This window comes from Primulina eburnea, chromosome 9 (genome assembly GCF_022965805.1).
Source record: "Primulina eburnea isolate SZY01 chromosome 9, ASM2296580v1, whole genome shotgun sequence".
NCBI classification, from domain to species: domain Eukaryota; kingdom Viridiplantae; phylum Streptophyta; class Magnoliopsida; order Lamiales; family Gesneriaceae; genus Primulina; species Primulina eburnea.
The window spans coordinates 26,581,991-26,654,079 of NC_133109.1; the positions used below are offsets into that span (position 1 = coordinate 26,581,991).

The following is a 72,089-nucleotide window of genomic DNA, read 5'->3' on the forward strand; positions in this document are numbered from 1 at the left end:
TTTCTAAACAAACTAATTTTCCTACTATCTATTGGGCTTATTATACTTAAATTATTGGGCCTAAACGTGTACAAAATTATTTATATCAAATTGAAACTTTCAGACCCTAAATTGCAACACAAAACAAACGCACACATCAAACAAAAAGCACTAGGACTCTTAGGACAGTCGCCATACACGAACACACACAAATTTTGTAGGCTTTTCACGTGATTTTGAAGGGAATACAACAAGGTCTTCTCTCCGCCAACGTTCTTCGATCCAAGGTTCTTCGAATCGCAAATTGTTTTTCGTGCGTAAAATACGCGAAGGCACGCCTTAATCTTCCTTCACTCATTGTCCATACCATATTATGTGTATTTAACATGATTGCATGAAAAATATGATACAACTTCTTATTTTGGTTTTTATAACAAAACACGAACAAAACTAGAGTTTTCATCTTTAAAAATTCATGTTTACAACGCACAAAGGATCTGCAATTGTAGGGCTATGGGAATCGACGTTTTTCCACAAGTTTAAAGGTCCATAGATGCATGTTTAAAGGCTGGACAAGTAGAGGTAACATGCTGAACAAAAAATTAGGTTTCTAGAGTCCTAGGGTTTCGACTTCTGGGTCCTTGAAGGGGCAGGATTTATGCTGTTGTTGGGGCATGTTCAGGGTTCTTAAGGGGATCATTTCATGGTCCTAGTTGGATTATAGAAGGGCTGGTTCGAATAGGGAAGGGCTGCAGGCGAGTTCCCTTGGTGTGCAAGCTTCAAGGCACACTTTATGGGTTTGGAAGGCTAGCTTCTGTGGGGTTGTTCCAGTAGCTGGTATGGGTTCTATTATTGTCCTAGGAAGGGTCCATAGGGGCTGGTCTTGCTTGTTGAGGGCTAGCGCCGAAGGGTTCATGGTTGGTTAAGCTAGGGTTTTGAATAAGTGGGTGCATAATTTTCAGTAGCTGTTTAGGCTTGTTCAGGGGTTTTAATTGTCTTGATTTGGGTTGTATATGGTATGGTTAGGTGTTGTTAAGCTATGGTTCAAGTTTTGTTAAGTTTCGGATTGATTCGGGTTAAAACCGAGACGTAGGTTCAAATTTTAAAACAAATTAGAAAATTAGTCGAGGAGCCTAATTTAATGTCTAATAAATGTTTATGAGTGTATTTTAAGGTGTTACGTTAAGTTTGGATTGATTGGGATGTAGTTTTAAGGTCTAAGGTTAAATTGAAAAAGTTATGGTTTCATGGGCAAAACGGTTATTTTACACCTGAAAAATGTTAGACGTCCTGGAAGTGTTCTTAATGCTGTAATGAATGATAAAAATTTTATTTTGAAAGTTTATGGGATTTTATGATGAAAAACGATAATGCTAAAAGACGTGTTGCATGCATGGTTTAAAAGAAAAAAATATATTATTGCATGTATTTTTCTAAAGTGATGGAAACGAAGAAAAATGTTTTGAAAGAAGTGATTTAATTGTGATGGTAAGGGATGGGGATTCGTGAGGGACAAGGCCCCAGAGAGAGCCCGTTTATGAGAGAAGGCCCTAGAGGAAGCCCGACGATCGAATTTACATCGAAAGGATATGATGATATATAAGGCCAATGTTCAATTGACGGGTGAGAGTATCGCTGATGTCTCCGTCGACTATAGGCCAAAGCACATAACAGAAAATTGGTTAATGTTGCCTCGCCGCTTGGTACCATGGCTACCGCTAAGATTCATCAGTCGGCCAAAAGATGAAAGGATGGTCATAATTAATTAACGGAATTCACCTTAAAGGAAATGTATATGTATATTTCTATGATGAAAGGAAAAAGATATGACGAAAACTAAAAGGATTTTAAAGTTATGCATGTTCATGAAAAGCTATTTTATTAAAAGTATCTTTCGCAATTGCTTGTGAATGTATATGTGTTACTTGTTATAACAGTTAAGGTTTGCTGAGTCAATAGACTCACTAGGTGTGAATGATGCAGGTGAGCTTGATGTTTATGATGATATGGGAGGACTTGATGATAGAACTAGCTGGACTGATGGTGCACATAACCCGATAACCTTTGTTAGTTTTTCCGCATTTATATGATTTAAGATTACTTTAAAGATTTTATGACGTCTATGAATTTTGGTGCTTTGAGTGGTTTTGAAAGGATTATGCTATTTTGAAAAATGCTAGTTTTATGTTTGGTTTGACGGTTTGCGATTTTAATGTTTTGCACTACGTTTTTGGCTTTTTTAAATAATAGGTAGATTGGTTTTTTTAAAGTTAAATGATATTTGTGCTTAAGTTGCTCGATAAAGGATTTTGATATGCTGCATCGTTAGAAACTTAAATTTAAATGCATGTTTTTACGTTAAGAAATTGGAAAACGATCGGATATAATGCATCCCAGATGCACACCTAGTACTGATAGGCAAGCTGAGAATCATGAGGATCGTAGAGAGAATGTACCCCCACCTCCCAATGGAGATCTTGCTATTAGAGTGCTGGAGGGTATGGCACGTTTTTTTGAGCAGCAGGCTCAGAAGGCTCCGAGGCCATATCATGATATGTATGATCAGTTCTGGAGGCTGGGTTCGAAGGATTTTTCAGGAACCACCGATCCATTTGTTGTCGAGGGTTGGATTAGATCACTTGAGGCACTCTTCCGTTACCTAAATATAGGAGAGAAGCTGACCGAGTTAGGTGTGTTACTTATATGCTACCAGATGATGCTTCTCTTTGGTAGAAAGGAGCTGAACATGGTATTAATCTAGCCACCCTCACTTGGGTGCAATTTAAGAAAAATTTAAACGGGAAATATTTTACTACTGACGTTTGAGGGAGCTTGAAGAGGGAGTTTATGACTTTCCGTCAGGGAGACTTGACTGTGGATGAGTTCGTTAGGAAATTTGATAGAGGTTGTCACTATTTGTCCCTTACTGCTAGGGACGCTTCTGAGAAACTGAGGCACTTCATGGATAGTTTTTGACCTACTATACACTGTTATGTGATGTTGAAGTGACCTGCGGATTATCCAGCTGCCACTGCTTGTTCTTTCCAAGCTGAGCAAGCCTTGAAAAGATATTGACTTTGAGATGCAGGGCAAAAGGCAGCAGCACCAGCAGAATTCTCAGCCGAATAAGAGACAGTTCACGAGAACTCTCGAAGCTCAAGGGTAGCAAAAGCCCCAAGGACAGCTGAAGAAAGGCAACAGAAGCCACCACAGTTTGGAGCCCAAAAACCTGAAGACAGGCTATTGTGCATTTTCGAGATTTATTAAGGATGAAGTGTGGTAATTTTCAAGAATTTGGGGGGACGAATGATGGAAATTCTTTAAGTTTTCGATTCGATTGGATTTGAGGGCATAGTTCGTCATCGAGATCGACTATGAGTTCCTAGTGGCGATTCACCGAGAGAGGTTATTATGAAAGAAGCTCATAATAATCCATACTACATTCCTCCTGGAAGTACGAAGATGTACAAGGATTTTAAACAATTACATTGGTGGCCGGTCATGAAGCGAAACATCTTGCATTTTGTGTCCGAGTGTTTGACATGCCAGCAAGTTAAGGCAGAGTATCAGAGGCCAGCAGGGAAGTTTAAGCCACTTCCTATTCCCGAGTAGAAATGGAAAAAAATCACTATGGATTTTGTAGTGGGATTGCTAAGGACTATCAAGAGATTCAATGCCATTTGGGTGATAGTTGACCGACCGTCTTACGAAATCAGCGCATTTTCTACCGATTAAAACGACATTCATCATGACACAATATTCAGAGCTATACATCCAAGAGATATTCCGACAGCATGGAATTCCAGTATCTATTATTTTTTACTGAGATCCGAGTCGTCTTTCTGGAAGATTCTGTATGCAGCAATGAAAAAAAAAAGTTGATGTTCAGTACAGTGTTTCATCCTCAAACCGATGATCAGTCAGAAAAGGTAATCCAAATTTTGGAGGATATACTCCGAGCTTGTGTGATTGATTTCCAAGGAAGTTGGGAATCGAAGTTACCTCAACTGGAGTTTACCTATAATAATAGTTACCCATCGTCTATAGGTATGGCTCCTTACGAAGCACTTTATGGAAAGAAGTGTAGATCACTTATACATCGGGACGAGGTTGTTGAAAGAGAGGAATTTTGAAACTTCTACTACTTAAATACTACTAGAAATTTTTTTTTTCTTCTTGTAAACTCATTTTCAAAATTAGATCTTTATGCATGCACGCAATAGCATCTGAAAATTTCACATTTTAAAATAAATTAATCAACTAACAGATGAAAATATTGCAGCTAAAAAACAGAAAATTTGCCAACCCTCGACATACGTTTTAACCAATATGAAACGTGTGAAGTTCCTGATGACCATCAACATAATGAAAAGAATGAGTAAGAAAATATACATCCACTCCTTACTCAAAACATAATGTGCGGAAAAATATGGTCCTCAGGTTCGCGTACGCACAACCAAGTCTGCATACTCAGTCTTCGGCACCTCCAATCTCATGATCAATATGCTCACCTACATCATTCACACCTAGTGAGTCTAAAGACTCAACACACCTGTAACGTTATAATGAGTACATATACATATTTTTCTTAAAATATGCTCACCTACGTCATTCACACCTAGTCGTCACTTATAAAAATCATGCATATACATATTTTTATTAAAATCAAGCATGCAACATATTTTTCGTATTTACATAAAAATTCAGCTAGACTCAAACCATTTTTTTGATTATCTTCTCAGGAGATCTATCCTAAAGAGATTCAAGATCTCTACACTAATGACTCTGCACTACAAATGGCACCATCGCAACTACTGTTAATGGTCAGCTACTGATCATTGATGAGGACTCCTTCAACAATCTATTTCAGCTGCCTACTGATGGGCTAGCTAATATTTCTGAGATCAAAGCTGTTGATGTTGAGGAGATGCAAACTGCACTTTCTGCTGATGGACGAAAAATCAAAGTTTCTGATTCAAAGAAGGAACTAAAGCCAAAAGTTCAATTGCTGGCTGATATTGTAGCCAGGGAGCTACTAGCGAAGGCAGGATCCTTTGCTACACTCACACTGAAAAAATTTCAAGCTATGACCGCTATCATGGCTAACAGGAGACTGAACTGGAATAATATCATATTCAACATCTTGAAGAATGTGTTTGAGTCGTCCAAACAATTGAAGGGATATGCAGTGCAGCTCAGCTATTTGCTGTAAGTCAAAGGGTTGGTGGGTGATGATTCTGAAAGATCATCAAAGCTTAAAATCTTCAATGCCAAAAATGTCCAGCCGCCAAAGCCCAAACTGGACATATCTCCTGATCAATTTTTGAAGGAGAAGAAGGAAATTGGGATGCAGGAGGCACCCAAATCTACTCAGAAAATCAAGAAAACAGTTCACAAGAAGACAATCAAGCATAAACTGATTGTCGTCGAGTCTGATTCTGAGAAGACTCCTTCAGCCAAGATCACCAAGAAACCCCGCACACCGAAGATCAAACATCCTGCAGTTGGAACCATCCAAACTGAAAGACTGATTTAGTCAGGAGCTCAACAGCCTATAAAGGATACGCCTCTGAGAGCTATACCAACCGAATCATCAACTGAGGTTCATTTACCTCTTTCTGATGACCAGTCGAAGAAGAAGAAGATTGCCAAATCTGGTGATAGGAAGAAATCGACTGGAGTCAAGGCTCCATTAATCACTATTTCTGGCTTCACCACTCTACCTTTTGCCAGACCCAAATGGGTGGTGATTACGGAAAGAATCGATACAACCTCATCAGGACTAAGTCTAGGAAAAGGAAGTTGCGAGAAGAACCCTGATCGACCAACTCAGTACAGACTCACATTGATCTTATCTGGAAATAGATTAATGACTTTTCATCACATAAGCTCAAAGTTTACAAGGAATGGGTCAGATTCACAACTGAAGTTTTTGTCAAGCAACTTCAGAAGAAATCAGTTCTCAAGAAATTTGTTGACCTTGAAAAATTTGTTCTGAAAGTTGTCAAAGCTGCTTTGGTTGTACATGCTTTGCAACGAGAGAAGTATTTCTTCGATCAAATAAGAGCCAAACAGTTATAAAAAATGGTTGATCAGTTACGCCTGAATTATGATCCTACCAGTCCGACTACCTACAATGACATAGATGTTTTTAATCAACTGGAAATGGATCTTATCGGGCTACAGTCAGAGATTAAACTCTGGGAAATGGATCAAGAACTGATTTTTCCGGCAGGTTCTCAAGATCCTTCATCCGAAAAGAAAACTAAACAATCAGTTCGAGAGCCAACCAAGGACCCAGTTGCTGAATTTTCTCAGCAAGCAACTGCTCCTTCTACAACTGGTGCTCAACCATCACCATCTACACCTCCATCCTCAACTGCTGAACTTAATCATTATTATGATGCTGAGCTATCACTAGCTAATCTTGATGAGGTTATCGAATTAGTGACCACTGATATTCAGCTGGATACAACTACAACAGTTGAAGAAATTTTTGCAGATGAAGAACCAACCGAACATGCTATTTTTGAAGAAACTGAAGAGCTAGTTCAGTCAGCTGCCATGACTGAACATGCAATTTTTGAAAAAACTGAAGAGGCTCATCTGCACTCAGTTGAAATTGAAGAAATGCCAGCTGTACAGCTAGTCGAAGCTTCAGTCACTCAACCTACTGAAGAAACAGTTTGTGAATCACATGTGCAACAAACTGAACAACCATCTACTGTTTCAGCTGATCAACAAACTGAAGAACCAGCAAGTACTTTTGTTGATCCGAATCCTTCTCCTCCTCCACAACCTCAAAAGGAAGCCTTACATGAAGATGTTTCAAAAATGGCGACGCTTGACACTGATACAACTGAGAGATCTCTGATAATCTTTAATCAAGAGGAAAGAGAGCAGATACCAGAAACCTCTGGAGCCATGTCTCCTGGAATGTCAATGGATACTAAATCCTTGTTCGAAGAAATCCAATCTGTTCAGAACAATTTAGTCAGTATGAAGAATGCCATTTCAAACATCCAGTCAACCCAGCTTGCGCATACCTTGAAGCTCAACTCTTCAAATGAGTTCACTACGGGAAGACTACAGCACATCCAAGAGAATGTGACTTCTCTATTTCTCCAAATTGAAGAAATCAAAAAGGACAGAGTGTCAACTGAGGCTCACTTTCAAACTCAAGCCTTAGTCGGAAGACGCTTTGATTTTTTGGAAAATACTGTCACCAAAAGAATAGATTTATGACAAGATATTGTGATGAATGATGTGTCGGACATCGCCTCGGATGTTCGTATTTTATCCAGAAAGGTTGATGCGTTTGACAAAAGAGGGGAAAAGGAGAAGAAATATCTCAAAAAGAAGAAGACAAAGGAAAAAGGAAAATATGAAGATCAACATAAGTAAATCAACTGACTTCAGTTAGAGGTTGAAGATCATAGCTGATTTTTTTCATTCTTGAAGATTATTTCAGATTTCTTCATTATTTTATTCTTTGTACGAATTTGTACATTGGAAGAATTATTTTATCTACAAAGAATTCGAAGATTTTTTTGCAGTTGATCAGTTCATATATTCCAAGTTTTGTCGAACACCAAAAAAGGAGAAATTGTTAGAAACTGAATGTCGGCTATTTGACTAACTAAGTGCTTGAATCAATTGGACTAACTAATCAAAGAATTTTGACAGTAACTGAAAAAATACTCAAACTGACAGTTGCCTATAATTGAAGATTAATTCGTAGATTAATAAAGACAACTGAACCAGTTGAACTGAACTTACGCAGATAACTGACTGATCAGTTGGAAACTGATCAGTTGCTACACTCAGTTGTGAACTAATATGCTGATCCTTCAGTTGTACACGTCATCAGTTAACAAAAAATATATTCAACCGACAACAGTACAAAGCAGACTGCAACTAATAGTGGGAAAGCAGTTGAAATATATTCAGAAAAGCTGTAGTGTACGAATGTCATAAAGATATTGACGTGGCGAACAACGGATATAAAGATTCAAATTACATTGATTATTACAGTTGAAGAGAAGCTTATAACTAGCAGAGAAGAGCAGTTGAAATATAACTATTAACGATTTTACTATTCTATCAATCTTGTTGTTACTCTGCTGAATTTCTCGTTCATATTCACAAATCAGAAGCTCACACTTATCATATTTATTTGTAGCATTCTAGTCTATTTTTCGAACTTACTGGCACAAATTATTTTGTTGTAAATTAGATCTTTAAAGAGATATGTGGTGCTAGGTACAGTTGAGTAATGTGAAACATTTTGTAAACTAAGAGTTTCAGTTTTGGCATTATTAATTCCAAATTGAAGTGGGTCTGTACAAGTGTTTGTATCGATCAAAGTCTTTTAGTGGATATCATATCTTTGTGATAGAAGGGGTGACGTAGGAGTGATTGAAATTTCCGAACATCCATAAAATCTCGTGTGTTCTTATATCAGTTTTTGTTCTATCTATCAGTCAGTTTTTTTTCCGCACTTTATTGTTAACTGGTCGATATCAACTGACAAGATTCTGAGTTTCAGTTTGTCCTAAACTAACTCATCATTCGAAAAGTTTGTGAAAATCGTGAGTGTTTATTCAATCCCCCTTCTAAACACTCACCAGTTAATTGATCCTATCAGTATTTTAAATCATTAATCGATTTTTTATGAAATATGGACTTTTTGGGGACTTGGCTAATATTTTTGAAAAATTTTCTAAACAAAATAATTTTCCTACTATCTAATGGGCCTATTATACCTAGATTATTTGGCCTAAACTTGCACACAATTATTTATATCAAATTGAAGCTTTCAAACCATAAATTGCAACACAAAACACATGCACACATCAAACAAAAACCACTAGGAATATTAGGACAACAGCCATACACGAACACACACAAATTTGGAAGGGTTTTCAAGTGGTATTGAAGGGAATTCAGCAAGGTCTTTTCTCCGCCAACGTTCCTTGCATCGCAAATTGTTTTTTGTGCATAAAATACGCAAAGGCACGCCTTAATCTTCCTTCATTCATAATTCATATCATATTATGTGTATTTAACATGATTTCATGAAAATATGATAGACCTTCTTATATTCTCGTCTTTATGGCAAAACATGAACAAAACTAGAGTTTTCATCTTTTAAAATTCATGTTTACGATGCACAAAGGAGCTGCCATGGTAGGGCTATGAGAAAGGACGTTATTCCACAAGTTTAAGGGTTCATAGATGCATGTTTAAGGGCTGGACAAGTAGGGGTAACATGCTGAACAAAAATTGGGTTTCTAGAGTCCTATGGTTTCGACTTTTGGGTCCTTGAAGGGACAGGATATGGACTACTGTTGGGGCATTTCCAGGGGTCCTAAGGGGATCTAGTCATGGTCCTATATGGATTAGATAAGGGCCGGTTCGAAGAGGGAAGGGTTGTAGGCGAGTTACCTTGGTGCGCAAGCTTCAAGGGCACTATTTATGGGTTTGCAAGGCTAGCTGTCGTAGGGATGTTCCAGTAGCTTGGTATGGGTTCGGTTATGGTCCTAGGAAGGGTTCATAGAGGGTGGTATTTCTGGTTGAGGGCTAGGGCCAAAGGGTGCATGGTTGGTTAAGCTAGGGTTTCGAATAAATGGGTGCAGAATTTTCAGTAGCTGTTTAGGCTTGTTCAAGGGTTTTAATTGGATTGATTTGGGTTGTACAGGGTATGGATAGGTGTTTTTAAGCTATGGTTCAAGTTTGGTAAAGTTTGGTTATTTCGAGTTGATTCGAGTTAAAACCGGGACGTAAGTTCAAGTTTTAAAACAAATTGAGAAATTAGTCAATGAGCTTAAGTTTATGTCTAAGAAATGTTTATGGGTGTATTTTAAGGTGTTAAGTTAAGTTTGGATGGATGTGGGTCGTGTTTTATTGTCTAAGAATAAATTGGAAAAGTTAGGGTTTCAAAGACAAAATGGTCATTGTACACATGAAAAATGTTATACGTCCTGGCAATGTCCTGAATGTTATAATGAATGATAAAATGTTTATTTTAAAAGCTTATGGGATTTATGATTAAAAACGATAATGCTAAAAGACGTGTTGTATGCTTGGTTTAAAAGAAAAAAAGATATTATTGCCTGTATTTTTCTAAAGTGATGGAAACGAGGAAAAATGTTTTGAAATAAGTTATTAATTGTGACGGTAAGGAAATGAGTATTCGTGAGCGACAAGGCCCCAGAGGGAGCACGTTTATGGGGAAATGCTCCAGAGGGAGCCCGACGATCGAATTTACATCGAAAGGATATGAAGATATATAAAGCCAAGGTTCAGTTGATGGGTGAGAGTATCGCTATGTCCCCGCTGACTATAGTCCAAGGCACATAATGGAAAATTGGTTAATGTTGCCTCGCTGCCTGGTACCATGGTTATCGCTGAGATTGATCAATCAACCAAAAGATGAAAGGATGGTCACAATTAATTAACAGAATTCATCTTAAAGGAAATATATATATATATGTATATGTCTATGATGAAAGAAAAAAAGATTTAAAGTTATGTATGTTCATGAAAAGCTATTTTATTAAAAGTATCTTTCGCAATTGCTTGTGAATGTGTATGTATTACTTGTTATAACGGTTAAGATTTGTTGAGTCAATAGACTCACTAGCTGTGAATGATACAGGTGAGCATGATGTTTATGATGATATGGGAGAACTTGATAGTAGAACTAGCTGGAGTAATGGTGCACATAACCCGATAACCTTTATTAGTTTTCTGCATTTATATGATTTAAGATTACTGTAAAGATTATATGAAGTCTATGACTTTTGGTGCTTTTGAGTGGTTTTGAGAGGATCTAAGATGATTATGCTATTTTGAAAAATGTTAATTTTATGTTTGGTTTGACGGTTTGCGATTTTAATGTTTTGCACTACGTTTATGGTAAGGCCGAAGTATTGAGAAAAAAATTTCTCTAGTATATTTTAAATAAAAACGAGTAGTGAAAGTTTCAATATGGTGATAGCGACGACCACGACGATTACGATGATGACGAGACCGAGACACCGTAGAATTTTATTATATTTTGTTGAAGGTATTTATGGAACATTTTAGTTTAAATATCAGTAATGTTTGAATTTTTTATATGTACACAATATCAATCGGATTCAATTTGATATATATTAGTTTAATGTTCTTTTTTGGATAATTTTATTTAATTTATTATGTTTGATAAATATTCAAATACACTATAAATTTTTTTTCAAATGAAAACATATTGATACTTAAAATTCTAAATATACAAAAAAATTTATTGATCATAAAAACTTTAAATATTTTAATTTCATTAAAAATAATTTAAAATAAATAACTTATCGACGATTTTAGAAAACCGTCGCTACTTTTATTAATTAAAAAAATATAAATAATATAATTTCATTAAAAAACTATTTAAATTTAATAAACTTTTTAGCGGCAGCTTGTTTAAAAATCGTGTTAATTGTAGAGATGGATAATAATTGTAACGTCCCGAAAAATTGAAGGTGCACGTGAACTACATGCATGCAAGTTATCAAATTTCTTATGTCTTTAATTAAATGATTTTTAATTGCATGAATTAAATATGATGTGCATGTTCACACATTTAAAATGTATTTTTCTATATGAATGCATAAAACTGTGTTTAAAATGTTATTCGACTCGAGGAATGGAGACCAGAGACCTTATGAGAGAAAATATTTTATTGAATGATTATTTTTAATTGTTTAAATGTGTGGTATATTTTAAATGAAATTTTTCGAAAATGAGGTGTTTTTATACGCTGAGACATGTTTTTAAACGGTATTCAATTTCGATAAAAATATGAACTTTCTGAGAACTCGGCTAAATTTTTTACAAATTTCCCTCAACAAAATATTTTAATTATTATTTAATGGGCCTAGTATACCATGATAAATGGGCCTAGCTTGCTACACAAGTACATATATCAAATTAAAAGCCTTCAAAACCTTATTTCTACTACACAACACTCACGCATACCACAAGGAAAAATACTAGGTCTCTTCATCAGCCATCACACGGCCACACACATCACATACCAACACCTTCACGTGAATTGGCAAGGAAAAATTCAGCAAAGCTCCCTCCCCGTCGTTCCGTCAACGTCCCTCGTGTCAAGGAATTGTTTTCGTGCGTAAAATACGTAAAAGCATGCCTTAATCTCTTTTTTCTAGTCTATCACACCGTATTATGGTTTTGATGTATGTTGCCTTCCATTTATTTTCGTTTTTATGTTATGCTTTGCCAAAAACTCATTATTTCATGATCAAAAACTTGTGTTAATAATGCATGAAGGGGCTGCCATCATAGGGCTATGAGAAGGGATGAGTTTAAGACTGTTTAAGGGCCTAGACAAGATGACATGGTTGCTTGCTGCTGTTAATGGAACATACAGGTATCTTAGGAGGGTCTTGCCAGGGTCTTAGATAGCTTGCACGAAGGTTGGAACGAGGGCTAGATCAAGAGAAGCCAAGGAAGGCATGGTCGAGGGTTTAAGGATGGGCTAGGGCTCGGCTTTGGGTTATTTAGGCAGAGAGGCTGCGCGGGGCTCTTTCTAGGTGAAGGGCTGGGCTCGTGTGGGTCCTAGCCTCGAGCCAAGACGGACCACGCGAAGCTGCAAGGGTTTGGAGGAGAGTTGAACGCGGCTAGGACGCTTGAGAGCCGCGGCTGGGCGTTTGAAGATTAACCGTACACGTTTACGAGCATGGGCAGCATGGGCTGATCTAAGAGGGTCCTAGAGGGTTCGGTGAAGTACCTAGGAGGGTCGACTAGGGTCTGGACCGAGTGGTTAAAGGTTGGAGTCAAATAGCATAGGATTGAATCACAATAGAACTAGGACTCCGTGTGCAGAAAAATTCAGTAGCTTCCTAGGCATGTTCAAGGGACTTAGTGGGCTTGAATTGGGTTGAATATAGTTAGGTTTTGTGAACCTTGGGTTCAAGTTTGGTAAGTATTGGTTAAATTTCGAGTCAATACGAGTCAAAACCGAGATGTATACCTAAGTTTAAAAACGAATCGAGAAAATTATCGAAAAGCTAAATTTTAAAACCAAGGAATATTTAAGAGAGTGTTTTAATGTAATAGGTTAAGTTTGGAATGATTTGAACGTCGTTTTGAGGTCTAAGAAAAAATATGAAAAGTTATGCTTCTAGGGGTACAATGATCATTTTATACCTGAAAAATGTTAGACGTCCTGGCAGTGCCTGAATGCTGTAAATAATGTTAATATGTTTATTTTAATTATATATGAAATTTTATGATGGAACATTAACGTTAAAAGACGTATTGCATGCTTGGTTTTAAAAAAATGATTTATATATGTATATATATATGCATGAATTTTTCTAAGTGATGAAAATATGAAACGATGGACGAGGTGAAGTGATTGTGACTTATATGATGATATGCTTGGAGATATCGTGAGGGAAAATGCCTTAGAGGGAGTCCGTTTACGGAAAAAGACCTTAGAGGAAGCCCGACGATCGTATTTCCATCGACATTATATGATGATATGTAAGGCCAATGCTCAGTTGACGGGTGATAGTGTCGCTGATGTCCTCGTTGCCTAGTACTGTGGTTACAAGTAGATGGATTTATCGACCTTCAGCTGATACGAATGTCATAATTAACGATCTGAGTTCAATAAAATGAAAAAAGATAAACGTATATGATGAAAAGAAAAATGTTTATGATGAAAGGAAAAATGTTTATGTTTATGCATGTTCATGAAAAGCTATTTTAAGTAAAAATATTTTCACTGTTGCATGTAGATATATATATATATATATATATATATATATATATATATATATATATATATATATATTACTTGTTATCATGATTAAGATTTACTCAGTCAATAAACTCATTAGGTGTGATCGATGCAGATGAGTATTAGTTTGACATTAATGGGGGCCTTGATGGTTGATTTTGCTAGACTGAAAGTGCACACAACCCGAGGACCGACGCTCGTTTTCCGCACTTATGTTTATGACTTATGCTAATCATTTAAGTTACTTTTAAGATTTTAATGCTTATGATGCTTTTGAGAGGTGTTAAGAAGATGTTAGAGTTAAGTTTATTTTTGAAAATATTAAAGTTAGGTTTCTGGTTGACGATTTACGATTTTATGTTTCGAATTACTTTCCTTTGGATTTTCAAATAATAGTTGGTTGGTTTATTTTTAAATGACGCAAAAGTATTTTTAAATATATTTATATATAGGTATGGATTCGGCCGAATAGATGGATACGAAAAAAAATTCTAATACTTTTTAAGAAAAATGAGTAGTGGACGTTTCAATATTTTTGTTACTAAAATTAGGAATGGATTTTCAAAAATTGTCGCTAATTTTAGCGACGATTTTTGAAAAAATAATGATAAATATCCGTCGCTATATAACAACAATTTTTGAAAATCTATCGTTGATGAACGACGACGATCGATATAAAGATGTGGATTTAGTCTCTAAAACAAAACATCAAAACCAACATAATAAATCATATTACAAAATTATTAATATCTCTGAGATTTTTTTTATCAATTTATATTACATATCCAGATTAGGGGTGGGTACGGTACGGTATATCGTACCGAACTACGATAACGTATACCGTACCGAAAATATCGGTATGGAATTTTTCCGTACCGATACCGGAAATTCGGTATACCGCACATTCGGTATACCGAATTTTCGGTATGAAAAAACTTCATACCGGTACCGTACCGACATCGAAAATTTTGTCGGTATATCGAAAATATTTTCGGTATACCGAACTTAAATTTAAAAAAAATAATAAAAAAATTATTTTCGGTATTTCGGTATATACCGAAAAAATATTATGTACCGATACTGATACCGATAATTTCGGTACGGTATCGAAATTTTCGACATATCGATTTTTTCGATAAGTTCGATATTTTTTTCGATACGATATTTCGGTATTCCGATATTTCGATATATTTTCTCACCTAGGCCCAGATAGTTCGATTATCTCATATCACGAAGTAAACAATAATTGAACAGAGATATCCATTGAAAATCTAGTAAAAAAATTGAATAATATCTAAGTTCATTTGAGTGAACCAAAAAATCACAATCTATTTGGCTGAAAAGTATATTTGACAGCTTCTACTGATTAGTCAATCAAATGGAGCAGCACCGACAAACCGCCCACCCTACTACGCGCCGCCGGATGAAAATCATAGCCGGAGCCGATGAATTCGGCTGCGGCCTCAAAGACGAACTTGTCACCCACCTCCGCTCCCTAAACATCGAAGTCGAAGATCTGGGCACATCCAAATACTACTCAATCGGCGAAGAAGTTGGCAGTCGCGTCCACCAAGCTGCGAAGAACAATGATGGCACTGAAACCCGTGGCTTGGTTGCCTGTGGAACCGGCACTGGCGTCTCGATCTTTGCAAACAAATTTCCGGGAGTTTACGCAGCGATATGTCTAACCCCCGGGGACGCTCAGAATGCTCGTTCGATCAATAACTGCAACGTCCTTGCCGTGTCGGGAATGTCCACCCCCACCACGGTCGCCATTGAAATCCTTTCTACGTTCCTCGACACCCCTTTTAAGTCTCCGTGTCCAGCCTCCGGTTCAGAGCCCTGGCCGGAGGAAATCCAGTCCTTTTTAGACCGATCTGTTGAAGAAATGTCGAAAATTGGAGACAACAATGTCTCTGTTGTCGATCCGCCGTGTTTCATTTGCTCGTTGGCTAAATCTCGGCAGGATAAAGATTTTACCCCCGTCGATGTGATGCCTGGTGGATCTATGAAGCTTTTAAGGGAGACACCCACTTCAGCTATTGTGAGGTTTAAGGCCGGGAGCGTAGAGCCGGCACATCACCATACATTTGGGCATGATTTGGTGGTCATGAGAGGGAGTAAATCTGTATGGAACCTGAGTAAGGGTGAAAAGTATGATTTGGGTGTGGGGGATTATCTGTTTACACCTGCAGGGGATGTGCATAGAGTGAAGTATTTTGAGGATACTGAGTTTTTTATCAAGTGGGATGGGCTTTGGGATTTGTTCTTGGATGAGGATCTTGCTGCCGCCAATGCAGCCATAGAAAGTGAGAACAAATGATGAAAGAATTGCAGTGTCTGGTGTGTTTTGTACTCTATTGTGGTGCTTGATGTGTGAATAATTTGGTGCTATCTTTTATGTTAAAGTTGCTTCTCTTTATGTTTGAAAGCCAATCTTCTCTTGATTTTACCGAACTTGAGTTCATTTGATGCAATTCTACAGTAAATGATTAGGATTGAACTGCTTTATTGGTATGAATCTTGAAATTGAGTCTAGTCCTTAAACTACAAGTGACTAACTAGTTAGTTTTCTGGTTTAGACTGAGACAAACAACTATGTTTTGTGATGAGATAATGGAATGGCCCAAAGCTTTTTGTGTTTTGTTTCATGAAGTTGTTTGCTCCAGAAACAAGATCCCAAGAAACAAGAAAATGGAAGAGGTGTTAGATTCTATTGAATGGAAAACTATAATGTAGTCAAAGCTAGGTGATATGTAAGTATTTGGTCGATTCTTTCGTCCTGCTCGAACCAGTTGATATCGAGTCGTGAATTGTATTATTGAGCCAAGAAAATTACATCTAAATATAGCTCTGTTCATAATCATTAACCGCCTTGCGGCTGGCTCACCTACATGTCATTTTATTGAGGACAGTCATTCTTGATGAACCTGATGAATGTTTAGAAGGATACAATCTGAAATTTGTTGAAATAATGATGACATGGTCGAGGAAGAAAAGAAGAGTTTGGTGATAGATAGTTGTCTAGTTGTTGATATAGTCGAGGAGGAAAAAGAAGTTTTTTTCATTAAATATGGCGAGTATTTACCAATGAATATCTAGTTTAATAATTTTTGAACAGTTTGTAAAATATATACATGGTACTATCTAATACTAATTCTGCCATAAATTTTACTTCATGTGTGTGTCTCATGCTCTCATTTGGCAACGAAGGCTTTTAAACAAATGTTCTTAACTCATCGTCTGTATAGCTAATTAGCTCTAGTCTCCATTTTTGTTCGCATCGGGATAGATCATAATTCTTTAAAAATAAAAGATTGTGTTACATGATTGAAGCATTTCTGGATTTTTCGATTCTCTTTTGGAGCATTTGGATTGGGAGAGAAGTTGTTTCTACCACTGTTTAGTTCAACTCATATCTTGGCTGTAAACTTGAACTTTGGTAAATTTTGGGAAAATTGCAATTTTAATTGTCACATTATTTGTTAATGTTTTGTTTTCATTAAAAATAACTTTATTTATTTTTTGATAATTTTTTTGTCAAAATCCATTTAACTCATGGGATATTCTTTATTTGGTATTGATGTTTTTTTACGTAACTGATATAGCGAGAATAAATATATATTGTACACATTAACATAAATTTAAACAAAAACAAAGGATAAAAATAAAAGCAACACGACACAGAATATTGCAAATATGAGATGAAAAACTTATAGTTCTTTTTTATTTTAAGTTACATGACCAAAACGAAAAAAATAAATTATTAGATTAAATAAAATATTGATAAGGTACATGCTTACAAAGCTAAAACCCGTAATAGGCCTCTTTACAGGATTAAAATCACTATATTTTCGTACATTTCAAACGTTAAAGATATGATTTTTCAAGGTAGAAATACACTTGTATTTAATATCGATCATATGTGTATTATTATTAAAGACAATTTATTTTATGGGTAATTAATGTATGTTATAAATATTTTTTAAAAAACTAACCAACAAATTTAAGTCAAAATCACATAATGTATTGTCACTTTATTGTAGGCTAAAATGGATAGCAACGATATAAATTGGATGTATCGTAAGTTGAAGAATGAGTTCTTAACTCAGTAGTATTTGTTGAAAACTAAGTTTCGGCGTTATACAATTTACGAACCAATTGTTTATGCAAATAACTGAACACGAGAAAATTGAACTACACAACTGAATGCGTACCAACTAAATATTATCCACGATATCAGTTGAAGCAGAAATATAACTGATCAGTTGGGAACTGATCAGTTGAAACAATCAGTTATGGGTTTTCCAGCAAAGTATCTTTCAGCTGATCTCTCAGCTGTACACGTAATCAGTTGAGAACGACAACCGACAAATAGTACAAAAGACTGCAGCTACTAGTGGAACGCCGCATTTCACAATTTGCAGTGTACGAGTGTCAGAGAATATCGACGTGGCAATCAACGGATATAAAGTTTCAACTGGTATTTAATATTACCGTGGAGAGGGAAGCTTATAAATAGGTGAAGAGAGTAGCTGAGATGATAACACCCGAACTACTATTATATTCAAGCTTGCTGTTACTCTGCTAAAATCACAACTCGCATTCAGATATCAAAGCTCACTCTTATGAGATTTATCATTAGCAATCTAGGCTATTTTTACGAGCTTGTTAGCACCTTGAAATCTTTGTTAAAATTATATTCAAGTTGTGTTATATTCAGTCGCACTGTAAAAGCTTTTGTGAACTAAGAATTCCAGTTTGGCAGTGTTAGTCCAAACTGAAGTGGGTCAGTACAACGTGTGTATTTGATCAAAGTCTTTCAGTGAAAATCCTATCTTTGTGATAGAAAGGGGTGACGTAGGAGTTATTCCATTCTCCGAGCATCCAGAAACATATCGTGTGTTTTTCATTTTAGTTACTTTCAGTTATTCTGTCTTTCAGTCAGTTTACTTCCGCAACTATTTTTCAGTTAAACTAGTTGTTATCGGCTGACGAGATACCGAGTGTCAGTTTGTCACTAAATTGAACCCATTATTCGAAAAGAATACATAATCGGTGAGTGTTTATTCAACCCCCCTTTCTAAACACTTATCACCTACTAACCGATCCTTTCAGTATTGTACTGGTGTAAAGTCATTTGTTGTGTTTGCCTTGAATCATCCAGGGTACTTATTAAATGGCAAAGTGTTGCCCGTGTAACCGCAAAAAAAATGTCAAAAGAAAACTTATTTGCTGACGATACACACTAAAGCAAGATATCCTAAAGTTACGTCCTGACGAGAAGAGTTGAAATGGGTATAAGACCAGAGTTACATCCTGACGAGGTTACGAGAATATATCCTAAAGCAAGATACACACTAGACAAGAAAGCAAGAAAATTTTTATTTAGATGGTTGAAGGATATTTGATTCTCTAATGCTTATGTTTCGAAAATGTCTCGCTGTGTGGACATGAACAAGTTACACATGTTTGGTATGAAAAGTCATGATTGTCATGTATTTATGTAACGTTTAATATATGTTGTGTTAAGAGAGTTATTAAGTGATGTGTGGGAGATTTTGACTGAGTTAAGTCTTTTCTCTACAAATCTAACATCTAGGAATATTAAATAAAGTGATGTGATGCACCTAAATGAACAGATCTCTATCATTTTGTGTAAGTTGGAGAAGATATTTCCACCCAGTTTCTTCGACTCCATGGAACATCTATCTTTACATCTTCCTTGCGAAGCCCGCCATGTGGGACCCGTGCAATTCAGATGAATGTATCCTTTTGAAAGATTTTTGCGCAAGTTGAAGAAAACAGTACGTGACAAAGCACGAGTTGAGGGATCCATATGCAATGCGTACTTGGTTGGAGAGGCATCTACATTTTGTTAGCATTACTTTAGTGATTCATTAATGACTAGGGAAAGAAAAACTAGGCAACAATAATTTCATGATGTCAACGATCAAAACATAGATATTTTAACCATATTTTGACATCGTGATCGATCGATTGGCGTTGCAAAATTTAGATGGCTTAAGAATGAGGAATAATATGTTTTTACTACTTACATTCAACTAAATTGTGTTCAAATAAAGCCCTTCGTCAGGTACGAAATATAAATTCATTAAGTAGATTTTTTTTTAATTAACAATTATAAGTTTCAACATTTGTATACAATTTCATAATGAAATTTAAAATACTACAGTATGTACAAGAATACAATGCGTGCTCAAATGCCAGATATAAGTGATTCTGGTGTTGAGGATTTGTTGCAGACAATTTTTTTTGGCTGGTTCTGTAATGCCTAAAATAAATATCACAAGTTTTTGATTTAGTAATATGAGATTACAAATAATTAATGATTTTTAAAGAATGAAATATGACATAGTTTGTTCATATGAAATCCAAATGAGTTGAAATTTGGATATAACGTAGAAAACTCAAAGATATAGAAGTTTCATGTTTTGAGTTTTAGAAAATTTGATCGTTTGGCTGGTCCAAAGAGTTATACCGGTGTTAAAATCTTAAATATATTATATTATATTATTTTATTAATATAATATAATATAATATTTAAAAAAAAAAAAAAAGAAAGATTGTGGCGGTGACATAAGAAACGGAGGAACAGTGCTACGAGAGAGGAGAGAAAAACAAATAGCATTTCAGTTTTCTTTTCGATCGTGCGGCTTATCGGTTTATTCAATTGACGAACCGACTTCAGTTCTGGGATCGTTGACACGAGGTCTTCGATTTGAGGTATAAATTTTATATTTTTGGTGATGTTTGAAATTCGTCGATTTCTGGAATAAATCCGATAAATTGTTAAATCATACTGAAATTGAAGATTGTTGAATAGTGTATGATTTTAACGAAGTAGAGAAGATTATTGTGTTGTTGTTTTGAATTATTCCTAATTTGTTTTAATTAGGGATTTTTAATGTTTGGATTGAGATTGGAGAGTTGTTTGTCAGTTGTTATTAATTCTGATTATATATTCGGAGTCTACGAAGTATAGGCTACACGTTGATATAAAGTTTTCGTAATTTGACGGATGTTGTAAAATAGCCTATTATTTGAAGTTAATTAATTAGGGTGTATTTGATGGTAGTATTGTGAATTAAATACATCAGAATATTGAATTGTTGAACGATAAGAATTTATAATCGAGTTTTATATTTTGTTGAATTAATTGTTGTTGGGCTATTTGATGTTATATGTTGAGGCTGTTATTATTGTATTGATACGGTGAATGATCTGATATTGTCGTTGAATTATTTAGATACATAACAAGCCTCGGGATCAAAGAAATAGCCAGATTTTATATATACTCGATTATCAGGTACGTGTTGACGTACGAGCATATGTTGTTATTGTTTAGTATTGATGAATACTATTGCGTTAAACGATGTTAAATCACCGGAATTGGGTGATTTGATATTATAGTTGTTGTTGTTTATTATTGTTGATATTGTTGACTATCGTTGTTGGGAGACTTCTCGTTGATGTTGTCACGTTGATGTTGTTCGTTCAACGATATTGCTGTCGCCGGAGTTGGGGTGCGACGTATCGTCGATGTTATTCGTTCGACGATATTGCTTCGCCGGTGTTGGGGTGCGACGTATCGTCGATGTTGTTGTTCGTTCGACGATATTGCTGTCGCCGGTCTTGGGGTGCGACGTATCGTCGATGTTGTTGTTCGTTCGACGATATTGCTGTCGCCGGTGTTGGGGTGCGACGTATCGTCGATGTTGTTGCATTGTGATGTTGTTGAGGTTGTTGATGGCTGATTGTCCAGAAACGGCAAAGGGGGTATTTCTGTTATCATTTCAGTTATATCTTATGTTGTTGTTAATATAACTGTTATGTATTACGATGATGATTGTTGTATATGCTCACCCTTTGGGGGCTGTTTCTGTTGGGCAGGTTACAAGACTATGCGTGAGACAGGATTGTGATGTTCCGAAAATTTTAGATCCATATGAACCACGTGTGTGCAAGTTAATAAATTTCTTATGTATTTTATTAAAGGATTTTAATGCATGCTTATTTCATTATATTAATTATTTATGTTTAATTGATGCAAGATAAAATGTTTCTTGAGTTTTATGTTTCAGGCGATTATTCGATGAGGGATCGATGAATGGAGACCGGGACAATTTTTAGTAAATTTTAAAAAGTGTTATTTTATTTTAAGTTAGGTTTGAGGCATTTTAAATGATTTATGAAGTTTTAATATTTTAAAACTTAATTTAATTTATTAAGTGATTTTAAGATTTTAAACTTTTGAGATTTAAAACATGTATAATTTAATTCAAATTTAGGGATGATTTTTAGTGATTTAATGGAGAGATTTTATTTTAAGTTAGGATTGGGTATTTTAAATAATTTATGAAGTTTTAATAGTAGTACACCCTAAGTTAAATATTAAGTTATTTTAGGAGTTTATATTTTTAAAAGTTTATTAATAGTGGATTTTATTTTAAGTTAGGGATGTATTATTTGTAGTAAAGAGTTATCATTTTTTTATTTAGTATAGTAATTGATTATTAGTATTTATTTTATTAAGTTAAAATCCTTAATTATTTTTAATTAAATAATTTATTTAAATTTGCAAGCACACACACTTTGAATATTTTATACACATGTATTATTCATTTTATTCTTAGTCAAACACATTAACCATTTGTCTCCTAATGCACACATACACATATTCAAATATTTTAATTTAAATTTACACACAACTCACACATTCACACACACAAATACACGTACACACACACATGCAAAACAAAACACAAAAACAAACCTTTCAAACCTTTTGACTAAGGAGATGGAAATGTTTCCCAAACTCTTCATTCTCAATCACTTCTCCAATTATTTCCTCTCCCCTCTCCCTTCATCAAACGCATCTTCTTTATAAAATTCCAGCAAGTTTAGTTTAGTTTATTCAAAGAAAAATAGAGCAAAGTTCATCCCGGATCGTCTCCCGTATCGTCTCCGCTTCGGTATCGTTGTTACGGTATTTTTAAATATCAAAAGTGATAGGATCGATTAGGGGGGTAATCGTTGAGCTACAATAGCTCGGTTCTTGAAATATTGAACATCGATGAATTAAATCGAGTTTGGTGTTCAAACCAAGCGGAAAATACTCGAAATAATCCTTCGTAGAAACCGAATAAATATTTTGTAAACCATTTAAAATATATGCACGTTGAATGAGTTAAAATATTCAGTTGAAGCATTTTATCAAACACTTGGTGTACAATATTTTGGTATTTGAAGAACACATAAAATGCTTCAACAATGCATCTTTAAAACTATGGAAATCATAAGTAAATGCAATAAATAAATAGACACGAATTTGTTTATGGATGTTCGGAGATTTCAAACACTCCTACGTCACCCCTTCTTCCCCTTGGGAAGGATCCACTAGAAGACTTTGATTTATACAACTCATTGTACAAACCCATTCAGCTAGGACTTACCCACTGCCTAAAACTGAACTCCTAGCACTCAAGATTGTAGGCAGCACCTCACAATCAGCATATTGTTTAATGTCTCATATGCAAAGACTACATACACAAGTTTATTGTCTTTGTGCAAGTCTCACTCAACTAATCTTTGAAGCTCAACTCTCTTGTATAAGTGTGAGTGAATGTGTGTGAGGAATTTATCACTACAGTGTACATCTCAGTATTCTCACACAAGGGCTTGTGCTCTCAACTAGCTGATTTCTTCATGCTAAGTGCCCATGCTTTTAATCTCCTTCAAAAGCTCTTGTTTGATCTTCAAGATGTTGTATTTATAAGCCCCAACAATGATATATACGTTAGACACAAGAATATGACCGTTGGAAAGTTTCTGTACTGTTTCGGGAAGTGCAACGGTCAAATTCAGCTTACTGGGCATTTTTCCGACTGGTCAACTCTGGTCAACTGGTCAACTCAACTGGTCTTTCAGTTAGTCTGGTTCAGTTGGTCAGTTCAGCTGGTTCAGTTCAGTTTCAGCAGGTCAGTTCAGTTTCAGCAGGTGTGCTGAAATCAGCCCAGCTGATTTCAGTTTGTGCAGAACCAGTAGCTTCATCGCCATTTAGCAGCATCTTAAGCTTCGATTCAGACTTTGACTTCTATTAATGATTTGTAGATCTTTGTCTTGTCTTTCCAATGCATACTGAATCGCTTCGTTTCGATAACTGAGCTGAGAGATATGACCAAAATACCGCAGCTGCTCAAACCCAACTGATTGCTGTTTTCGTGTGATCAGTTCGGTAGTTCAGCGATCATTTAGGCCATGATAACATCCGATTTTGCCCAATTGACGTGAAATACAACTTGTTCGAAATTGAGTTTTCTAATCAGTCCAATTGGCGGATTGTCGTTTGGATCATCCAGCTGAGAGATATCTTCAAAATACAGAAGCTCGCCAGAAATTCAGTTTGTGCAGAATTCAGTTTCGGTTTGCTTCTTGTGTTTGCAGCTTCACACTTGAGTAAATATGTTAGAAACACAATAACAAGTTTTGTTAACATCAAAATCAAGATTGCGAACTTGAAAAGTTCCAACAAAAAGGCACGTATATTCTGTTCTTGCTGCATCGATCATGTCATATTATGTGTTGTGTTGTTATTTATGCGAAAATTATATGTGCGATGCGTAGAAGTTTGAGCAATCACGTTTAGATCAAGTTTGAAACAATTTTTGGATCACCAAATTCACGTTTTTGTTGTTCTGAAAAATACTGCGATTTTTCAGTAAAGATTTTGAGAAAATTTTTAATTACAAAAACGTAGATTTTTTTGATACGTTCGATTTGATATAAAATTCGAGTTATTTGGATTAAAAACGAGTGAGTTATGGAGTTTTTAGTATGACTGCTCAAATCGTGTTTCAAGAAAGTTATGAATTTTAATGTGTTCTTGAGAATTTCTTGTTGCAGGCTTCGTTGGGAATCGATGGGTGATCGTTGCTACATATACGAAAGTTAGTAATGATGTTTTTAGGAGTTCGTGTCGGAAGAGTAGCGTTCGGGTGCAGCAGCGCCGCACCTGCGCTGCCATTGGCAGCGCAGGGGCGCTGCCTGGCCGAGGGCAGGCCGCACCTGCGCTGCCAGAAGCAGCGTGGGTGCACTGCCTGTGCAGCGCGGGTGCGCTGCCTGTGCGGGACAGCGCTGCCTAGTGCAGATTTTTTACTTCAAAATTAGTTTTTCTTGATTTTTTGAGTACTATTAAATCTTTATATCCTAGTATACTAAAAATTAATTTAGATGATATGAAGTTTCATTTTGGATCATTGAACCGTGTTTTAAGCAAGGTCCGTGTCCTTCATGTTTTGGGAAAAATTTATAGTATGCTTTGAGTTTGATGTCATGATTTAGTACTATGATTTACAAGATCGAGTCATGGGAATTTTAGAATGTCCTAAGAGGCGTTTGAGCTGGAGAGTAAGCATGCTAAGTATGAGATATGCAAGTTAAGCTTTTGAATTCATGTTAGTATGTGCAGCAACGGCCCCAATCGAGATCCAACGAATCCCTCAACACCAAGTAAGTATGCAGGACGTGCAAAGAAAATATTTTAAGTTTTTGGAGGTATGCTAAATGTCTTGTGACCAAATTATGTTAGGATTGGAAAGCGTTAAATTATGAACGGGGACCAATCCGTCCGTTAAATTATGAACGGGTTAGATCGTGGTTGTGAAGCGTTAAATTATGAACGTGGATCAACTGGCCTGTTAAATTATGAACAGGGATCTCATGTATGTGGCAGTGGATACGTCCCTGTCAGCCCAGTACTGTGGTTTGTCTGATCAGATATTTATTATGTTATGGGTCACTTGCTTTGAAACATCCTCTACGAAAATGATGAAGTTACGTATGTTTATGAAAGTTTATGATGATGGCACGTCATAGTATGTATGTACGTATGTTCAAAGTTATTATGCAAAGTTCAAGCTATTATTCAAGTTCAAGTTTCAAAGTATGTATGTTCAAGTTCAAAGAAGTTTATGAGAGTTCAAAGTTATTATGAAAGTTTAAGTTTATTAAGAGTTCAAGGTTATTACGCAAAGTTTAAGTTTCAAGTATATATGTTATATTTTGAAGTTGTATGTGGTTTTATTATGTAATACTTGTTATTCCCAGTTTATACGTGTTGAGTCTTTAGACTCACTAGACTTAATCGATGCAGGTGCTTATGTTGATGAGGAGACAGGAGGTGGCGACTAAGTGGCAGGCTTGGACTGAGCGGGAGGCTAAACCCGAGGACCACTATGTTTATGTTTTATGAAAACTTTAAAATATTATGTTTTTATGTTGGATGTGAGATGATTTGAAATAAGTACTTTGTTGGAAAATATTAGTTGGAAATGTTGATTTTAATATTATTAAGTTAAATGACAAGTGATGACCGTATGAAATTTTATGTTTAAGAAAATTTTTAATTTTTTTTCCGCAAATTTTGAAGTAGTAAAAGTACGGTACGTTACAAGGATAGTGGTGAAGGACTAGGTGTGTCTAGTCAAACAGTCCTGTAGTTGATAGTAGATAGAGACAGTATAGCTTATTGTCTTATTTGAGTTGTATGTGTGTATTTATTATACTGTTTCTGCTGCATTGACGTTGATAGTGTGGTGATTGCACTATTTTTGTCGTATATGCATTATATTATTACGTCGTCGAAAAGAAATATTTTTATGCATATGACGTCACATGTTGCATGATTACGTGGCGAGGTTTGGGGCGCCACAGGTTCAAAACTGTGTAAGATTATATAATTAATGTTATTAATCACTGAACCATATATACCTCAAATAACTTCATTTTTCTCGTAGGAAACATTATAAAACACTGAATTCAATTCTCCTATTATTAACCAAGTTGGGGTTGTTGCAGAAAGTGAATACTTATCGATGTTATTGTGTCAATGAGTTTAATTTCCACACTTTTAATGGTACATCATACAAGGCCGCCAATAATTCAGGGGTTCAAGTTCGCGGTCATTCAATTCATGGTGAGTGTACCAAATTTTATGGTCACCTCGAATATATAATTGATTTTGAGTACTCAAGTTTGCCACCGAAACAAACCATACTTTTTAAATGTTCTTGGTTTGATACTCATCTAGGTTAAGGACATGCGTATACAAGAGTATGACATTGTTGATGTTAATCAGAAAAGAATTTAAGTTTTTACGAACCATTTGTGTTTGATACACAAGCTTCACAAGTTGTGTATTTGACTTACCCAACAAGTAAAAGAGCAAATTCAGATTGGTTGTTCATGAGCAGTTTAAGAAAATAGCATATGTTACATATATGGAATCAAGTGTAAATGCAGTTGATGAAATAACATATGCTTTTCAAAATAACGAAAGTCAAAATCATGCCATCGAAACTCAATTCTCGTTGATATCGCAAGATCTGGTCGATTTCACGGTTCTGTACGATAATGATCTTGATGTGAACAGCAGTGACAGTGATAGAGATGATTCGAGTTTCAAGCGATGATGTCTTTCACAACAACAGTGACAGTGATTAGAGTTATTAGTGCATGTTTTCTTTATCTTTGCTTGTTTTTGTTCAACGTATCATTTATTTCTTAGTGTAATACTTATGTGGTTGTTTCTGTTTAAAATTACTTACTATAATATTTGAGTTTTAAAGATTTTATTTTCAGTATTGACATATCAGTTTGATGCTTGAAATACCACATATTTTTTTCATGTAGTTTGTTTACTTACCATTTATAGGTATATAGTACATATGGCTTCACAACAGCCGGGTAGCTCCCATGTGGATAACGTATAGCTTTATCAGTACAGGATGACGTGTAAGTTTTTTTATTATGCTAAATAATTTATTAAAATAAATAGTATTGTGTTAGTATATATGTTGGAGTTTGTTACTTTATTATAAGATTTAATTCAATTTTTTGTAACAGATTTAGGTCGAGTAATGGAAGGGTGTCGACAGGGACGGATCCAGGAATAAGAGTTGGGGTGGGCTTGAACTCAATATGATAAATTATATATTATTAAAAAAAGTACATTATATCGTTCAACGAAGTTGTGCCTTACGGGATTTTAAAACATAAAATTCATCAATAATAGAATTTACATCAATATGTTTAGCTAAATCTCGTTCAATATAGAGTGTCAAACAATCGGCAAGAAAGTCATCCTCCATTTTATTGCGAAGTGCCGTCTTCACATGCTTCATTGCTGAAAAAGCCCGTTCAATAGTGGCAGTAGACACAGATAATGTCAAAACAAGATGAATCAATCTAGTCAACATAACATAAACACTTGACCGTCCACTCTCGGTCAATTGCTGACACAACTCAACAAGTGTAGAAACCTTTAAATTCTGCATCACATCGAGTTTATAAATGTATCAATGCATACTTCAAAACAACAATTTCTTGATCTGTGAAATCTCCAGGATAAAACTTCTTCGCAAGCTTGCAAATATCATCACTGTTAAATGAGTCAAATGAATTTTTAGGATCTAAAGCTATACTAAGAAAAAGAAGTTTCACCGATGACTCATTGAACCGAGTATTTAACTCCATCAAAATGAAATTTATTGCTGCATTAAAAACATCAAAGTGGTAATGATGTTCTATTGAATAAACCGTCGCTAATTAAAACCGCCGATCCACCTTTTTTTTTTAATAATTTAGCGACGGTTTTAGAAATAACCGTCGCTAATATTTGCGACGGTTTTTGATAAAACTGTCGCCGATCCACATTGATGTTTTTGCAAATCCAGACTGATCAAAAAACCGTCGCTAAATAAAAAAAATGGGCTGGGCTACAGCCCAGTATAGCCCTAGCGTAGATCCGTCTCTGGGTGTCGAGATACATTACTTCTAGATTCGCGTTACAGACATGCCTTAGTGGGCATTCGTAGAAGTATGTCCTACCTGAGCAGAGTTAGTAGTACTGGGATGAGTTTGTTGTAAATACTGTCATACTGAAACTTTACTTTGTTATTTTTAAATTTGAATTTAAATTAATTATAAATGCTACTTCAGAATTTGCAGAAAATTATAAGTGGACCGAATAAAATGACGAGTTGATCATAAATCTATGATTTAGGCATGTGGTAACGTTTATCACTACAACGTACACTCGTTGAGAAATTCTGGACGGTATCCTCAGAGAGTGGGTGAGGAACAATGGGCGAGTTGGAATTCTGTTTGGGAATGTGAAGATTGGAAGGAGAAGTCTTCAAAGAACAAGGACAACAGAAACAGGGAGAATGCAGGCTCTGGGACTGGCACAACCATGCATATTGCAGGATAGAAGTCATATGCTGAACATGGAGATACTCTGGTAACTAACTTGTTTATTTTCAACGTTATATATCATACGTATATCGCATAATCATACTTATTACAGTAAGTAATACTATTATTTTTATTGTTATTGAATTTTTGAAACGCATATAGGCATGCAGATGGGACGTTCATTGACGAGCGATCATAGCGTGTGAATTTATTGAAGCAATTTTGTGTAATAACTCTTAAAAATAATTATAATTCAAACAAATAATATAAATTATATTCTTCATGCATAAAACTATGAAAACATGTATAGCTGAGTTGTTGATGCCATACGAGGATGAGACGATTCCGGAAGCTCCTAGTGCACATGAGGTCAACACAAGATTCAAGTTGGTGATAGGTGGGCCCAAAAAGAGGGCGGATGTATGATTGTGGATCCATGACTTACACGATTTATCAGGAGGAGATGCCTCCACGTCAACCTGAAGGTTCTAGTAGTGCTGGGGGTTCTATGACAGCTACGAGTGAGGAGACTCGAAAATTGAGAGAGGATTTAGCAACAGCAAATACACGGTCTGATGTACTAGAGATGGAGTTCCAGGAGTCCAAAAAGGAGAACGAGTTGTTGAGGATTCGAATGTCCTCTTTGGAAGAGCAAGTACGTCTACTGGTCACTGTCATGTCTCAAGGAGCATCTATGCAGCCACCCTTGCAGCCAAATGACAGTGTCTTCCGCCCACGCAGCTCCTCCCACCACGACCGCTTCACAGCAGGAGGATCACACAGTGTCCGCTTTGTCACCAGACCATCACACGAGCGTAGATCCTTACATAGACGCAGTTACTGAGAGCCTTATATCGGGTCATCACATGAATTGGGTCACGACGATGACGATGACGATGACGATGGACATGAGGATGGTGATGGCGACGACCACGACGATTACGACAATGACGAGACCGAGACACCGTATGATTTTATTATATTTTGATATTTATTGCACATTTTAGTTTAAATATCAGTCGAATTTGATTTTTTTATATAATATCTATCTTATTCAGTTTGATGTATATTAGTTTAATGTTCTTTTTTGGATCAATTTTTATTTAATTTATTATGTTCGATAAATATTCAAATACATTATATAAAAATTCCCAAAAAATAATTGATACATAAAATTTTAAATATAAAAATTAAAAATTTATGGATTAATAAATTTTAAATATTATAATTTCATTAAAAAATTGTTTAAAATAAATAATTTCACGACGGACTGTAAGAAAATATCGAGAAAGGGATGCATACATTTACATTTGACGCAGCACTCCAGTCGTAACTGATGTAGCTGTCATCCAAGCAATCTGCGTTCACCTCGCTCCCCACGACCAGCAGCACAACAACAAAGCAAGCTACCACCTTTGTTAAACCATTTAGATAAGGACTATTGTTCGTCTAGAAGTCTAATTTCCTGGAGAAGTCTGTTGTTTGTTGAATACTAGTATTTAACTCGTGCGATGCACGGGATGATATTATTAAAAATTAGTGAAAAATGAATAGATATTTAAATCGAAAAAATATTATAATTATAAAAAATAAAAATAAAAACTAATTTTCGTTAATTTTAAAAAACTTTATTAAATACAACGTCTGTCGATTAATTTTTTTTTGCTAATAATCACTATCATATATCAAAAGTTTAAATTGTGATAGCCTAAGACAATGACATGATGCTTATCATGTTTAGTGTATTGATGTCAGCCACCAATCTTAATACATATTTAATTCTTTAATTTTCGAGAAGCAGTATATTTTTTTTAAAACATGTGATAAAAAAAATATTTTTAAATCACATTCAATAAAATTAATGAAAAATAATTTTTTTTAAAATTCAGTAATTTCGTCTAAATTTACATTCACAAGCAATTTTGTGACATGACACGTGTTCGACACATTTGAATGACAACAATAATTGTTTAACCAATATATTTATCCAAATGGATTGTGATTTTATTTATTAAATATTTTTATAATATACACAACAACCTATTATTTCGAAAGAAAAATGAAACATGTAATCATAGTAAATTATGTATAAATCAGAAAATTTATTTTATTAACATTTACTATGTGTATTCCAAAACAATGTCGATAAATTTTATAATGTATCTTCTAATAAGATGTATACTTTCTTTAGGATTGGTTTAATCATTTTCATTACGGAACATTTTATACTATCATATATACATGAGCTTTATAATATAGAAGAAAATTATCACATTAGTAATACGTAATAATTAAAATTTTGTACAAATATAAGAATACTATTTTTTACTTCTCGATCATGAAAGACATATTTCAAATTTAATATCTGTTGTTCTCGTTGTTTCCATATGTAGGTAGTTAGGTAGTTCATAACAACGAACAAATCTAAATTTAAACGAACATTACATCTTGGAATGATTCAACTCATATATGGTGCTAAAAAGATAAGTCATTTCATAATTCAATTTTGGAGTAGATAAATTTAGTAAGATAAATATAATAAAATTGATTTCTAATATAATATGTAATATTACATTATTTATAATTTAAAATTCAAATAAGACATTTCAAAAGACAAAAATTATACATTGGATGTTTTTGATAGAATTATACCATACATTAACTCTTTCAAATTATGAAATCTCAAATGGCATGCATTGGATGTCAAATATTTCTGATTATTGAGGGTAATATACATGTTTATTGAGAGTAGTTTAATGTCCATTTGAAAATCTTTTGAATATATCTCTTTTAATTTTCTTATGCTCTTTTTTTTTTTTTTTTTGAATTCCTAAACTAAGGGGTGGGGGTTCGAACCCATGCCATTTGCATGGGGAATACAAATGAGAACCATTGGGCCACTGCCCTGGTCTCGCTCTCTTATTTGAATCTTTAAGAAGACAATTAAAGATATACAAAATACGTATGATTTTGGAAGAAAAATTCAATGTATTAATTATTTCAAATTAAGGTAATTTCGAAATAATATGTATCTGAGATAAAAAAAAATTTATGATTATTAAATGGTAAATTAATGTCCATTGAAAAACCTTGATATAGTAATAACTCTTAATACTCAACCAAATTTTTTTTTGAAAAATTAAATAAACTAATTAAATATCGTATTTCTTTTTCAGTAAGTAATTTGGGCAGAAAATTACTTAAAATAGCAAAATTTATTTTTGAATGATTTACCTCATGAGTGATACTGATCATTGCAATCATTTGTATTTTAAATTTATTTATACAATTTTTAATTAAACTGATTGATATAATCAATGCAAAAATTTTAATATAGTTTATGTTTTCAATAGAGTTTAGTTTTAATTGAGTAAAAAAATAAAAAAACATATAATACATAAATTACATTTGAATTAATATAAATTTAATTAAATTCAAATTTGAATTAAATGAATTGATATAACCAATGTAAACAATAATTGAAGTGATTATTTATTGCAGTACACACATATCAATATTCATTATAAATCTTTCCTTTTTTAGTAATGACATTTTGACGGGAAATTACTATTTTTGGCAAAAACTTTGCTTATATATATATATATATATATATATATATATATATATATATATATATATATATATATATATATATATAGATAGATAGATAGATATAGATATAGATTTTGTAAGTGCTAGCAATTGGTTGGCATCACTACTTTGTGGGGATTTTCTTATTACAGAACCTCACCTTTCTTGATATTTCGTTGGCTGGCCGACCACCACCGCCGTAAAAGTGGAAGAGCAATTTCGTCAATTCATCAAAAAATTATTATTTATCTCATTCTTAATAATCATACCAAACATAATATTATTCTATCATTATCTACTTCAATCATTCTTTTTATCATTTATGTGTTAATCATTCTATAATCCTATCATTTAAACCAAACATAACTTTGAATGACAAATTTTACAAGTGGATATAAATAATACATCAAATGAAAATTTTAATTCAATAAAATATATTTTAAATTTGGAGAAAGTGCTTCATACATGCGTATACAGTTGTATATAGTAACATAATTTTATCTTTTAACTCAAAAATGAAAATTGATTCACGTCAAAGTAGTCTATTTAATATAGAATTTAGATAAAGACACATTTTACAATCCAATAATTATAATTACCATATAAATAAACAATTTAAGAATAAATATTAAAATTTGACCAATTTTCCAAACAATTATTTGGTACAAGGTGATTTTGGCTCCTCCTTTTGTTCATATTTATCATTTAATTAAAAAAATGTGCCCTTTCACAACTTTATTATTATTATATTTATTTAAATGAAAGTAAACATCTAATGAATCAATTTACACCATGAATTACAAAAAAACTACAATTATAATAATCCCTCGTATTAGCTCCTCTGAACTTAAATCAGTTTTCCTGTTCTTTTTCCCGTACTTGCATGAATCAATATCATATGAAAATTATGCAAGGGTCAACTCATCAGATGTAATAGTAGCAGCTCCAGCCTTTTCCATTTCGACGACGGCAATAGCCTTTCGTAATGCTGTCAACTCTTCCCCGGCACCGCATATATAAGCAGAAGCTTGTCTGCCAGACAAGGTGGCTCCTTCCATGCTGTCTATGTAATCCTGGTAAAGATATATTTTTTCGAAATGAAATGATTTTTAGATATCTTGACAAACATAACCATTAAAATTACATTACGAAAAGGCAATGAAACCAGTTAAGTAGTCTAAACACTACGGTTCAGATACGGTAAATTGATAAGGATGATAGGAGGAGTAAAACATCTCACCATTTGATTCATAGTATAAGATAATCAAATGTGTGTGTGTAATATGAATGATAAAAAATAGATAATTATAAGTGATTTATGTAGTATGATTAATTATATTGTGCATGTTTTGTGGATTGAGTATGTGCTAATCAATAAAATTACCGTCTTATCAGCCACACCAAACACGCTATAATTCTGTCAATTCGTACATTCAGATTAAAGCATAATCACTAGAATTTGGGATCATCTCAAATGCAAGTAACACCTGTTTTGTGAAGGAGCCAGCGAGGAAGAAGTTTTTTACTGGAGTCTTCTGGTCAGGCCTGAATGGATCTTTACCGGGTCCTTCACGATATAAAGACTGTCCAATTTTGACTACTGATGACCACGTGACTTCGAGACCTTGGGAAGATGGAAAAAGAGACAAAACCTGATACCAGAATCGTCAGTAATATGAAAACAAGATAAAATGTCAATAACAATGGGACAAGACATGCATGAAAATTTTGCCAGATGGATTTATCGGATGTATTCATTAGCAACTGATGCTTCGAATAATAATTTCATTGCTTTTTGTTCACTCAATGTCCTTCCAACAATACATTGCCTTTTGTTCTCCTCTCTACGACGATACAAGTGTCTATTATAGCTAGTTCATTTGCTAGCTGCTTTTTCGCAAGCCTTTTCTACAGATTGTAAATGATCGTCAACAGATACAGATTAATACAATCTCAGAGAATATTTTTATCACGCAATTGGTTCAATATCAGGAGTTTTACACTAGGAATGTTAAGATAAGAACATCTTCCTGGTCTTATTTTAATTTCTAGGCAGGTAGTGATGACATTTTCTATTTCTTTAGTGCGTATCAACTTTAATCAAGATCTCTGGTTGCTGAAATTGTCGCTTCAATTTTTCAAAATGGATACCGCAAGAGTTTTCTGGAAGAGCCAAGGTATGCAGAAGCAAAACTAACCTGCTTTGAAACCCTTCTTATAATTTCATCATTTAGCAGGGGCATGTAAGGATCCCCAGGTGTGAGCACACATCTGTGAAAGACCACAAAACATGAATGTTCAGATAGAAACAAAATAGAGAATCATACATTTTATGCTTGTTTTCCACCTCGTAAGTGAAAGGTCATTCACTAAACGACATATCCTTAATGGACGAAAGGTGAAAAATAACAAATGCAAACAACAGAAAAATTTCTCACTGGAGCAACGATCCTTGGCCCTCAAGATAATAATCTTCAGGAGATGTGAGTGCAAGGTCTGCAAAGCAAGAGAAGTCTGCATCTGGAGTGTAAAGGAGATTGTCCAATCCTGCTGCTTGCCTTAGTTGCCTGTCCATCATAGAGTGACTGTAATTCGATACTCGAGCAGAGTTTCCTGAGTTAAAAGATTGGAGCAAAACTCCCTATGCTAAGATAGTGCCTGCTAACCTTGCACGTTCCAAGTCCCTCAACTCTGTAACCCATCCATTATATCGAAGCTGAACTGTGACGACAGGCACTCCAACCAGTTTAAAGATATTATCAAAGAATTCCCATTCCCTCCAATTCCGAGGAACTAATCTTTTAATTCCAGGGACATCACAAGCTACAATCACATATATGCAGAACTTTGAGTCAATCATTTGGGAGGGAAGGAGAAAATGTGCAGGTAATTTTAAGTCACAAACCTGCAACATAAGCATCAGCTTTTACAATTTTCTTTTGAGTAGCCTGAAAAATAGCACTCATCATTAGTTCTCATGACTGCATGCTGATCTGCTATTATCACATTAACAAACAAATATAAATTTGAAAAGAAATATACATAGAATCACCGAGTAATAGTTCCTTACAACAACCATGATATTGATTTCAGAGTTCCAAATGCACGAAAGTATGATCTTGTACTTCAAATATTTTATAATTAAAAGGTGAAAAAAATTCAAACACTTCTTAGGCGTATGCACCACAAACCCACAAAGATTTAATCCATGAATCACTTTATTTCTATCTTTTCAGTTCACCAGACAATTATTAAGTTATATTTCTATCTAATGTAAGTGGTGGGCGATCAACAGTGAACAAAAAACTCCCTCAAACTTGATGTATTTTGACAAAAGAAAAGACTCTGAATAGACACTGAGGAAAATTTTGTAGGAGGAAACAACGCAAGAGGCTGTGGTTGGAAAATGCTTTGATATTAAAGGTGAACGAACACATCCGTAGCCTTCAAAGACATTAACATCACAAATGGAGGATACCAAGCCCCAAATATAAGAGTAGATCCAATATTGCATAAGCAAATAGGCTGAGCTTGCGGCCAATTTTCATCACGGCAAGACAAGAATCGTCACAGAGAAAGTAGTTGGGACAAGTACCTTAGACACAGCAAGGCCTGTTACATAGACACCTCCATCAGGCAAACTATCATAAAGAACTTCCCTGCACCCCCATCTTAGATGGAACCTGTGCTAGCAAAGATAAAAGAGAAATATAAATTAATTTCCATGTCAAGTGAAATATAAACATATTGTCAAGTACAGTTCATCCCATAATTTTGTCATACCTTCCTCCCTTGTCCATGATATACTTTTTGATGGGGCCACTCAAATAAACGTCTGGGGAACCTTTAAGCATGCGTAGTAGGGAAGCCTCGGTCTTAGTAGCAAAAAGGGAGAATATAGTCAGCATACAACGAGCACTAATATTATCACAGTCGATGAAACCCAAAGCATAAGCAACAGGATCCCACATCCTCTGGATACTCATGCGTGTCCCTCCTTTGGACAAGAACCAATCAGAGAAGCTTATCTGTTGCAAATACAGAAAATGTTACTAACACAAGAAAACATCTTTACATAAAGCACAGGTCATTTTCCTCATTAAAGTACATCACAAACTAGCACACTTAGCTGGTTGCAAGGTGTTTTCATACTCAACAAGCAACCGATTATTCTAAGAGAGAATCCGCTCAAGGTCTTAAAGTCACTTTAGTTAGCCAATCTTAGAAGTGGGCTGATTGTTGAGAATTGAGATAAAAAGCATGATAGAAGGAAGTGGATCCGGTTGAAAAGACAGGATGTCTTTGAATTGGATCTAGGAGAAATTTCATAAGATTTGTTCAATATCGTGGAAATAAGAGTATGAAGATACGGGGTTTGCTACAAGTACAGGTAAAGGCATTCCATTTTTAGGTGGTACTAAAAGTACCATGATCTCCAAAACATTTTATCTGTCCACTCGGCTCCGCTACCAATTTAGATTCAGTGATAAACTGGAACGGAAGAAAGAAAATATGAGAGAGAACACAAACATTATCCAGGTTACGTATGTCATTCATTGCTCCATTGGGATCAACAAGGGCCCTCACAACGGGACTAAGAGCAAGAGCCACAGCGTTTCTTGCTTTATCATAAGTCTGCAAACAACAAAGGAGAATGCATTCAGAAAATCTAATTCTTTTAAATATTAATCTTCTAGACGGTTTAAACATCAAAAAAGACAACTATAATAGAGAGATAGTGCTCAACTTTCATTTCTTCTACATCACGCGAACAAACTAAATCTTGAAAATATGTTATAATGTCGAAAACAAATTTATTACAAAGATTATGATTCTATGAAAACAAAAAATGGGGTGAGATTATGGACTTAGCCGCAATATATTCTTTCATAGCACAAGAATAAGCATTTCAATTTTTCACTGCAAAAATAGATTCACTGCGGACAATGATAAGAGAGGATGTTAGCTTTCTCCAAAATCCCTGTCCAAGGTTTCAAATAGTTGCAGCGGTGGTGGAAGGTCCATACTTTATTCACATACTAGCTAATGCAAATTTATAATTTTATTGAAAGTTGACATCATCACAATCTCAAAAGCTCAAACAAATTGACGAAGTGAATCAGAAAAGAGTTGTGGCTGCATGCACTCATAACTATGTCGTGATAAAACCCAAAAAACATGCTATAGCTAGTAAAGGCTTTCGCCTTGAACAAGGGATACAAAAGAATAATCCAAAATGAAAAAGAAATAAATTGCCCATTCAAATAAAAAGAATTAATTCAAGTCACTGCAAGTATAACATTATGACCAAGACCGAGGACTGCATTTTCTTTCAGTCTTTCTCAGGTTGCAAGACAATCAAACTGCAGTTCGAAAAATCACTTCATTGATGAAATCAGCATGCTTGAAGGGTGAAACAGAAGTTGAATCGCTCTGGTTCTTGTATCCCGCATCAATCAAAAATAAAGAAATAATAACTTAGCAGCGTGCATAAGTAAATAAAGAGTAAAATTATAAGTACCTTGAGCTGATTTGTTGTCAGAAATGCACGGATTCCATGTAGTGGTGCTCCGACCGGAAAACGAAAATCAAGTTCTGGAATTAAATATAGACGTCAATAGGTATTCACTGTTGATTAAATCAACTCTTCACAAACAAAATTTTTGTTCAAGCGCTCTGCCAAAAGCAATTAGCAGACATTCTTTAGAGAACTTTCAAATCAAGTATTCATCATACCGCCAATTTCACCCCCTTTGTTAACAAAAGTGTGAGAATGCTCCTTCACAAGGAGATTTTTATCAGCGCCCACCTGGATTTGGTAGAGTGCAGAAAATAATTAGACATAATTTACATTCCATAATCAGCCGAATTCATAAAGCATCATGCCATATCTCAGCAATTCATGAGAAAAAACAGTGAAATTGACTTATTAAACTATACTGATATTAGGAAAATTTTCTCTAGATGCTGACATATACCAATTATAATCTGAATTTTTAATAAAAAAATTTCTACCTTTTTCATCAAGCGAAAGAGATTATTATAGCAACCAAAAAAAACATGCAGCCCCATCTCAATGTGATTTCCCTTCCTGTCAACGAAGGAACCTACTTTTCCACCAATGAATGACCTCGATTCATAGATATCAACCTGCAAGCACCAAAGCGATGGACATCATACATTTTCACATGCTGAACGATAAAAAGGACTCATCCTCACCAGAAATAGATGAATAAAGAAAATAAATTTACAATTCAGACCTGCCAATCAATATCATTTCAGGAAAGACAGAACCAATGCATCGGTTATTTGGTAAATAAATCATAGTTATAATACTCTGGATGTCAAGAACGAAAGCACTAGTTACCTCGTGGCCTTGATCCAGAAGCTCGACTGCCGTGGACATGCCTGCGAGCCCAGCTCCAATGATGGCCACCTTCAGCTTGGGTCCACGATAGTGTTCTGGTTCCGGTGGAAACAAACCCTTTGGGGCTGCAACGCAGATAATTCATTTATATTGAAAAACCCACAACGGATTTCAAGCAAACCAAACAAAAAGACCCCTTTTCAGTTTGAAAACTAAATGATCTCTGATGAACTATCATAGTAGTCATGGGCGAGGGGGGCACTAAGCTCAAATGGGAAAAAACAAAAAAAACATTCAATCCGTCTCCCTGGCCCCTCAGTTACAATCCCAGTAAACACCCTGACAAAGCCGCAGAACGTAACAATTCGAAATATCAAGCAAATTATATCGATTAAATCAATAAAAGTTCATCCGACTTTCGGATTAAAAACTCAAGAACTCAAGAAACACGCAGGTAAAACAACAAAAAAGAAAGACAGGAACCACGCCTATCAATCAAGTTGTTAGCAAAATTACCATTTACACTCATGTCAGAGACATTCGACTCCAAATCCGAACGAACTGTGAGTCCCCGAGGCGTCATCTGAGTCGACACACGGCGGCCACTGCTGAATCCCGCAAGCCCACCTCGGTTGCTGTAGGCCGGGAAACAAAGAGAAGCAGAAGCAGCCATGCAGCCAGCTCCAATTTCGGCTGTGAAAATGGTAGAATCAGCACATGAGAAGAACAAGAAGAAGATAATGAAGAGGGGTATCTGCAGTAAAGAGATGCTGAGTGTGCCAAATTTGTTTGGTTGGCCGAACTTTTATCAATTTCATCGCATTCCAACTAGCACTCATCATAATATTATTATTTTATTTTAAAGACTTTTTTATTTATATAAAGATACCAACATTTCATTAAATTAATAAATTAGACTTTGCAATAAGAATTTAGAAAATAATTCACTTTTCGCAATTATTTTAAAAATTCAGAATAATGGTTTTTTTTTATAATTAAAAAATTAGACTTTGCAAGTTTATTTGGTGTTTCTATTCTTTATTAATTAAGGATTTTAAAGATAGTTTTTTTTTTGTGCGTCAATTATTGCAATCTTTGTTTTATATTTTTTTCCTTAAAGATAGTGAATTTTTTTTAATTTGAATGGTAGTTTTGGAAAAGATGTTGAAGCATTCACATATCTCACAATAAGTAAATGGCTAGTGGGGCAATCCAATGATCCATAATGAGGCACATATATTATTATTATTATTATTATTATTATTATTATTATTATATGAATGTGACTCTTTGGATCAGCAGTGAGGACAATACACCATTGTAGTGTAGAATTAAACTTTAAAAAAATACTCTAGATGAATTTTATGAACATTTGAAACAAATGTTAAATATTCTAAATCAATCAATTAATTAAAGACAAAAACTTGTTTGAGACGGTCTCATTAGTATTATTTTGTGAGACAGATATTTTATTTGGTTCATCCATGAAAAAGTATTACTTTTTATGCTAAGAGTATTACTTTTTATTGTGAATAACTGTAGGGTTGACATGTCTCACAGATAAATATCCGTGAGATCATCTCACAAGAGACATACTCTTACGCAGCGTTTGGTAGCTGGGATTGAGTAGGATTGTGTTGAATATTTCATGGTAATCCACTGTTTGGTATATTTTTTTATTAAACTCATCCAATGTCGTGCCCAATGGACTATGTTGTACTAAATAGGTTAAAAACACATGCATCAGCCCAATATATTAGTCCTTGTATCTATCAAAGCAGTGTTTTCCTAAATTACCCTCAAGAAGCCCAACAATAATTCTTCCTCCATCTTAACACCAACGTACGAAGAGAGGCGATGGCTTAGGTTTTTGTTGTCTGCGCCGAAATCTACATGATAGGATCGATTGACGTGTCAAGAGTGTTTAGAAGGGGGGTTGAATAAACACTCTCAATTAATATTGGTCTTTTCGAATTTTTGAGTTCAGTTTGGTGACAAAATGATTCTCGGAATCTTGTTGGTCAATATCAATCAGTTAAACTGAGGTAGTTGCGGAAGGTAACTGACTGACAGATAGAATACAGAACTGAAATAAAATACACAAGGATTGTTTCTGGATGTTCGGAGAATTCAATTACTCCTACGTCACCCCTTCTATCACAAGGATAGGATTTCCACTAAAAGACTTTGATCCAATACAATACTTGTACAGACCCACTTCAGTTAGGACTTACCCACTGCCTAAACTGAAACTCTTAGTATTACAAAATGATCTCTGTGCGTAACTGATCTTAGCACTATTGAATTAACAAATATTACAGAGTGCTAGTTTGCTCAACTTGTAGCCTTGATTGCTACGAATAAATCAAGTAAGAGTGAGCTGATATTTTGACAGAGTAATAGCAAGTTTGTAATAGTGTATCGTTACTTCTTCTTTTTCTTCTGCCATATTTATACTCTTCTTTTCCAACTGTAATCTTGAGATAAAGTTGAATCTTTGTATCCATTGGTTTCCACTTGATTATTCCTTCGATATTGTTTGCTTCATTTATTGTAATTCGGCGTCTTAATTGCTTTGTCCGGAATGCGTTGTTTTAAGTAGTCTTGGTTGTTGTGCGGCGCTCTTGTAATCTGTTATGTCTTCTTTGTTCTTTCTCGAGACATCTTCAGTTGAGAGACTTTAAGGCATTCGGCTGAATGTTTTAACTTATCAGTTCCAACTGATCAGTTTACTTTGTGTCATTGTATCAGCTGATTTCAATTGCCGAATTTGCTTGCGCGTATCAGTTGATTCATATTTTGTTAATCGATTGATTCATGTTTTTTCAAACTCCAGAATCTAGTTTCCAACAATTTTCCCCTTTATGGTATTTGACAAAACCAAGTGAACTGAGCTCTTTGTAGATAATAGATTACGCAACTGAATCATAAAATAACTGGATTCCTTGTAGATAACATAAAATCTGAGAATATAATATCAGTTGGTTCTAATAATCTGATTAATTCTTCTTCAGCTGCTGTTCTTCCCCCTTTTTGTCAAACAACTCCATTTTATCTGATAACCTTCGAACGTCAATGGAAAGCAGTTTTACATCTGATGAGATACTTGTGGCAACAGTTGTGAGGGAGGTCTGTAGCAATTCTATTTGATTTGAAACAGAGGTTTCCAGTCGCTCAACTTTCTGACTGATTACATCATGAGTTGTAAAGAGTGAGTTAACTAGCCCCTTCTTTATTTCATGCACAGTTCTGCTAAGAGAGTCCATGTTGGTTTGAAGAGCGTTTAGTTTTGCCGAGTCAAATTCAGTCGAAGAATCTAATTGACAGTATGAGACAGTTGTTCTAATTGAATTTTCTTGATTTCAGCGAGCATATGCTGCATATTGTACTGTATGTTCTGGATTTCTTCAAGAACAACATCCATTTCTGTGGATTGAATTGGAGGTCGCTGATTGGGCGTTTCTGAATGCTTCGATGTTTGTCCAAAAAGAACTAATGCTTGATTAGTTTCCATTGTTCCAGCCATAGGAATGTTTTCTTGAATTTGAGATGATGAACGTTGGTTTTGATCAAGAAATGGACTGTCTGGCTGAATGATGGAGATGGAAGGTTCATACATAGGGGCCTCCTGTGGAGAATTAACTGAACTTTGTTCTTGCTCCTTTTATTCAGTGAGCAACTGACCTTCTACATGTTCAGCAGTTTCTTGTTCTGAGGGTTTTGCTTGTTCATCAGTTTGAATATCTTGTTCAGCAGAACTTTCTGGCTGAACTGGTGCTTCAGTTTGAGCTTTTTCCGATTCAGTTATTTCTTTTTCTGAAGTTTGGTTTGGCACTTCAGTTTGAGCAGATATAATTTTTTCAGCAATAAGTGACTCAGCTGGTGCTTCAGATGATATCTTAATGTCTTGCTCTGGTTGTTCAGCTGAATGGGTAACTGAGTCATACTGTTTTTCCTCTAGCTGAGCTTCCAAGGTAACAGCTTGAATGATTTCATCAATGTTTGCCAAGGATAGTTCTGCTTCAGAATATAGCTGATGTTATGTCTGAGAGGATTGAGGTATTTCCTGAACTGGCTTTTCAGTTGCCTGTTGTGAAGATGTTTCTTTTTGTGGAGAGGAGGATAAATCTTTTTCAGTATTTGAGTTGGGGGGTTTGTTATGAAGAACTAGTTCCTGATCTTCTTCCCAAAATCTGATTTCACTCTGCAGACTACTAAGATCTGTGTCCAGTTGAGTGAACACAGCTCTATCATTGTATGCAGTTGGACTTGTGGGATTGTAGTTGGACTTCAGCTTTGCTACCATTCTTGTTAGCTTTTTTACGCGAATGTGATCAAAGAAATATTTCTGCCTTTCTAATGCCTGTGGAATTGTAGCAGCTTTGACTACTTTCATCACAATCGCTTCTAGCTTGATGAACTTTTTTAGTTGAGATCTATGCTTCAGTTCTTTGGCAAAGATTTCTGTTCTGAAGCTTTTCCAACAATCAAAAGATTTTAATTGTGATGTGGCAAATGCATTGACCTGTTCCCAAACTAGGTCAATGTGTGTTTGAATGACATTGGATGGCCGGGGTTCTTCAACCAGCTTGCCTTTTCCTTTGTCAGTTGAGAGAATGTGAGGAAGATCCATTCCAGAATGTGTTGAGTGCACTGGTTCCCTTAATATTACACCTTTAGATCTGGCTCTAGGCAAGATGGTAGGGCGATTTACAAAAATCAAGAGAGCTCTTACCTTAGCTGGTTTCTTTGCTTTGGTAACTGAATCATCAGGTGAGACTACTTGCAAAGGGATAGCCTGAATGGGCTGTTGAGCAGCTGATTGAATAATTTTCTCAGGTGGAATGACTTCTACTGTTGTTATTGGTTTGGTTCTTTGAGTCCTTGGTCTCTTGACAAGCTTAGGGGAAGGAGTTTTCTCTGAATCTGATTTACTGAGAATCAGTTTCCTTTTTGATGTTTTGGCCTTCTTGACTGGTGATGGCTCAACCTCTAGTTTGGTTTTTGATGGCAAGGTGTTTTTGGCAGTAAAGATCTTGAATTTTGATAATGTTTCAACATTTTCAGCTACCAAACCCTTCAGTTTTAACAGATAACTGATTTGGATGGCAAAGCCACATGACTGTTTGGATGACTTGAGCATATTCTTCAAGATGTTAAAAAGAATATATCTCCAATTTGCTTTCTTTTCACCCATGATTATGGTCATTACCTGGAATTTTTCGAGTGTAAGAGCAGCATAAGAACCGGGTTTTGCTAATATTCCCTTTGCCACGATATCAGCTAACAACTGAATTTCTGGTTTCAGTTCCTTCTTTGGATCGGAAACCTTGATTTTCCGTCCATCAGCAGATAATCGAGACTGCATTTCTTCAATGTCCTAAGTTTTTACTTCAGAAAAGCTGACATAACCATCAGTTGGCAAAGAGAAGATTTCTCCGAAAACTTCTTCAGAAAGGAGTAGCAACTGATCATTGATAGTCACAGAGATAGTGTCATTAGCAGTGATAAATCCCTTCCGATAGAATTCATTGACTTCCTTGAGGTATATCTTCTGAGAAGATTGTCCTAAGAACATCTTGAGACCTGCCGACTCAAGCTTTAGAAATACATTCTTAACGTCTGCTTCTTGAATCGATAGAACCGAGTTAAAATCGATGACCATCGCATTCAAAATATGGGCTGGGATCTGGTTTGCCATTTCGGAAAGTGTAGTGATCTGCAAATTGAAGAGAATAAGTTCTGAAATTTGTATTCTCTTAGAAACTGATTGTAATTGTGAAGAATAGAACTGAAGTGAAGCGGGCAAAATGCTTTTGTTCGTGACTGTTCAAATTATGGACACGTGTCAGCCCGGGAAAAATTTTGAATAAAAATGTGTGCACGTGTGCTGTAATCATGTGTATATAATAATGAGCGGTTTTAAAATATGCCACGTCATAAAAATTTAGTCACGTCATTTGATTTGGAATATAATAAGTTTTTAATTGGTTAACTTATGTGAGAAGATTTGTAAAATTTTCAAACTGAACGATCAGTTGGGAAACTGATTCAAGTCAGTTGAGAATTCACAAACGATTGTCTTCTCAGTTAAGTTCTTTAAAAACTGACATTCCCCCTAGATTGGTGCATATAATAATTAAAGTAGTGCTACAAAATAATTTTAAGAGTCGGAGAGGTTATTGGTTTTGCTGAAACGTTGACGACTCTTCGGCTTTCTTGATATTCTGCTATAAATAGAAATGGCTCAATTAGTTTTAGACATATCATCTAAAATATTCAAGATAAAAAATGTCTGATACGGGTGACTCAAGTCTTTCTCCCTTTTCTGTGGAGGCCAGGAAGGCTGAGTTAGAAGACGAAGTCTTCTATGAAAGTCTGCATTACTGGGAGCGATTGCAGGAGCTTGAGCTCTTATACAACTCTGGGGAGGCCACCACTCCTGAATTGGTGGCAGAACTGAATCAAGTGCGAAAGCACTTGAATATTGCTGTGTGGGTGGACGTCTTCAAGGACGGTCACATGTATCAGCTGATGCTCCGCAAAGAATTGAAGATCCTGAGGTGCATAGCTCATTCTCACAGCTTTCTCATGACTGCTCATTCTTCTCTATCTGTTTGGCTGAAATTTTGGATAATTGTTGTGGAGAAGAAGTATGATAATGTAATCCAGACCAACATTTATAAGTAATGAAATATTTATCTGGTTTTAACTCTGTTTTTCTGCAAATGATATATTTCATCAGTTGTGATATGTAAACAAATGAACTGATGAGAGACTAACTGTCATAAGTTGATCATGAACTGGGACTATTTAAACAACTATTAATAGAATTCAAACTTGTGTCAGTTGACAATGAACAACTGATAACTTAAAGTCTTTTGTAAATGTGAAAGACGCTTTGATTGACTTGAGACCCTTCAGCTTCTCCAACGCCATTTTCCTTTGGAATTATCTCCGAAACTGATGTTTGGACCACTATATTTGGTCAGTTGAGATAGCATACTTGCATCTCCTGTCATATATCGTGAGCAACCGCTGTCCAAATACCATATTGAATTTTTATCTGTACATGTTACCTGCAAGCACACACATAATATGATTTGGTACCCATATCTATTTGAGTCCAAAACTTATTAGTCCCTTTGGAACCCATACTTGGATTAGTCTAACTGACTTTCCAGTAGCTGTATTCCAAATGGTTTTTCTCGGCTTTTGTGTGCTTGGTGAGTAGTGTACAGATGATACAGTATGTGTTTTAGTCTTATTCAAATGATTGTTCAATCTGTATCTCTTTTGAACTGGCTTGCAGTTATAGTAATTGACATAGCCATTCGAATAGTTTTTGTGAAATCTTTTTGATGACCCGCTTTGTGAATCAGTTGAAAGCTTTTGGCTATAGCCAATCCCATATCTTCTAGCCTTGTTCAACTTTTCAGTAGGTTGTTCAATCAGTTTAATGGGCTCAATTTGTTCTTGTACCACTGCTGATTTGACAAAGTGAATGTACTTCCGTTTGTTCACTGTCAGGTTTGGTTGAGTATCATTCGAAAACATTTCTCCTTGATTATTGAACCCTAAACCAGTTTTATCAGAAACTGATTTTTGTGAATTATGCATCTCATTCAGTGCAGTAGACGACTTATTCCAAGATTGAATGAGTTCAGTCTGTTTTGAATTTTCAAGGATCAATTTCTGGATCAGTGACTGATCTTTCTTTCTCTCTGCTTTTAACTCAGCAATTTCCCTTTTTAGACTCAACCCATCAACTGATTCATCAGTCTTGGTTTTATTGTCCATGGGATCATTTTGCTTTGACTTTATTTCATCAAATGATGATGCAAGTTTCTGGTACTCATTTACCATTTCATGCAAAGTTAAAATGAGTTCTTCTCGAGTAAAATCAGTTGAACTAAAATCAAATACCTGTTGACTTGTAGATTCTGCTTCTGTATCATCGGCCATTAGACATTTGACTTCCTCTTCATCACTTGAGCTATATGAGCTTTCTGGTTCTGATTCGTCACTATCAGTTTCTGCCCATTTGGATTTGTTCTCTTCAGCTAATAGAACCTCATGTTTCTTTCTGTAGGTTTTCTTATCATTTCTGGGTCTTCTCTTATGCTCATATGATTTCTTTCTTCTGTCAGTTGATCCTTGACCGTCCTTTTTAGGTTTAGGACAGTCAGCAATATAATGACATGTTTTACCACAATTGTAGCAAGCATTTATTTCTTCTTTGGAATTGTTTATCTGGTATTGCTTCTGAAAGTTTCCATGGTTCTTTCTTATGAACCTCCCAAACTTTTTGATGAATAATGACATAGCATCATTGCTTAACTGATCGGCAGATTTCTCGACTGAACTAGTTGATTCATTTTTTACAGCTGCTAGAGCAGTTGTAGCTGTATGAGTAAATGTTTCTCCTTCTCTGCTCTGCAATTCAAATTCATAAGCCTTTAAATCAGCAAATACTTCATGAAGTTCGATCTGGTTCAAGTCTTTAGATTCTCTCATAGCCATAGTTTTGACATCTCATTCCTTTGGAAGACCGACCTCTCATCACTTTTAGTGCAACCTCTTTGTTAGTATACATTTTTCCAAGTGCATTTAATTCATTTACAATACTGCTCACCCTTTCATCATACTCATTCATTGATTCTCCAACCTTCATTTTGATATTGTCAAATTTCTGAACTGCAACAGAGAGTTTATTTTTTTTTGTTTGGTCATTTCCTTCATATAACTGAATCAACTTTTCTCAAATTTCTTTTGCTGTTTTGCACATCTTTATTTTGTTAAATGTTGCTTTGTCCAGTGTCTTGTATAGAGTATCTTTGGCCACATTGTCAAGATTGGCTTTTCTTTTGTCCTCAGTTGTCCACTCTTCTGTGTGCTTTTGAATTCTCTGTGGTGCCCCTTCAGTTATGGCAATTGCTGTATTTGCTTTTAGAATCTTCATGGGTCCGTCTGTTATGACATACCACATGTCATCATATTGTGCAGCTAAGTGAGCCTGCATTCTGAGTTTCCAGTCATCGAAATCTTCTCTTGAGAACATAGGAATTTTATTGAATGAAGTCATGCTAGCAGATTTATAGATCAGAAGTATTCAAGAACAAGATTCAACTGCTTTGATACCACTTGATAGGATCGATTGACGTGTCAAGAGTGTTTAGAAGGGGGGGTTGAATAAACACTCTCAATTAATATTGGTCTTTTCGAATTTTTGAGTTCAGTTTGGTGACAAACTGATTCTCGGAATCTTGTTGGTCAATATCAATCAGTTAAACTGAGGTAGTTGCGGAAGGTAACTGACTGACAGATAGAATACAGAACTGAAATAAAATACACAAGGATTGTTTCTGGATGTTCGGAGAATTCAATTACTCCTACGTCACCCCTTCTATCACAAGGATAGGATTTCCTGATGCAAACACGGATGGTCAAGCTCCAAGGAAAGCATGGGACCCTTTAGAGTTGCCGGAGGGACCAATCACGAGGGGACGATTGAAGAGATTCAAGGAAGCATTGCAGGGGCTTATGAGCAAAGAGGAAGGACCGCTAAGTGCTGGAGGGTTTTCGATGCATGGGAGTGAGTTTGGAAGTCATAAGAACATTATTCAAGTGATAAATGAAGAAGAGGCCAGAAGCATCGGCGCCCAAGCGGCCAAAGATTACCGCCCGAGCGCGACATGTACTGCCCGTGGAGAAAACTTACAGAAAGCCTCGCGCCTGAGCGGTAATAATCTACCGCCCGAGCGCGAATAGTCCAGAGCCCTCGGCGCTCGAGCGGTAATTTCCTACCGCCCGAGCGCGCGTCTTTTTCGAGAATATTTTAATTTCCTACTTTAGAGTTTTATTTTGTGAGGTAACTAGATTCTAGTAATCTTTTTGATATGTAAACCATATTGGACGAAATTTTACACACAATTCAGATTTCATTATTTTGATTTTTATCAAAGTTTAGAGTTTTTCTCTCAAACGTTCAAAGCTTCGCTTTGTTATTCAGAAATCAAACTTATCAAAGTTTTTAACTTTGTGGCGTTTGTCGATCGTGCTTGTGCGGATTGTCGTCGACTAGTTCTTCGAAGGTTCGTTATAATTTCGATTGTTTATCTCGTGATTATTTGTTGCTAGACTTTTCATAGTTTAGAGGTGAATATCACAACACACACACTTGATTCAAAAGATCGGGACAACAACGATTCTTTGTTTGATATTGAATTGAGGGCGCGATTCGATTTTAATCGTGTTTGCTATTCATTCGTACAAAGATTCACATCATTTCCACTAAAAGACTTTGATCCAATACAACACTTGTACAGACCCACTTCAGTTAGGACTTACCCACTGCCTAAACTGAAACTCTTAGTATTACAAAATGATCTCTGTGCGTAACTGATCTTAGCACTATTGAATTAACAAATATTACAGAGTGCTAGTTTGCTCAACTTGTAGCCTTGATTGCTACGAATAAATCAAGTAAGAGTGAGCTGAGATTTTGACAGAGTAATAGCAAGTTTGTAATAGTGTATCGTTACTTCTTCTTTTTCTTCTTCCATATTTATACTCTTCTTTTCCAACGGTAATCTTGAGATAAATTTGAATCTTTGTATCCGTTGGTTTCCACTTGATTATTCCTTCGATATTGTTTGCTTCATTTATTGTAATTCGGCGTCTTAATTGCTTTGTCCGGAATGCGTTGTTTTAAGTAGTCTTGGTTGTTGTGCGGCGCTCTTGTAATCTGTTATGTCTTCTTTGTTCTTTCTTGAGACATCTTCAGTTGAGAGACTTTAAGGCATTCGGCTGAATGTTTTAACTGATCATTTCCAACTGATCAGTTTACTTTGTATCATTGTATCAGCTGATTTCAGTTGCCGAATTTGCTTGCGCGTATCAGTTGATTCATATTTTGTTAATCGATTGATTCATGTTTTGTCAAACTCCAAAATCTAGTTTCCAACACTACAAAAATCTTTACAGTCTTTCACGACTTGTTTCAAACCAGTTTTTTCATAAGTTGTTGTCGAAATTAAGTTTTGCTAGGTTAAATTTTGCTGATGTCACCTGCGAAAGATTGAGAATTGTGACGAGGTTATCACTATGTCGGTAAATGAAATTTTTTTATTTTTCTGCTTAAGATGATGTTTGTTATCCTTCTTTGGGTTGACATCGTTGAATTCAATATTATGTTCTTTTGTGTTTGTAGTTTATTTGTTTGCAGCAAAACTTGTATCTTTGTTTTGTAAGGTTAATCTTTGCCGAAAATTTTCTCGATTTCATTTATGTAACATCATTACAATTGAAGACCACATCAGAAAAAACATTTTTCAAGTTCTTACTTAACACAATGTCGAAGTGAAAAGTATTCAAATATTTTTTAAAATTGTGATGATTTTGTTGTAGTCAATAAACTACTGCATTTGGTATTTCCATTTAAACACTATTCGAAGAACGTGTTTACGTATTTTTAACCACGGATTGTTAAACAAGAAATTTGTTGTTAAACCTAAATTAGTACCTTGATTTACAGTATTTTTAATTATTTTGTGTTTTTCAAATTTCATTGTTAACCACATTTTGAATTTTATTTCTTTGTTAAGTATCTTCCATAGTTGACCATTATGCGTAGACATGTTACACTTTTTTTGTTGCTGCACCAAATCATGTGTCGATCATTGTTGGTTATGTTACTCGTGAGACGACATGTACTGAAGTTACGTGCAAAACGACGTTGCAACAAGCGTACAAGAACAATGTCCTATAGCATGACACAAAGAATAAATGTGCAAATGAACCATTTGCACAGGATTATTGACATAGGAGACGTTCAATGTGTGGTGAACTTGCGAATAAATAGGAATGCATTTGTACGCTTGTGTTATTTGCTAACACATGTTGGAAGACTAGTCGAGTCTAGATATGTCCGTATTGAAGATAAGGTGAGCATGTTTTTGTCTGTATTGGCTTATCACAAGAAAAATAGAGTTATTGGACATGACTATGTACGTAGTGGCCATACTATCAACACCCATTTCCATCAAGTGCTCCAATCAATTCTCATGTTACATCCTTTACTACTGGTTAAGCCATCTTCTGTCGATGATTCTGGCACCAACGAAACTTGGAAATGGTTCAAGGTAATGTCAAACAATTTTTAACAAACTGTACAAAATAAACATTTTAACTACGCACGTGTGATTTTTTTTATAGTTAAAATGATGTGAAGTTATTAATGTTAATTGTACAGGGATGTCTTGGTGCATTAGACGGAACTTATGTAAGTGTACATGTGCCGACCATGGACAAGGCACGATATAGAACAAGAAAATGTACTATTGCAGTCAACGTTCTTGGGGTTTGCGGCCGTGAGATGAAGTTCATATATGCACTTACGGGGTGGGAGGGATCTGCAGCAGATGACAGGGTTCTTAAAGATGCAGTGACTCGTGACGACACACTGAAAATTCCAAGAGGTTTTGATATTCATTTTTATTATTATTAACTGGGAAGTGATGAGACTTGTTTTTTAAATATTGTTTGCAGACATTGTTAATTATTTCCTCACGAATTTAGTGCTTACATAATGTTATTGACCTAATAACTAATTTCTTATTTTTAGGCTGTTATTACCTATGTTACAATGTATATGCCAATGTAGACGGATTCTTGACTCCTTACAGGCGAGTATGCTATCATAGGGATGCTTGGGGAAACCGTGCAAATGGGCCACAGAATTATAAGGAGTTATTTAACTAGAGACACTCTCAAACCCGAAACATAATCGAAAGAGCATTCGGTTTGTTGAAAAAAAGATGGGTCATACTTCAAAGTCCTTCGTTCTATCCACTAAAAACACAAAACAAAATCATAATGGCGTGTATGTTGTTGCATAACTTCATCAGGTCTGAAATGTCTACGATCCAATTGAAGAAGTGAACGATGATGTAGTCAGTCCGGACAATGAGATGCAAGATGATTTCGTCACTAGCTTGAAAGCGTCGATGATTGGGATACTTGGAGGGAAAACCTTGCAATGTCTATGTGGATGAATCTAACCTAAATCATTTTGTTTTTTTACTTCTTTCGTTAGAACTTTTGCATACATGTACTTGTGGCATTTGATGTTATTTATTTTTTAAATCTACAGAACTTGCATTTTATGTTATTTTGTTTGAATTTAGTTCACGCAATTATTTATTTTTTGTTTATTACGAAATGTGATTTTAAGTAATTAAACTAATTTTACATGGTTAACCAGTGCGTTGTAGTACTACCAGGAATAGGACATCGGCAGTGGCAACATCCTAATTATGTATAGTGGAGCAACTCCCGAGAGTTTTGTTGGGAAAGCCAAAAAAGCTGATAAGACAAGACGTAGTTGGAGTGAACGTAAAGAAGAATTTATGATACCAGCACTGAAAGAGGCGTCCGTAGAAGGTTGGAAAAGCGGCAATGGATTTCGGCCAGGATATTTAGCTTTTCTTGAAAATCGAATGAAAGTTGCATTCCCAGAGACAAACTTACGTGGCAACCCATATATTAACTCTAAAGTTCATGTGTGGAAGAAATTGTACGGATCTTTGGTGACATTACTAAGTAAAAGTGGAGTAGGATGGAACGACACAGAGAAGACCATTGAAGCTTCAAACGACATATGGGATGCACTAATTAAGTTATTTTTTTTGTTTGAAAAATGCTTGACTTTTGTTATTCAAGAAATTTGATGAAGGTCGGTACTATGTGTAATTAAAATCGTAGGCAGACAACAACGCACGGTCAATGAGACACAAAAGGTGGACCTATTACCATGATTGGTGCAAAATCTTCGGTAATGATCGGGCTACTGGAGACAAAGCTGAAAATTTTACTGCCGCAGTTCAAGAGGTTCTTACAATGACACCTGAAGTGCCTCACAATACAAGTATGAGCCTGGACGAATTGTATTCTGTTGATGAGGGAGCTGATGAGTCAATGTCTGTATCTGTCACACCGTCCTCGAAACCGACATCTGCTGCGAATTCAAAGGGTAAAAAACGGAAACATGTAGACGATGCCGACAATGCGATAGAGGAAGCCATAAATAATTTCGCCACCATCACCAAAGATACAATGAAAGACCTTATCAAACAATTGGCAACACAAAAAGAAGCAGATGATGAGAAGATGTGCAATGCCCAAGACAATGTGTTAAAGGTCATGGAAACAATTCCCGAGTTGATCGAAGACGAGAAAGTTATTGTTATTGAAGAATTGGTGGACAACCATGCGAAATTATCACGGTTCTTGTGCTTGGGTAATGCCGGAAGATTGAGCTTAGCAAGACGGTTTCTAAGAGGAGGTTGACGTTATGCCTCGTCATGCGGCACTTTTGGGGTAATATTAAGTTTTGCTGTAATTCTTTTGTCGGAGTGTTGAACTTGTGTGCATCTCAAACATTGCATGACCTTTGCTGCCTCAAACTCGTCTCTCTGAATCGAATTGAATTGTGGGATTTTGCTGTTTTTTGAAGGGGTTGGTTTTGGAGAACAAAGCTGTAACAATTATTTTTACATTTAATTGATATTTTGGTAAATGGATGTTTTTATAATTTCTTCTGATGAACTAGTATGAATTTACATTTATGAACGATGCTTAAATAAAAACATATCATACGTTAGTAAAAAATTCATTTCCGTAAACGTATTTTGTTAATTAAAAACGGAAATAAATTGTATACCGAGAAAGGTTATTGAATTGGTAAACTTCTCAGAAATGCGTAATATCACGCACATGGAAATCTGTTTCATGTCGTCATTTAAGGAAAAATGTACTTCCATTTCCCCATATTGTTTTAAATTTCATATCCGTAAATCACAACTGAACGAACTCTCTCATTCCATCTAGTTATTTTGACCAAAATACTTTCTTAATGATGACACAACATTAATCATCTCTACATTATTGTTTTTTTCAATCTCATAAGATTGAACTCTAGGATAAAACAAGTCTGTTGGGCAGGAAATTTGTTAAACACAATAATATATTAAATGTACAGCTACAAATCATCATTTCATTATAGTGCCACATCAAACTAATGAAGTAGTCTTGACCACCTAACCGTCGAGTACATATAGAACTATAATACAATGCAAAATAAACAAAAGGGTGGTTGCAAGAACACATTACTTGTTGAAGAAAGTAACTTGTTTACCCACTCGACTCGCCTGACGTATCGATGATAACAACCGATACACAATTATTTTTTGCAGCACGCTTCTTCATCGCACCAGTCTCTGCAATATAGTCACGCTTCTTGGTTGTTAAATGCTTCATTAGTTCTTTGTAGTACATGTATGCCACAGGGTCAAAAGGCTTTTTGATTGCTGTTGTTTCCTTCAACGAAAGTGAAGGAGACAAACCCACCATATTTTTGGTCTTCAATGGTGCTGGAGGTTGATCATGACCATCATCTTATTCATCTGATAACAGTGATATCAGTGGTACTACATACCTGCTGGTGATAGAATCTTGAGACCGACTAGGGAAAGTGACAGACATCTTCTTAGCTTTTAAAAAAAACGTGTTATGTTCAGTGAAAGAAATTGTACAAATAAATTGTAACTCAACAATGCCCTTAAGTAGAAGAGAAAACGATTTAAATGCACACACTTCTACCAAAATTAATGTCATATCCTATAAGATACATAAATTTAATTGATTTGCTATAGTAGGCAATATTGGTCAACCACTATACATAGACATGCATTGTATTCAATATATTACCTTGAAATTTATTAAATATCTAACTGGGACCGAAAATAACGCTTATTACTCAGAAATGAATTTAACGCCGATCCCATCAAGCGAAATACTTGTTCTCAAATACCAAGGACAAATGTGCAGACAACAAATTAAACTGTTTCTACATGTTCATATGTCCACAAGCTAACATAAAAAGTAAAACATGTTTAGAATATTAACCTAATTTCCCTTCGCATGCAGCAATATGGAAGGTTCACTTTACTTTGCATCCCAAGAAAGAATCACAACTCAAGAAGCTTCATGCACCTTAAGCCCTTGCCATTATTTGTCCTCTTCTCTACGGACATTCAAGTTAAAACAGTTGTTCAAATCAATATACAATGCATATAAAAAAAAGTCTAAACATCTGAAAATGTGAGAATGGGGTTCTTACTGTCATCTCAGCATTGCTTTGCCGCATCGTGTGTACATTAGGCAAACAAATGAAATTACATTCACTTATGCAGCTATGAAGACAAATGTAATTATGAAAATACATTCTAAATTATATTGAACATTAACATCTACAATAACAAAAAAGTAAAATATTACAACAATATGACTACAAGCAGCAAATAACACTACAAAAAAACACTCTTACAAAAGCGGTTTTTTTCAATTTTAAGATCGGTTTTTAACCGCTCCAGCACTTGTACCACCGGTTGCAAAAGCGCTCCTTTTATTGATGACCTTATATCTTGTAGAAGCGGTTTTTTCAACCGGTGGTATAAGTTGAAGAACCGCTTCTATTGTTTATTTTAGGTGCGGTTTGATAATGCTCGTACCCATAACATATTTACAACAGTTTCGAACCGTTTTTGTAGTTGTGTATTTAGGAACCGTTTCAAAGTGTTCTAAAAAGCGTGAAGTGTAAGAACGGTCTTACACCGCTCCTACATGCCATGGATATAAGAGCGATTTGCAACCGCTATTGATGTTGACAATTAAAGAGTGGTTTGAAACCAATTGTATATATTGTGAATATTACAACGGTTTTGGACCGCTCCCGTAGCTCTGCATTTAGGAGCCCCTTCAAAGCGTTCTAAAAAGAGTGAGGTGTAAGAACGGTCATTCACCATTCCTACACGCCATCAATATAAGAGTGCTTTGCAACCGCCATTGATGGTGGCAACTGAAGAGCGGTTTGACACCAATCATACACGTCGTGCATATCACAACTTTAAGAGCGGTTGCAAATCACTCCTATATGGCATCGATATAGGAGCAAGAAATATAGGACCAATGTCAAACCGCTTTGGACACAGTTGGCAATAAGAATGGTTTTCCTCGTTCCTATACGTTGTCGATATGAGAGTAGTTTTCAAATCGTTCGTAAAACAAAAGATATAGAAGCAATGTTTGAGCCGATATTTTAAAATGATTTTAATAAAATTATTTGGAATTGCTCCTAAATCCAATTTAACAATAATTTACTCTTTTATTTTATTTTATTTTATTTAAAACAAATATACATTATTTCGCAAACAATTCATCAACCAAAAAAATAGATAAATAAATATTCATCAAATAAACAAAAAAACTTCATATTTAATATTTCAATCCACAAAATGAATGTTATCATTAATTAATAAATCACTATTATCCACACAAAATATCAATAATACTTCCAATTTCTAATATAAAATAACCCAAAATATTTCAAATTCAATGGATAAAATAAAAATGTTTTTCAAATTTCTTCTAATCACTATCCGACTTTGACATTGATGGAGATCTTCGACTTTCATGTGCATTTTGTGGAGTTTTTGTCTGTTGCTGCATAATATCTGCCATGATAGCTGCCATCTAGAAAAAAATTAAATTAATAATATGCATTTATATAAGTACTTTAGAATCAATTCATTATTATTCAATATGTGGCTACCTGTGTTGGTAATAATTCTGGCCCACGAGATCCTCCAGCACTTCCAGTTATCATACTTTGAATGACTCTTGTAAAATTTTGGAGTTGATGTTCATGTATCTGTCTCATCCGCTCCATTTCTTCTAGCCTTTGTTCTTCCATACTTTCCATTTTATCTTCCATTTCTCGTAACTTATTAGTAACATCAGAAGTAGGGAGATTACTCTGTCTTAAAAATAATATAGACTTATACTGATCTGGGAAAACTTGGCTAGGCAATGCACCAGCTCTTAGACATCGAACCCGACCAGAATGCTCTAGTCCAAATATTTCACTAAAAATATACATATAATTAGTATCGTACAATGTATAATTATATTTTAAAAAAATAAAATTGTAAATAGACTATAACCGAAATGAATCCTCATGCACTTCTGTTGGTTGTGTTCCTTCGGGCTTGTCTTGGAGATGACGCTGCACCGTATCATTTAGTAAATCCTAACAAAAAAAATTTTGTCAATAAAATAAAAAAATATTGAGAAGCTATTTCAAAGCGTTGAAACAATTATAACCTCAACTCGTATTGCTTCATCATCAACAGAGCTCCTCCTTTCTTTTTACTTTGTCGACTCAAATGTAATATTTCAATACGAGTTGGTTTTCTGCCATTTTCTTGAAACTAAACATAGAAAAAAAAATATTTTTGATTGAATATGCAAAAGTTATAATAGCTCAAGACTCATCTATATTGAATGATATCATCACAACAATAAAATCTAGATTATATTTTCAAATACTAAGCATGGAAAATGTCTTAACAAAATTGACTATCATAGCTCCCTTATATCTAATCCATACATGCCAAAAGTACACAAAAAAAAACATGCAATATAATAAATCAATAGTATGAAAATATTCGTGAAGATACTTTATGATCTAATACTTACAAACTTATATTCCAAAGATGCAATATTTGTCCGTCCTTGTGCATGTATCCCTCTTTTTTTACTCCCATTTTCTCGATTTATTCTTGAAGTGCTCTGCAAAAATATAATTATATCAAATTTATCCATAACAAAAAAATATATATAAAAATCAATCAAAATAAGAACAACCTCATTAGACTTCCAGTAATGACACAAAGTTTGCCATACTTCTGGCGTAAGGTCATGGGGAATGGGGCGAATTGACACAAGTTCCCTTAATGGAATATTCGGATCATAAGAAGTAGCTTTAACTTGGGCCTTCCATCGCCTCCATGAAACTCCCATCATCTGCATCACACTAGCTCTATGTTGATCGAGGATATCAAAACTTGCCTGTGAACACTGAAAAAGTTATAATAATATTTTGAATTAAGTATGAATTAAAATATTTATCAACTTACTGTTAAACGTTCCCATGCATCATCCAAGCAACGCTTAGGCATTTTTCTCCAATCTGAAAAATCAAGGGGCAAAACATTTCCATTACGAGCAATGGTGCCCACAAAATTGGCAAGCGTTGGCTCCATTTCTCCATAAGGTTGACCTCTTTCATTAAATGTTACTACTAAACGATCACCGGGTGCTAAAGAATGAACATCATTCATAATAGTTTTCCCACGTTTCTTTCGTGGGCTTTGGGATGAATGTGTGATCTCGTTGTGACCTAAAAAAATATGCAAAATATAATTATTTTTTTCAAGTGATAAACATAATCAACAATTTATACTCAAAAAATATTTTTAACCTCCTCGATTATGCTCTTCGTTTTGTCTTGATTCCATTGTATTGTTTTGTGTTGCGTTGTTTCGTGGGTCTAATAACGGATTTGATGAAGTGATTTGTGAGTCGGGCTCATCTTCGTGTCCTCTATTACCCGTATCATCTCTACGAGATCGTCCACTTATATTCTGAAGCAACTTTCGCATTCTTTTATTTGTCATATTTAATATCAAACCTGAAAAATAATGAAAAAAATCGCACAAAATATTTATTAAATGTATGTAATTGACAAAATGGTAATTTATTTATATTAAAAACTTCTTTGGAGATGAACATACTGTGGGGACCCGGACGCTAATCACGTTCTTAATCATGTTTGGGACTAATTAATCAATTATAAAACAGGGTCTAAATTTTTTTTTTCAAATACAAAGCGGAAACGTAATTTAATTTACTCAAATTACATATTAAACATGAACATACAAATCTTGCGTTATCTACAAGAATTCAACTAGGTTCAACTACATATCAGTGCTGAATCCTATGTTGCTACGAAGCCCGGATCTCCACGCTATCTAATCTTCTCTTATCCTCTTCTTGACCCTGATCCAGCCCCACCTGTTGTCATGCACACATACAAAACAAGACAACAGCCGGATAACTCCGGTGAGATATAAATATCCCAGTATAAACAATGTAAACATGCAGTCATATAAAAGCATATACGAAAGCATATATAAGAAGTATTCATAACATGTCTCAAATCAGAAACATAAATTCATATCAAACATTGAATAATCATGAATGGCATAACCAATGTAAATCAACATGTCATATCAGACTCAACTCAACCGACGCGTCGTCCCAGACTCGACTCCACTGACGCGTCGTCTCAGACTCGACTCAACTCTATCCTAGGGATCCCGATGTCTGGATATAGGTATTATATCGAATCTCAGTCGATAGGAATGAATCAATCCCTAAACGGCATCGATATAATTAATATCTCCAGTGTCTGGGCGAATCATCCGCAGAATTGACGACTCAGTCAATAACCTAACGAATCAGCCAGTAATTAGGCGAATCAGCCAATAATCAGACAACTCAGCCTGTAATTAAGCGAATCAGCTTAAGTTTAGACGAATCAGTCAATCACCAGACGAATCAGCCAGTGACTAGGCGAATCAGCCTATGACCTAACGACTCAGTAATCAATACCTACATTCAGTATCTAGGCAAATCAGTCCATGCCTAGCGAATCAGCAGTCATTACATGCATTAGCTATAAATCAATAGGCTACAATTATCAATCTTATCATACATTAGCTATAAATCAATAGACTATAATCATAAGTCTCATCAATTGCAAATATCAATGCAATAAATGAAAGTATATGATTTAGGGAAACTCGAGTCAAACCTCACTCGAGTTGTGCAATCCCAACTCAACATTAATTTATACCTTTCTTTCTGATACTCTGGCTCTGTCGAAGTCTCGAACTCAAATCTGTCAATACTCAATCTGACAATAACAATATCGAGGAGTATACTATCAATACCCGTTCAAATCAATACTGGATATAAACAGAATTCAATCAAATTCTGTTTCGACGGCATAACATCATAATCTCAATATATCCAGCAATACCATATCAGTCAAATATCAATTCTAATATCTCATAATCAATAACAACTCAATTTTGATATCAAGTCGACTCCAAAACTATTCCGAAAATCATAACAATTTCATATGGTATTCGTTCATCCGTCCGGTTTTGATTATACGATGTCTAATATGCCAAGAACATCATATATGAATCACATCAGATTCTAACAATACCATAATTTCAAATCATATCAAAACGTAGCAAAACTTACGTCCAGTTGTAGCCTACGTCGATAGGAACACAGTACCGCAGTCGGATTCAAAATCGGACGGACGGATTTCTCACAAAAGGCGTAAGGATTTTTCGTAACTTTTCTGAAGCTTTTATCGTTCTTTTCTCGATTCTCTCCCATTAAATCTGAAGACTTGCGTTTATATACATCCCAATTGCATGCCAAGCCACGCGTCTTATTTTCAAACAATTTAGGCGGCGCTCGGGCGGTAAGAAAGTACCGCTCGAGCGCGGCACTTTCTGTCCGGATTCCTATCTTATTTTTCATTGGCGCTCGGACGGTAGTTTTCTACCGCTCGGGCGCCATACTTTCTGTCCGAGCATTTGTCTTATCACATATTGGCGCTCGGGCGGTAACATTCTACCGCTCGGGCGCCACAGGTTCTGCCCGAAAATCACATAACTCATATGTGTTAACCAATTTGTTCCCGGAGTGGTCCAAATATACTCACATCCGTTCATCATCAATAAATCATCTCAGATTACGTTAATCATCTCAGATTACGGTAACCAAATCCTTGGGCATTACACATACCGCACACACCGAAGGACACTCGAAAATTGAGTGCAATTGATTTCACTGATATTTATTTTTCAGAAATGAAATATTTACACAAAAAATTATAAAACCAAGTATGAAAAAAATTATATTAATCTAAAAATTTTCAATTGATCAATATTCAAGAAAACAGTACAACCATATACGGAAGGTTTTACAAATTTTGGTAGTGCAAGAAGTAATCACATACAGGAAAATAAATTACCTCGAATAAATATTATCTAATTATTAAAATAATATAATAAATATTATACTATTATTTAAATGTATCTAATTATTAAATTAATATAATAATATCATATTATTTTATAAATAATATTGATAATTCTTAATATAAATATTTATATTATAAAAAACTACAAAATATTAACAAAAATAAAACTGCTCTGTAATTTGGCTCCGTTGGCTAATCTTTTAATTTAGTGACTAATCTTTTAATTTAGTTCAAGAACTGATTGGCTCCTACGCCACCAACCAACCGAGGCATGTCACCTTAATTTCTACATGGAAAAGAAAAGAAAACAAATATTTGGGTACACTGCCAACAAAATCGAGGTTCAATTAATAAAAAAAAACATTTAATGCAAACACCATCCAAGAGTTCCTATACAAGTCTCCCACCGCAAACCATACTCAAATTTCAAGGAGAAGAAAATATGTATAGCCTTCGATCGTTCTAGAAAATTGGATTTGACTGATAATCCCGTGTGTTACTAAATACACATGACGAACCAAGTATGAAACAAATAACATTAATCTAAAAATTCTCAATTGATCAATATTCAAGAAAACCGTACAAGCATGTAAGGAAGGTTTTACAAATTTTGGTAGTGCAAGAAATAATCGCATACAAGAAAATAAATTACCTCCAAATGCCAAAAGAAAAAGCAATCTTCTGTAGAAAGAAGTGAATGATGAAAGAAGGAGAGAATTTGATAAAAGAGTTGGATGTTTATCTTTTCATATTATCACACTTTAAACTTTAATATGGAGGGAAATGTTTCAGATTAAGGTATTTTAAAATTTTAAATGGATGTTTATGTTTTCAGAATTTTTTTAATTGGAGAAACTTTTGTGGATTATCTTTATCACCACAATTTTTAAAAAGTAGGGAACTTTTTGTGGAGAGATTTTTGTAATTTAAAAATATATTTTTTTATTATTTTGACAGTAGAACAAGAATCAAGACAAGCAAGAAGGAAATAAAAAAAAATCAATTGGTTTTAGTCAACTGAAATTATTTATAGTATGATTTGAGCTATTACATTCACATATTTCTCCCGAACGAATATTTTTAAAAATGTCAAATATTTTGTCAAAGAAAGTGTCCACAAATTTTCCTATTTAATATAATTCAATTGGTTAAATGAAGGCATTTGTGAAATTGAAAATACTGTTAAATAAAAAAATCAAATAAACCAACATCATTATCTAATCAACTTACAAAAATTTCAGATTATATATTGAGGATTGATTTTTATAGATTTATTATATCATTTTCATAAAACATCATTAAACACAATATTGAACAAATGCAACCAAAGCAACAACAAACTTGTTCGACAGATAAAGGTGTGTGCTCCACTGCATCATTTGGTGGAGCTGATGTGGTGGATGCCATAACTGACTTGGTTTGAACGTCTTGTTCAGTGTCAAATGTATCGGAATTCTTCAAATTAAAAGACTGTGAACTAGAAGATGCATTGTATGGTTGTGTGTGCCGACGCTTTACAAAGGGGGAAGTGGTATTTTGTGACGAATTTGAACCCATCTCAATTTTGGATGTTGGTTCATTGTTCGAAGAAACTTTTTGATACTTATCGTACCAAAAGAATCGGTTCCGATGTTTCAAACAGGCTGGACATATAAAGTAATAGTGGCCGGGTCGTGTTGAATGTGGACCAGCTTCACGTAATACCATAAACCCATTGCCGCACTCGCACTGTGGTGGTGTCTTCACATCCATGAAAGCTTTGCTAAAGAATCATTCAATGATTTTCTAAATGAGGTACATAGCTATACATATCTATTTAAAATACATTCGCAACGGAATTAATTATTTCTCAACAACTGAAACTTCAGAAAACCAAAAAATTTGTAAACAAGTTTTGATCTTCAATGGAGAAGATGACAATGACATTGATAACCCCCGACAACCAGATAAATCAAAGTTGATTAACATGTACAACGTACACCCATCAACTTGCAACCCATCTACGTTGTTGTATACTGGAAAAAGTATTTCTCAACATATTTCTAAAAAAAGTTGACGGAAATCATCAAACGTTCGTACATCTAAAATCTCTTGATTTTTTTCAGAATTACTCACATTCAGTGCAGTAAGATGGTTGTATATAGATTTTCCTTCCACGCAATATGTATTCAGTGACATATTCTCGCCATGTCGCCTGACTAAAAACGTGCAGAATCGAATTTAAATCCTTCAGATGTTGGATTCACAATAAACACATCAAGATCCACACATTTTTGACAGAAATTCGAAGTTCAATGCACAGTGTTGACGGCTAGGGTTTTCTTGCGAGACTGAAATGTTGGGGTAGATGAAAACATTAGGTATGAAATTAAAAATTATAATAATAAAGCAAAGGGTATTTTTGGTAGTAAACATTTAATTATTTTTTCATTCATACCCTTAAAAATCTCACCAAACACAACAGGTGATATAAGCAATCATACAAATCATAGCATATCATATACTTAATCATTTAGGTATTAATCATTTCATTTGTCATATCATTTCAACCAAACGCTGCGTTAGTCAAATAGTATAGATGGATTAAATGCAATGTGGCATAATATTTAATTTAAAGTTAAAATATATGAAATGTGAAATTGGTTCGGCATATGTTAAACATGGATTGGTTAATGAGAATAACCAACGGCGAATGAAATTTTTATGTTTTTAGGATTCCTGGTGGTCTTGTATATAAATAAATCGTGTTTAGGAATTTGCATTCAATTTTCAACTCTCTTTTTTTTTTTCATTTTTTGTGTGTATGCATATTAGCTTAAGAAATCATAAATAACAATCAAATTAAGAATTCACCATCGTTTTGTTTTTAAAAGTTAGTTTTTCACCTTTTTTAGATAATTTGGCGTAAGTATTACACAATTCAATGTACTTACTACACTTAGCACTCCCACATTCTACTAAATTTTGTGCAAAAAAATTTGGCACACACGGTGAGAAATATGCCGCCAAAGACCAGAAGAAATTTTGAGAAAGGAAGGAGAGCAGAGGTTCTACCAAACTTTGAATAAGAGATGATTTAAAAAACTGCACAAGAATTTTCTATTCAAAACATAATTGAAAAAAATGTGCCGAAGTAATATGATCAGTTGAAGTTTTTAGAAGGGAGTTGAATAAACACTTCCTAAAATTTCTTTATTCAAAAATAATTCGGTCTGGTTAAAAACTAAACTAGACATTCTCTATTGTCAATATTAGTTGGCTAAAAAAATATACGCGGAAAGAAACCAAACTAACATATTAGAATACTTCAAATAATGACTTGATTATATAAACTGAATGGTAAATGGGAATTAAAATGTAATCAAGTTTGTTTCTAGATGTTCGAAGAACTCAAGCTTCTATGCCACCCCTTCTTTTTAGGAAGGCTCACAGTAGAAGACTTTGATCTTTACAAGCAATCTGCAAAAACTTAGTTCAGTTTGGACTTAACACTGCAACAAAAACGACATACGACAACGGATTTTATCCGTTGACATAGTCTTTTTAAAACTGTTGTAACTGAGGGTGTTTTTGAAAGTCTGTTCAACGACAACGAATTTTATCTGTTGTGATAGGTAGAATAATAAATTTAGCAACGATTTTATTCAAAACCTACGTGTAGCGACGGTTAGCAATTAAAACCGTCGCTATTGTTAGCGACGGTCAGTAATCAAGATTTTCGTCGCTAATTTGTTACGAAAAATAAAAAAATACTTTTAATAATTTAATAAATCTAAAATAAACTAACAATCGAAACTAAAATCGTGTCAGAGAGATAAATTTTAAGTGTTGTGAAGTAGTAAAATCGTGTAAGAAAAAAATTTTAAGGGTTATGAAGTGGTGAAAAAATTTTAAGTGTTGTGTGAATTGATAAAATCGTGTAAGGAGGAGAAAAATTTGAAGTATTGTGAAGTGTTGTGGAAAAAAATGGATCTAAAAAGGGTTATTTATAGACAGTTTGCGACGGTGTTTGGGCAAACCGTCGCCATTGAGAAACCATTGCATTTTTTAATTTAGCGACGGTTTGAAAAAAACTGTCGCATGGTTAAATTTAGCGACGAAAATTGTAAAAACATCGCTAATATTAAACATGCAACGGTTTTAGTTAAAATTGTCGCTAAAAGTAGCGACTGTGTAACCAAAACCGTCGCTAATTTTAAATTAGCGATGGTTTTGATAAAACCATCACTAACTTTAGCGACGGTTTTACAAAATCCTTCGCTAACTATGGTAACGTTTTCCAAAACCGTTGTCATTTGTCCAAAAACCATGCTAATCGACAACGGTTTTACAAAACCGTTGTTAATTGTCCAAAAAAAAACGCTAATATTTAACAGTTCATAGAACCGTTGTCATAGACCCTAAACAAATGCTCAAAGACAACGGTTTTAGAGAACCGTTGTCATTGACCTTAAAAGCCGTTGTCTTTGACCCCCAAAAGACAACGGTTTTTATCTAAAACAGTTGTTAAAAACATACGACAACAGTTTTTCACAAAAACCATTGTCGTATGTGCGCTGTTGTATGCAGAATTTCTTGTATTGTAACACCGTCAAAACTGAAACTCCTAGTCTACACAATTGAACGAAGAAATAATATACGAACTATTTTCGAATACAATGAATTACAAATAATTCCTAGCACTTAATGATCTTCAATGATCAGATACAATAATTTGTAAAGAGTGTTTTAGTTTATGAGCAGTTTTTCTTGAACTTGAAGTTAGAAACATGGTTTTAACTTTGTAATTGATAACCTTATGACTGGGTAATTGCTTGCCAACTGAATTGCATCTTTATTTATAGTTTTGAAACTGCAACTGTCACAAACTTCAAAAAGGATTTGTTCCAAATAATGTAGTCGAGCTGCGTGTAGGACCGAGCGCTTGCCCGCTTTACCAAAAGCTATAGCTGGTGGTAATGATGCAACTCAAATTTTTTAAACTTCACAATAGTTCAAGCACCACGGTTCGATCGCTTTAACAAACAGGGACAATTATTGCATCCAAAAATCTCCCTCCCTATAATCGCACTCCTTGCAATCAATGGGAATCGAACCCGTGACATTGGCTCTGATACCAATTGTAGGACCGAGCGCTTGCCGTTTTACCAAAAAATATAGTTGGTGGTAATTGTGCAACTCAAATCTTTTAAACCGCACAGCATCTCAAGCACCACGGTTCGATCGTTCTACCAAACAAGGACAATTATTGCACCCAACACTACGTTTTTGTCTATGTCATCATTCTTGACATCCCTACGAAGGTTGATTTTGGATGTGTCAGTGAGGTACATAAAAACTTATCCAAAATTAGTTTAGCCCTCTAGTGCAACGTGATTTCCTTGAAACTGAATGATAAAAATTGATAAACTGATAAGAGATACTTCAGTTTTGGTCCGAGTCAGTTCTACTCGACTGGTCTAGTTTATGTAAATTAGTTTAGCTTATGGACATAGTCAGTTCTGTTTGGTTTGAAGTTTAGTTTAGTTCAAATCAGTTTTGCTTTAATTATTTGTTAACATCAAAATATAAATGTTCTGTTCCAACATTAAAAACCAACATATCTAAAAAAATATGGTGAATTCAAGCAAATGGGACAAGATGTTTCTATAAGATCTTCTTAGAAAACCAAGGGAAGTCGACGTCACCTTGAGAAGTTAATTCACCAGAATTGGATGTCATTTGTGCCTCTAGGAGTAATATCATTTTAAACCAGGAAACCCGAGGTTGGCTCAACAGAATGGCGGAAATAAATACTAAAACAAAGGGAGTCACTATAGATATGTAGGGAGTGCACGACCTTTGAGCCGAGAAACCAACAATTCCAAAAATTATTTGTTGGAATCAAATTTTATCTATTAAATCATCTTATCAAATTCAAGAGAGTAAATGGTGTCTTGGAGGGTTGTCTTGCCAGGGCTTAAAGAATCATCCTTACACGAGCGAGTCTGTTGTCTTAGGACCAAAGAACCAACATTTTTCAAAGAGAACAGTAAGTTCATAACTAATGGGTGTTAGACCATTTTTCCAGTAAAAAAGAAACAATTGTTCTCCGAAGAGTCATCTCACCAGAAACTTGGGAGTTATTCTTACAACAGAGATCTTTTTTTCTCCGGGTCAAAACGATCAGAACACTTGAGAAGGTCATCATATTTGGGCATAGATCTTGGGCATGTGAATAATAATCTGCTAGAGAAAAGAATGCAAGAAAAACATGGAGCGAAAAACATATTTTTATTTCCCCTAGAGGTGAAATTGGTGATGAATGACAAGTGGCTCGACACAAAAAAATTTCCAAGCCACGTGCCAAAAATCAGAAAAGAATACTGTCGAGATGACGAGCAGCCATTAAAAGAGAATAACTTAAAAGCAAGAAAGAATGCAATATAAAGTTTGGGAGGGATATTGGTCATTGAAGATAAGAAATATGATGATTTATCAGCTGAAAAAGAAGCTAATATAGAAAGTCATATCACTATAAAAATTGGGCAGATCTTAATCTCTGTTGATTGTGATACTAGGATATTTTAGAATTTTATCAAAAAATGGTCATTGCTTCATGGACCGGCCATCGATAGAATTTACTGGTAAAGATATTATAATTGAATTGGTGGTAGCTGCTCTGGCACGTTAAAAGGTCATGTACAACAAGTTTGGAAAAATAAAGGGGACATGAGTTCAAATACAGATGGTGCTAAAAATGTATTTTAGTAGAAGATTAAAAATGATAAAATACAAAATGAGAAGTTGGTGATGAAATCATCACAAATTAAAGATAGCTGGCATGGAGTGTAAAAAATCTAGGAAAATTTATACTTGATGGAGTTTTGAAAATCCTAAAGTTGTGTAAAATATGCCTACATACCACTTAAGGACATGGCATCAGATTAAAGATAAAAGGGAGTTGAGCTATTTGGTCAGCTCTAAAGAAATGAGCACAAACATTTTATCACCACTCCCTAAACATCAAACACAATAGACAAATTCATCATTGATTCCCAAACAATGTCCAACAACAAAATATCCCAACATCCAACTCAACAAAGTGTTATAATCAATACACACAACCATAATATATAAAGAGAAGCCACCACATGCTCATGTAATGCACATAAATTTATGTTGGAAAGAGATCCAAGAGAAGTATAATGCACATAACATGTATTTGGGAAAACGACCCTAGTCAAACGAAATGTACAACTATGGATGTTAGGCAAGGGGACCAAATGAAATGAATATATAATATGCATGCATGTTGGGAAGGGGACTCAAGTGGATGCAAAATGTACTATTTATAGTCAACAAGTAAAGTCCACAGACATCAACAAAAAAGGCCACAAAGCTTCTCCTAGGTAGCAGACACTCTGAGTCGTCTCGACATCTTGAAAGTTCTTAATCCATGTTTGGTAGTCATCTTTTAGGCCAATAAATTTTGGCCAGTGGTGCTTTGGTGCTTCTCTAGTTTCAAAAAAGAAGTGTAGCAATATGAGAAGCTATGGAATTTTTGCACTAGTCAAGGCTTGATACGGTTGAAAATAAAGAAAATAATATTGCATCGGAGTAGAGCAGAGACCGACAAAAGCCAAGCCCACAATCAAACATCAGAAACACGGGAGGATGAAACAGAAGGGGGTTCTTGTTCTTTATTGTGTGATATGTTTATGAAATAGTCTGACATGAGCGACTGGTTTAAATTTTTTGTATCTGCCAAATAAGAGAAGTAGAGTTTTATCAATTGATACAAAATCAACGAATATCAAAGGAGTAAATTTAATATATTGGGAAGTCTCTTTGTAAGTAACTTTTAAAATCCAACTGATGGCCAAAAGTCGAGGCAAGACATAATATAGCAATGAATGTGCATAAAAATTGAGAAATTACCTATTTCTTGGCAAATTCATGTGGATATAGAAGAATGATCTTGGAAGCTGCTGAAAAAAGTCAACCAATGGCCGAAGACCACAAATAAGATCAACAAACTCCCTCATAAGTGCAACTCACAGTTGCAATAGCCAATGTTGGATGCAAAAGAAGTAGGAAGTGCATATGCACATCCCAGATTACCAAAATATGGTGGATATTGATGTCCAAGTCCGTAACATAACTAACAGTACAAGCAAGAATCACATATGAAGTAATGCAAATCAAAACCAATATCTATGTCATTTTTTCATGAAAGAAAATCAAAGACATTAAGAAAAGCACAAAAGAGCAGCGATGAAAGCTCATTCAATCATGACAATAGCCTAACTTCAAGTACCAATTTCATTCCCTAAAAAATTCAATTAATTAAATTCATAAATATATATACAGGTAAATTGAACATGAGCACACAAAATTAAAATAAAGAAAACAAGAAAACCACATGTGGTCATGGGACTTACATGTCGGCAAAGAATGACAGCACACACGCATTAAACGCATTAACGGCGGAAGGCAGGCTTCCTTGAAATTTGCATAAAGCTGGAAAAATTAATGCATTCATTTAGTCAACAAATGTGGGCATATGTTTGTCAAATTTGGCTGCAGCAGAATTTTCAGACGAAGGATTCACACTGACGGGGAGCTCTCCACTCATTCTGAAATCATCATTTCATCTAGTTTTCTCTTATTTTATAGCATTTGAGTGCTTAGTTCTATAATATTTGTGAAGTTTTTGTTCTCCTATATTAAGAGAGTGTGTGTTCTCTTGGAAACATAGTAAGTGGTTGTACACCATAAAATATTATAGTGAAATTCTTTTCATCTTGTCTGTGGTTTTACCCTAATAATTTTTATAGGTTTTCCACATAAATCTCGGTTTCCAGTTTTATACTTTATTTTCATATATATTATCTCAAATTGCTGCACATGGGACCAATAAGTGGTATTAGAGTCTTAGTTTAAAATTTCTTAAAATTATGAGTATGCTCTGTGGTTGCAGCCTAAACTGATCTTTCGTATCAGATAAGATTTTTTTTGAAATATTTTTATTAAGGCGGGATTATTTATTTCAGTCTATTAAATTATTGTAGATATAATAATGAGCAGTTACGAGATAACAAAATTCAATGAAAGCAATTTTATAATGTGGAAAATAAAGATACAAGCAATTTTAAGAAATGAGAATTGCTTGGCTACTATTGAAAATAGACCGGTGGAAATGACGAACGATGGAAAGTGGAATGAGATGAATGATAATGTTGTTGTCAATTTATACTTGGCTATAGCAGACGAAGTACTGTCAAGTATCTCTGAGATAAAAAGAGCAAAATTATCTGGGATATTCTAAAAAAGATGTAAGAGGTCAACTCACTACACAACAAGATTTTCTTTAAGAGAATGTTTTATACTCTTTAGATGGCAGAATCCTCATCGATGACCGACCATATCAATACACTAAATACTCTATTTGCCCAACTCAGTTCTATGGGGCATAAAATAGAGGAAAATGAACGTGTGGATCTTCTGCGTCAAATTCTACCAGATTCATATGATCAACTTATCATCAACATAACCAAAAATATTCTTATGGGCTTTCCAAATGTGAGATCCCAGCCCAAGTTATAATACCCAAGCCCAGTCCATTTGTTTTATTAATTAATTAAATAATATAAAATAATGTACAGAAGGTAAAAGAAAGAATTAGAAACTCTTTCTCTCTCCCGTAACTACTGTCCGTAAAAGTCAAACGATTTCTTCCGCCTTTGACCGCCCGTAACTCCACCGTCTGTCAGCGATTTTTGAAAGTAAATACATATTTGGAATCCTCTCGACAAGGGCTATCTATTGATACCCATTTTGCAAGGTTTTATCGCGATCCCGTTCGAACCCGTGAACCTTGGCTCGTTCGATTTTTTTCTCTTTTGCCTTGATTTCGTGTTATTTCGAGCTTGGACAACTGATTGTATAGTTGTACTCGAAATTTGAAGCGTTTGAGGTAAAAATTCATATTTTAGGGTTTCGAATTTTGGGTATTTTGATTTATTTGAGTTCCAACAATTAATATATATTGGGTTATTTATTATAGGTGCTATATCAGAGCTAATTGAAGGTATTAACAAAATTTCAGAATTTCATTGGGCATAATTTCAAAAATTCAGATTTATGTAATTGGGTTTTTGAATTTTAGTGTTCAACAATTAGATGTTTAGATGCTATAGAATTGTCGTATATTTATTTTAGAAATTGTAAAGTCTAAATTAAGGATTTTTGGAATTTCAGGCTAAATTTTCAAATAATAGAAAAATAAATGGAACTTGATATGAAATGTATTATTTGCCACATGATTGAATTCTACGAGAAATCCTTAATATATTTCGGTGGTAAATTAGTTATCAGTTAAGGTACGTATGAACTGTTTTATTATGACGTCTATAGTGATGTGGAATGACGTTAAGTACTTTGTAATGAGTTGTGGCGTGCTTTATGTGCTTCTGTGAATACGTGATCGCATTCATGTATCTATTTGAGTTCATACATAGCATTTCGAGCCTTGACTCCGTTGATTGCTATCATTGCTGATCTGTTGAGATGTTGCGTCATCTATGGAGCGAGTGATAGGATAGATCACTCCTGACATCTTATCGATGGAACGAGTGATATGATTAGCACTCTCCTGATGACTTCTCGAGGAATGACCGGGTCGCTACCGGACCCTCGATGCTATGTGCATGGATGAGTGGCGGCATGATATTACGTTGCTGCATTCCTGGCACGGGTGGCCACTGTTCATGTTGCTGATGCGTTTTATTGGAATCTGTTTTGGTATCCGTTATTTCATTGTTACCGACATGCATTGCATTGCATTTTACTTGATTTTATTTCATGTTAGTTATAATTGTCATAATTTTACTGGTTCGTCGTACTGGGGCCTGACCCCTCTTTTCTGTTTATGCTGTGGTTTTTTTTATGCCATAGCAGATTATCCAGGAAGATTTGACGCGTCTGGTGGAGCGTCAGGTAGCGGTGCCTAGTAGTTGGATTGTTGTTGCGAGTTCCCAGATATTATATCATTGAGTCGT

General features: G+C 34.9%; 4 protein-coding genes across 4 annotated transcripts; 2 read left to right on the top strand and 2 right to left on the bottom strand.

Annotated features, from left to right (window-relative positions):
- The first annotated feature begins 15,105 nt into the window (after positions 1 to 15,105).
- On the top strand, positions 15,106 to 16,437 carry LOC140841403 (DNA damage-repair/toleration protein DRT102). The gene has a single exon (XM_073208794.1). The coding sequence runs from the start codon at positions 15,165 to 15,167 to the stop codon at positions 16,107 to 16,109; it is 945 nt and encodes a 314-aa protein (XP_073064895.1). The 5' UTR covers positions 15,106 to 15,164; the 3' UTR covers positions 16,110 to 16,437.
- Positions 16,438 to 33,357: 16,920 nt separating this feature from the next.
- On the bottom strand, positions 33,358 to 39,820 carry LOC140841404 (zeta-carotene desaturase, chloroplastic/chromoplastic). Its single transcript, XM_073208796.1, has 14 exons — positions 39,537 to 39,820; positions 39,021 to 39,145; positions 38,669 to 38,803; positions 38,390 to 38,462; positions 38,175 to 38,248; positions 37,184 to 37,288; positions 36,437 to 36,681; positions 36,249 to 36,336; positions 35,559 to 35,601; positions 35,320 to 35,476; positions 35,092 to 35,220; positions 34,852 to 34,924; positions 34,141 to 34,305; positions 33,358 to 33,726 (listed from the first exon to the last, which is right to left on the bottom strand). The coding sequence occupies exons 1-14, from the start codon at positions 39,691 to 39,693 to the stop codon at positions 33,559 to 33,561; spliced, it is 1,737 nt and encodes a 578-aa protein (XP_073064897.1). The 5' UTR covers positions 39,694 to 39,820; the 3' UTR covers positions 33,358 to 33,558.
- A 5,491-nt stretch (positions 39,821 to 45,311) lies between these two features.
- On the top strand, positions 45,312 to 51,782 carry LOC140840837 (uncharacterized). Its single transcript, XM_073208002.1, has 4 exons — positions 45,312 to 45,514; positions 50,833 to 51,163; positions 51,274 to 51,499; positions 51,646 to 51,782. The coding sequence occupies exons 1-4, from the start codon at positions 45,312 to 45,314 to the stop codon at positions 51,780 to 51,782; spliced, it is 897 nt and encodes a 298-aa protein (XP_073064103.1).
- A 5,453-nt stretch (positions 51,783 to 57,235) lies between these two features.
- Positions 57,236 to 58,670, bottom strand: LOC140840838 (uncharacterized). Its single transcript, XM_073208003.1, has 5 exons — positions 58,402 to 58,670; positions 58,058 to 58,320; positions 57,786 to 57,989; positions 57,618 to 57,710; positions 57,236 to 57,349 (listed from the first exon to the last, which is right to left on the bottom strand). Exons 1-5 carry the CDS (start codon positions 58,595 to 58,597, stop codon positions 57,236 to 57,238), a joined length of 870 nt encoding a protein of 289 aa, XP_073064104.1. The 5' UTR covers positions 58,598 to 58,670.
- Between the last annotated feature and the right edge of the window lie 13,419 nt (positions 58,671 to 72,089).

Bases quoted from the DNA above. Each gene is read 5' to 3' on its own strand.
- LOC140840838 (XM_073208003.1), bottom strand. From the start codon at position 58,597: ATGACAAATAAAAGAATGCGAAAGTTGCTTCAGAATATAAGTGGACGA. The intron at 58,321-58,401 runs GTTAAAAATATT...ATATTTTTTTAG, and splicing joins CGAAGAGCATAATCGAGGAG to GTCACAACGAGATCACACAT. The intron at 57,350-57,617 runs GTAAGTATTAGA...TTCTATGTTTAG, and splicing joins CATCTTTGGAATATAAGTTT to TTTCAAGAAAATGGCAGAAA.
- LOC140841404 (XM_073208796.1), bottom strand. From the start codon at position 39,693: ATGGCTGCTTCTGCTTCTCTTTGTTTCCCGGCCTACAGCAACCGAGGT. The intron at 34,306-34,851 runs GTTAGTTTTGCT...TTCTGGTATCAG, and splicing joins TAAGAAGGGTTTCAAAGCAG to GTTTTGTCTCTTTTTCCATC. The intron at 33,727-34,140 runs GTGTTACTTGCA...TATCTTTACCAG, and splicing joins CTGGCTCCTTCACAAAACAG to GATTACATAGACAGCATGGA.
- LOC140841403 (XM_073208794.1), top strand. From the start codon at position 15,165: ATGGAGCAGCACCGACAAACCGCCCACCCTACTACGCGCCGCCGGATG.
- LOC140840837 (XM_073208002.1), top strand. From the start codon at position 45,312: ATGTCTGATACGGGTGACTCAAGTCTTTCTCCCTTTTCTGTGGAGGCC. The intron at 51,164-51,273 runs GTAATGTCAAAC...TTAATTGTACAG, and splicing joins AAACTTGGAAATGGTTCAAG to GGATGTCTTGGTGCATTAGA. The intron at 51,500-51,645 runs GTTTTGATATTC...TCTTATTTTTAG, and splicing joins CACACTGAAAATTCCAAGAG to GCTGTTATTACCTATGTTAC.